The sequence below is a fragment of the Vipera berus genome, assembly GCF_964194415.1.
Source record: "Vipera berus genome assembly, chromosome: 7".
Lineage (NCBI taxonomy): Eukaryota > Metazoa > Chordata > Lepidosauria > Squamata > Viperidae > Vipera > Vipera berus.
Genome location: NC_138209.1, coordinates 35,397,043 through 35,469,131, shown reverse-complemented (window position 1 = coordinate 35,469,131; position 72,089 = coordinate 35,397,043). Strand labels below are relative to the sequence as shown.

Below are 72,089 nucleotides of genomic sequence, written 5' to 3'. Positions count from 1 at the left end.
GGTGCCTTGAAATGTAAAAAACGTTTTCAGGCATAGGGACGTAAGCTGAAGCAGATCTTCGTTGTTAAGTGAATCTTGATGTTGCCCCACTCCCTGCTGTTGCAAGCAGTCCCCAATTACAGCAAGTGCTAAGTTTTGTGGAATTGAGGTGAATAGGGAGGTGACATCATAGGAAATCATGATCTCCCCCTCCTCTATGCTGACGGATCTAATTTTCTCTAAAAATTCACTAGAGGAGTTCACAGTGGTGTCATTGTTCATTACTAGATATCTTAATCTGCCATATAGCCATTTGGCCAGCCCTGAGGTTGGAGTTCCCCTAAAAGACACAATGGGTCTTAGGGGAGCTCCTTCCTTATGGATCTTGGGGAGTCCATAAAATCTGGCAGTGGGCGCATCTTTGGGGCGCATAGTTCTTAAAGCCTCCTCCCCAATTTTCCCTTGCCGTTTTAATCTATCCAGTACCTTGGAAATTTGGTTCTTGAGGGTTGTCATGGGGTCTTTTTTGACAGTCCGGTAAGCACTAGTGTCATTGAGCAGTGTGAGGGCTTTGTGGATGTAGTCAGGTCGGTCCATTACAACAGTTGCTCTGCCTTTGTCAGCTGGGAGGATGACGATGGATGTGTCCTCTTGTAATTGCTTTAGGGCTTCTCTTTCAGTAACTGATAATGTTTGGCAGCGTCTATGAGTCATAAGTAGGCTTGTGATGCGGTGCCTGATAGAGTCCTTGGTCACTTCATTGATGTTCACTTGTTGGATGGCTGATTCAAAGGCTGCCACAAAGTCCACAGGGCGCGCATCCATTAGGTTGTAACCTGCATCACGTTGTAACAGTTCAAGTTGTTTGTAAGAAAGCGTCTTGGATGATAAATTGTGTACCAAATCATTGTTAGAACTAGGTTTGCTTATTGCACGCAGGCGTTGCATTTTGTGATGCAGGGCCTCAGTCCTGAGTTGTTTGATCTTTCTTGTATCTTCACTAATATGGCAAGTGAGAAGCTGGTAATGCTGGCGTGCAAGGATTTGTTGGCAATGTTCCTGGCATTCGTGGGCTGCTATCGTCATAGTGTGGATCTTTCTATGATGGTCATTAATCAATGCACGTATAGTATGGCGTTGGAATCGATGAATGGCAAGTCGGCACTCCATGGAATCCACAAGCGGTTTCTTCCAGAGTGACCTCGGAGGTAGATCGTTACGTAGGCAGTCGTGTAGAAAGGCTAGTTTACGATAAACACAAGTAATCTTTCGTGCGAGTTTCTCCCATCTCCTGGCTGTGAGCAATACAGCTCTCGGGTAGTATTCCTTGATAAGATTAAAAATACGAATCCCAGGCATGTTAAAATTAACAAACAAATGAACACTGGGATAGAATTAAAAACTAAAACAGTTTTTATTGCTGAAAAATCAAGCTTTCGTTGGCCAACTGCCAACGTCATCAGGATGGAGATGCTGGGGTGGGGAGATTCCGTTTATACTGTTGGTGTCTGCACTCTGCTCATGGAGCATGCTCAGATCTGTTTGTTGAGGTCTGCCGTATTTCTTTGAGTTGTCGCGCATCCGTTTTTGGGATGTATTTGTCTCTGGGTATCTGTTGTTAAAAGTGAATTGTTTATAGCTCCATGTGTTGTAGCCATAACCCTGGTCATTGTCCGTGTTCTCATGCCAGGGATCTTAAATGGTTGTTGCTCTTCTTCCTTGTGTTCGACATTGCAGAGTGGTTGTGTGCTGGTGCAACCTTGGATTTGATGCAATGAGATAATTTGTGAATTCTTGCGCTGTTTGTCTTCATGTCGCGCACGTCGTTGCTCTTCCCAATTTTTTAGTGCCTGGTATGCAGGGGGGAGGTCTATATGCCGGTTGATGGAGGAATGGTTTGAAAACCAGGCTTCCTTAAACAGGCGGCCGCCTTTAGTGTTGTCACTGGCAATAGCCTCAGTCCCTGCTAGATTAAAGGCATGGTTGTGTGTAGCCATGTGCGTCCACACCTGTGAACGTTGTTCTTGTCTTCTAATAGCAAGCTTGTGTTCATGCACCCTAGTCCTCAGTCGTTTTGCTGTCTCCCCAATGTAATTGCAATTGCAATTCTGGCATGATATCTTGTATACGACCGAGGCTTTTTCTTCATTGGGGAGTGGATCTTTAGGGCGCATGACGCAAGCTCGTAAGGTCCGATCAGGTCTGTGGGCAACACCGACTTTGTGAGGGGTTAGTATGCGCGCTGTGGCCTCGGATACACCGTGGATATAAGGCAGTGTTATCCGTGATGTTAAGGCGTTGTTACATTCATGGCGGGTAGGTTCACTTGGCCTGCTGTATTGTCTGATGAAGTTAGACGGGTACCCGTTGTTTTTGCAGACACGATAAAGGTGGCGTCTTTCTTCCCTTTTTGCCTTATTCGTGCTGCAATGCGTATCTATACGTCTAAAGAGGGTTCTGATACAGCTGGCCTTATGGGTTGTGGGGTGATTACTTTCGTAATGAAGTATCCTGTCCGTATGGGTGGATTTACGGTAGACCGATGTGTGTAACGAGCCATCAGGTTGACGCCTAACTAACACATCTAAGAAGGGCAAAGCCCCATTGGTCTCTTCTTCTGCGGTGAAGCGGATATCAGGATAGATGGAATTGAGCTTCCTCATCAGCCTGTCCTTGTCCTGCTTTTTGACAATCACAAAGGTGTCATCCACGTATCTCACCCAAAACTTGGGCCGACATGTGGACATCACGCGGGTCTCTAGCTGTTGCAGGACTGCTTCTGCAATGACACCCGAGATGGGGGACCCCATAGGGGTGCCCTTCACCTGTTCATAAATGGTGCCTTGAAATGTAAAAAACGTTTTCAGGCATAGGGACGTAAGCTGAAGCAGATCTTCGTTGTTAAGTGAATCTTGATGTTGCCCCACTCCCTGCTGTTGCAAGCAGTCCCCAATTACAGCAAGTGCTAAGTTTTGTGGAATTGAGGTGAATAGGGAGGTGACATCATAGGAAATCATGATCTCCCCCTCCTCTATGCTGACGGATCTAATTTTCTCTAAAAATTCACTAGAGGAGTTCACAGTGGTGTCATTGTTCATTACTAGATATCTTAATCTGCCATATAGCCATTTGGCCAGCCCTGAGGTTGGAGTTGGGGACTGCTTGCAACAGCAGGGAGTGGGGCAACATCAAGATTCACTTAACAACGAAGATCTGCTTCAGCTTACGTCCCTATGCCTGAAAACGTTTTTTACATTTCAAGGCACCATTTATGAACAGGTGAAGGGCACCCCTATGGGGTCCCCCATCTCGGGTGTCATTGCAGAAGCAGTCCTGCAACAGCTAGAGACCCGCGTGATGTCCACATGTCGGCCCAAGTTTTGGGTGAGATACGTGGATGACACCTTTGTGATTGTCAAAAAGCAGGACAAGGACAGGCTGATGAGGAAGCTCAATTCCATCTATCCTGATATCCGCTTCACCGCAGAAGAAGAGACCAATGGGGCTTTGCCCTTCTTAGATGTGTTAGTTAGGCGTCAACCTGATGGCTCGTTACACACATCGGTCCACCGTAAATCCACCCATACGGACAGGATACTTCATTACGAAAGTAATCACCCCACAACCCATAAGGCCAGCTGTATCAGAACCCTCTTTAGACGTATAGATACGCATTGCAGCACGAATAAGGCAAAAAGGGAAGAAAGACGCCACCTTTATCGTGTCTGCAAAAACAACGGGTACCCGTCTAACTTCATCAGACAATACAGCAGGCCAAGTGAACCTACCCGCCATGAATGTAACAACGCCTTAACATCACGGATAACACTGCCTTATATCCACGGTGTATCCGAGGCCACAGCGCGCATACTAACCCCTCACAAAGTCGGTGTTGCCCACAGACCTGATCGGACCTTACGAGCTTGCGTCATGCGCCCTAAAGATCCACTCCCCAATGAAGAAAAAGCCTCGGTCGTATACAAGATATCATGCCAGAATTGCAATTGCAATTACATTGGGGAGACAGCAAAACGACTGAGGACTAGGGTGCATGAACACAAGCTTGCTATTAGAAGACAAGAACAACGTTCACAGGTGTGGACGCACATGGCTACACACAACCATGCCTTTAATCTAGCAGGGACTGAGGCTATTGCCAGTGACAACACTAAAGGCGGCCGCCTGTTTAAGGAAGCCTGGTTTTCAAACCATTCCTCCATCAACCGGCATATAGACCTCCCCCCTGCATACCAGGCACTAAAAAATTGGGAAGAGCAACGACGTGCGCGACATGAAGACAAACAGCGCAAGAATTCACAAATTATCTCATTGCATCAAATCCAAGGTTGCACCAGCACACAACCACTCTGCAATGTCGAACACAAGGAAGAAGAGCAACAACCATTTAAGATCCCTGGCATGAGAACACGGACAATGACCAGGGTTATGGCTACAACACATGGAGCTATAAACAATTCACTTTTAACAACAGATACCCAGAGACAAATACATCCCAAAAACGGATGCGCGACAACTCAAAGAAATACGGCAGACCTCAACAAACAGATCTGAGCATGCTCCATGAGCAGAGTGCAGACACCAACAGTATAAACGGAATCTCCCCACCCCAGCATCTCCATCCTGATGACGTTGGCAGTTGGCCAACGAAAGCTTGATTTTTCAGCAATAAAAACTGTTTTAGTTTTTAATTCTATCCCAGTGTTCATTTGTTTGTTAATTTTAACATGCCTGGGATTCGTATTTTTAATCTTATCAAGGAATACTACCCGAGAGCTGTATTGCTCACAGCCAGGAGATGGGAGAAACTCGCACGAAAGATTACTTGTGTTTATCGTAAACTAGCCTTTCTACACGACTGCCTACGTAACGATCTACCTCCGAGGTCACTCTGGAAGAAACCGCTTGTGGATTCCATGGAGTGCCGACTTGCCATTCATCGATTCCAACGCCATACTATACGTGCATTGATTAATGACCATCATAGAAAGATCCACACTATGACGATAGCAGCCCACGAATGCCAGGAACATTGCCAACAAATCCTTGCACGCCAGCATTACCAGCTTCTCACTTGCCATATTAGTGAAGATACAAGAAAGATCAAACAACTCAGGACTGAGGCCCTGCATCACAAAATGCAACGCCTGCGTGCAATAAGCAAACCTAGTTCTAACAATGATTTGGTACACAATTTATCATCCAAGACGCTTTCTTACAAACAACTTGAACTGTTACAACGTGATGCAGGTTACAACCTAATGGATGCGCGCCCTGTGGACTTTGTGGCAGCCTTTGAATCAGCCATCCAACAAGTGAACATCAATGAAGTGACCAAGGACTCTATCAGGCACCGCATCACAAGCCTACTTATGACTCATAGACGCTGCCAAACATTATCAGTTACTGAAAGAGAAGCCCTAAAGCAATTACAAGAGGACACATCCATCGTCATCCTCCCAGCTGACAAAGGCAGAGCAACTGTTGTAATGGACCGACCTGACTACATCCACAAAGCCCTCACACTGCTCAATGACACTAGTGCTTACCGGACTGTCAAAAAAGACCCCATGACAACCCTCAAGAACCAAATTTCCAAGGTACTGGATAGATTAAAACGGCAAGGGAAAATTGGGGAGGAGGCTTTAAGAACTATGCGCCCCAAAGATGCGCCCACTGCCAGATTTTATGGACTCCCCAAGATCCATAAGGAAGGAGCTCCCCTAAGACCCATTGTGTCTTTTAGGGGAACTCCAACCTCAGGGCTGGCCAAATGGCTATATGGCAGATTAAGATATCTAGTAATGAACAATGACACCACTGTGAACTCCTCTAGTGAATTTTTAGAGAAAATTAGATCCGTCAGCATAGAGGAGGGGGAGATCATGATTTCCTATGATGTCACCTCCCTATTCACCTCAATTCCACAAAACTTAGCACTTGCTGTAATTGGGGACTGCTTGCAACAGCAGGGAGTGGGGCAACATCAAGATTCACTTAACAACGAAGATCTGCTTCAGCTTACGTCCCTATGCCTGAAAACGTTTTTTACATTTCAAGGCACCATTTATGAACAGGTGAAGGGCACCCCTATGGGGTCCCCCATCTCGGGTGTCATTGCAGAAGCAGTCCTGCAACAGCTAGAGACCCGCGTGATGTCCACATGTCGGCCCAAGTTTTGGGTGAGATACGTGGATGACACCTTTGTGATTGTCAAAAAGCAGGACAAGGACAGGCTGATGAGGAAGCTCAATTCCATCTATCCTGATATCCGCTTCACCGCAGAAGAAGAGACCAATGGGGCTTTGCCCTTCTTAGATGTGTTAGTTAGGCGTCAACCTGATGGCTCGTTACACACATCGGTCTACCGTAAATCCACCCATACGGACAGGATACTTCATTACGAAAGTAATCACCCCACAACCCATAAGGCCAGCTGTATCAGAACCCTCTTTAGACGTATAGATACGCATTGCAGCACGAATAAGGCAAAAAGGGAAGAAAGACGCCACCTTTATCGTGTCTGCAAAAACAACGGGTACCCGTCTAACTTCATCAGACAATACAGCAGGCCAAGTGAACCTACCCGCCATGAATGTAACAACGCCTTAACATCACGGATAACACTGCCTTATATCCACGGTGTATCCGAGGCCACAGCGCGCATACTAACCCCTCACAAAGTCGGTGTTGCCCACAGACCTGATCGGACCTTACGAGCTTGCGTCATGCGCCCTAAAGATCCACTCCCCAATGAAGAAAAAGCCTCGGTCGTATACAAGATATCATGCCAGAATTGCAATTGCAATTACATTGGGGAGACAGCAAAACGACTGAGGACTAGGGTGCATGAACACAAGCTTGCTATTAGAAGACAAGAACAACGTTCACAGGTGTGGACGCACATGGCTACACACAACCATGCCTTTAATCTAGCAGGGACTGAGGCTATTGCCAGTGACAACACTAAAGGCGGCCGCCTGTTTAAGGAAGCCTGGTTTTCAAACCATTCCTCCATCAACCGGCATATAGACCTCCCCCCTGCATACCAGGCACTAAAAAATTGGGAAGAGCAACGACGTGCGCGACATGAAGACAAACAGCGCAAGAATTCACAAATTATCTCATTGCATCAAATCCAAGGTTGCACCAGCACACAACCACTCTGCAATGTCGAACACAAGGAAGAAGAGCAACAACCATTTAAGATCCCTGGCATGAGAACACGGACAATGACCAGGGTTATGGCTACAACACATGGAGCTATAAACAATTCACTTTTAACAACAGATACCCAGAGACAAATACATCCCAAAAACGGATGCGCGACAACTCAAAGAAATACGGCAGACCTCAACAAACAGATCTGAGCATGCTCCATGAGCAGAGTGCAGACACCAACAGTATAAACGGAATCTCCCCACCCCAGCATCTCCATCCTGATGACGTTGGCAGTTGGCCAACGAAAGCTTGATTTTTCAGCAATAAAAACTGTTTTAGTTTTTAATTCTATCCCAGTGTTCATTTGTTTGTTAATTTTAACATGCCTGGGATTCGTATTTTTAATCTTATCAAGGAATATATATATATATATATATATATATATATATATATATATATATATATATATATATATATATATATATATATATATATATATACAGGCAAATAACACAACTCTAATTGAAGATATCATGGATTAAACATGAATCTAAGTGTCTCTTAGGAACACTGATATTGATTAATACTACTCAGTTACTATTCTTAATGGAATTGTCTTAACTCATATTACAATATAGATTATGTAACAGAAATAAGTGTTTCTTATGGATTGGCAATGAAAGTTAATTCAATACAGTTTCATTATTCTGTATTTTTCAGCTAGTTCACATCACCATTTTCTCACTTTGAAGAGGCATGAATTTTGAGAGGCATGTTTTGAATCTATGGGGTTAGTTTTTGGCATTAATGTCCACTAAGATAATTTGGAATGTTTCTGCTATTTGTTTAAGCTGAGTGATAAACACAGTCATAGGAATGGCCACCAAATTATGTGAGGAAAGGTTAAATGCACTGAATATGTTTAAGTCTGTAGGGGGAAAAATCAGTATGAGACATTATAATGCTAAGAAAATCATTTTCAAATATTTTAAAAATTGTGATATACAGTAGATAATAAACCTGAAAATTTGGGGCATGTTCCACAAAGCCCCTTCAAAGTTTGATATTAAATTAAAATTTTGAAAATGACATAAGGGAAAAGAAGAAATTACATGGAAAGCTTTTATAGTAACTAAATTAAAATAACCTAATTTTATTATTATTATTTTTTTACTTTGGCCATGTCATTTAAGGATGAAGTAAATCTTTGTTAAAAGTTGTGTTCTGACTCTAGATTGAATAACCAAGCTATTTCGGTCTGTTTCTAGAGAAAATAATGAAACATGCTTGGTAACCACCTGACAGAAACTCTACCCCTTTTTTATGTATGAAATACCACAAGGAAGGAACAGAGTTGCACTATAACAGCATGTTGCACATTTTGCCACTTTGAAATCATTGTGGCTATGAAGAAATACCAATAATCCAAAGGAGCAACAAAGGTGATTTTTAACTAAAAGTTAAAGGAAGTATTTCATGAAAATAGTTGCTTAAGTGGAATGGTCTTTTAACAGCTTCATATTCAAGAGATAGTTAGGAAATAATAGTAACTTACTAATTCCTCAATCATCTGGAAAGAGGGCAGCCATCTCACCAGAGCGCAACCAAAGCTGAAATCAGAAAAGCTCTCCAACCATCTAGAACCTAGGGTTACTAGGGTTCCAGAGTAAAACTGCTCACTTATGGGAAATGTTTCTAAGTTTACCAATTCCTTTCAATAAATTTGGCTAAAGAAGCTTGTGAGAATCTTGCTATCAACTAAGCCACACACAGAGAGTGGGGGGGGGGAGATTAAATCTCACCTAGCAAGAATACTAAGTTGTACACAACTCAGAGTCTCCTTTGGTGAGATGGGCCGCTATATAAATGAAATAAATACACACATACATTCATGTATACTGTAACAGTAGATTTGTTGTGTTGTAACAATAATAACAACATACAAATAGATCTATCAGGAATTTTCATATATTTTATTTTGCAGAATTTACAGTTGGGACATGAAGGAAATTTCTAGGAAATGTAGTCCCCAATGGACGGAGTTAAATCAGAGGATTTAACTGTAGGATTTAATTGTAGGATAACAATTCGAGCAGCTGAAGAGAAAGGATGGAGAGGGAGCAAAAAGAACAACAAAGCTACGAGGAAGAAGCTGGACTTCTTCAAAAAGAGAGAGATTGCCAACCCAAGAGCAATATCTTGGCCTAGAGACAGCATCCTAGCTGCCACAAGAGGTGGACTCCATAGGTCTCTCCCTGGACTCGCACAGGACATGTTTATGAGCAACAGTTTGGTGAGAGACCATTTGGCCAAAAGGGACAAACTTTGGGATATTTTTAGCTTCAGCAACATTGCTCCCTATAAGATTTAATGTTTTATATTATTATGTTGTTTAATTTTATTTTTATCTTATTATTTTTAATTAAAGCCTGCAATTCCCTCCAAGATATGTTGGTGTGCCTGGGTCAGGTTGGGCTGGTCATCTGGGAAAGGGATAGAAGGGCCCAATTGCCAGCAGCCTTTTGGGGAAAGCGCCACATAACTATCAACTAGGGAAATTAAAAGTATGTAAAAGGCACTCTTCATTTAAACTAAGCCCAAATGCCTGCTGGGAGAATGTAGCTTTGGTATATATATATTTTAAAAATACTTACAAAGTTGGGAATATCCATCCCTTTGGGAAAGAGTTTTGCATAAAATGGGCATTAACAAAAATAGGTATGTCACCTGATCCTCTTGAACCTCACAAAGAAAAGTCATAACAGGCTCTGTCTAAACACCAGAGGAATTGCTTCATTTTCATTACTGATAGAAAACATTGCTTCCAATCAACAACCTTTATTGCTTTAAGAAACAAAAAAGACTTGATGTCGTTTCTTTTAATGTTCTGATCTTCTGATCATTGCCAATAGCCACATTGTTAGGCATGCCAGATCCAAATAAGTGAGAATGGAGAACTACAAGTGGTAGGCCAAGACATGAGAAAAAGCACTAAATTGCAATATAGTACCAGAAGCACAGAAGAAAACAACATACAAACAAAAAAGTTATGTTGAAATGTGTTAATGCTCCTGTGGTAAAAACAAAACCAAATATACTAAGTTGTGTTAACACCAGGCTTGAAAGTCACTTGCTCCTGAATCTAAATTGTTAGATAATCCGATGAAAACATTTTCTATAGGCAAAGTAGACAGATGATGAACAAACCTCAGACATTTCACAGGGGAGAGAGGAATCTGTTGCTCATTTTCCATTTCAACATGAAAGATAGATTTACCAGCCTACAACCATTTATTTGCATTTCTAAATGGCAGCATGAAGGAAAATGTGTTTTTTATAAAAGATTATTCTCATTTGTAGAAGTAATAGCAGCCTAAAATGATGACATATGGAGTAGCAAACAGAAACTGTGGTGCTCAGTTGAATCTTGTCATTTGCTTCCAAAATCAAGAAATACATACATGCATGCATATACACATAAAACATTTTTGTTGGCATTAAAGCAATTAATAAGAGGAGAAAAGGCATGTCTGCTGTAAAACTAGACTTGGACTTCTTATTAATCAATAACTTTTATTGAAGAAAGTCGTGTATGGCATTGCCGGTGCAACAGTATTATTAGAAAATGATATAGTGAGCATTAGGATATATAATTCATATTGCCTTCATTTGCTCAGACTATTGTGAAAATCTATAAATCATTTTCTTGTCCATGTATTACCTAAGTGCAATTTATCATTTTGCATTAGGGGGTTGCTTCAGATCATCACTGCTTTTAATTCACTATTTAGAGTTTAACAAAATGCTGTCCAGCCCTGCCTGACAAGTGAGACCATATGAAAATGGAGTGTCCTTGCCCATAGTTTGGACAAACCTGAGAAGAGATAAAGATGCTGGCAGCAGTTAATAGTATACCGTTAGCCTAATGCTTTGCTTATGCATATTAGATGCGGTCAGTGGAAAGTTGTTTTCCTATACTACACATGGAAATAACAAAAAGTGTACAATAGAATTCTATGTATGCTAAATGGAATTATATAGAGCTTTTTCTGCCTCAACACAGAATCAACACTGATGAGAGCCAGTTTGGTCTAGTGGTTAAGGCACCAGGCTAGACCAAGAGATGGAGAGTTCCAGTCCTGCCTTAGCCATGAAATCCAACTTTGGGACTTTGGATCAGTCATTTTTCTCAGCACATGGCATCAGGCTCAGGTAATAAGCCAATTGGTCAATTTCTGTCACAAACAAGGGATCAACACTCTGTTGATCAAAAAAGAGGAACCTGATCTTGTGGGAAAATGCTAGAAAGAAAAAAAGGTGGGGAGATCAAAATTGATATAGATATGTGTGCACTAAAATGTAAATACTAAAATGCAATAATAGAAAAGGCTACCTTATGTTACACTAGGACATTGTCTCCTCTAGCCCAGCATGTAGAACACTGATTGGCAGCATATCTCCAGTACTTTAGACTGACCTAACAACTCTATAGTTTTTCTACATGGAGAATGTCTTGGACTGATCTTTGCATGGAAAGCATGTGTTCTGCCATTATCACACAACAATTTTCCAAGGCATATTTTTTAAAAAATATTTTAAATGTACTACCTTTTCCTTATGAAAGAGTGTATACAATCATGTTAAGCAGTTAAGCTTTAGCAGTCTCATAGACATCTCCAAGATCAGGACCCTGCTATGAGGGAGATGGGTGGATTGATTTTATAAATAAATATACTATAAAAAGAAGTAACATTCCCCCAAATGTGGGCAAGTACAGAAGCTATTATTACAGGTACTCCTCAGATCACAACCATTTGTTCAGTGACTATTCAAAGTTATGATGGCACTGAATAAATGGTATCTAAAAAGCACCCTTTTCGTTCTAGCTGTGACAGCATCCCGTAATCAGGTGATTTCAATCCAGGTACTTGGCACCCGGTTCACGATTACGTCTCATCAAACTGTGATCATGATTTCTGATTTTCCCTTCTGACTTCCCACAAGTAAAATCAATGTGGAAACTGGGCAGGAAGTTGGAAATTGCAGTCACATCTGGTCCTTGCTTAACAACCTACGTGTTCCTCATTTAATAACCAGGACTGCCTGGACTATTGTCACTAAGAAATGCAGTCATGTAACATCCCACTTGACTATGTCACTTAGCAACAGTAACTGCTAAACGCACTGATTGGAAAGTTTTCAAAGATACCTCTGCAGACTGGATGAACTCACAGATACTGTAACATCATATGTTAGCTTTTGTGAAGACCTATGTGTGCCAATCAGGAACCTGAAAATATATAGTAACAATAAACCTTGGTTCACAGCTAAACTCAAGCAACTATGTCAAGCCAAAGAGGGAGCCTACAGGAAAAAAGATAGAATGCTGTATAATCAGGCCAGAAATGTATTAATAAGGGAGATTAGAGCAGCAAAAAGAAGCTACTCTGAAAAAGCTGAGGAATCAGTTCTCAGCAAATGATCCAGCAAATATGTGGAAAACTGTTAAAAATATTACCGGCTACAGCAAACCTCCTCTCCATGCTGAAGGAAATTGACAACTGGCAGATGACCTGAACGTGTTTTACTGTAGGTGTGAGACCAAACCACTGTCACCTATCTCCACCATCCCCATCTCAGATACACCAACAACGGCCATATCTCCTACAACTGACCCCATTCCCTTGGGCCCTCCACCTCTGGTGATCACAGAAAATGATGTGCAAGGTCTATTTCACAGACAGAAACCTGGAAAAGCACCAGGCCTAGACAATTCCTTCTTGCTTGAAAGCTTGTGCTGAACAATTGGCCCCCATCTTCACCCAGATCTTTAAAAAATCACTTGAGATGAGCTATATTCCTTCTTTCTTCAAATGCTCTACTATCATTCCAGTGCCAAAGAAACCTTCCATCAAAGAACTGAATGACTACAGATGGGTTGCTCTGATATCCGTATTTATGAAAACCTTTGAAAGGTTAGTGCTGGCCCACCTGAAAAACATCACAGATCCGCTGTTAGACCACTTGCAATTTGCCTACCGAGCAAATAGATCAGCAGACGATGCTGATAACATGGCTCTGCACTACATTCTACAACATCTTGAATCTCCAAAGACCTATTCAAGGGTCCTTTTTGTAGATTTCAGTTCGGCATTCAATACCATCATTCCAGACATTCTTCTCACTAAACTAAATCAGCTAGCTGTGTCTGACCACACCTGTAAGTGGATCATAAGCTTTCTAACGGACAGGAAGCTCCAAGTGAAGCTAGGCAAGATCACATCAGATCCCTGTACAATTGGAACACACACACATACACACACAGCAGGGCTGTGTGCTCTCTCCACTTCTCTCTCTATACCAATGACTGCATCTCAAAAGATCCCTCTGTTAAAGTACTGAAGTGTGCAGATGATACAACAGTGATTGGCCTCATTCAAGACAACAACGAATCAGCATACAGATGAGAGGTTGAACAACTAGCCTTGTGGTGTGGCTGGAACAATCTTGAAGTAAACACACTCAAAATTGTAGAAATGACAGTAGACTTTAGGAGAAACCCTATTATTCTACAACCTCTTACAATACTAGACAACACAGTATCAACAGTAGAGACCTTCAAGTTTCTAGATTCTATAATATCTCAAGATTTAAAAAAGGACATGAAACATCAAAAATGTAGTCAAAAAAGCACAACAAAGAATGTTCTTCCTACACCAACTCAGAAAATTCAGACTGCCCAAGGAGCTGCTGATACAGTTCTACAAAGGAATTATTGAGTCTGTCATTTGCACCTCTATAAGTGTGTGGTTTAGAACTGAAACCAAACAAGACAGACATAGACTTCAACAGATAGTTAGAACTGCAGAAAAAACAATTGCTACCAGCCTGCCTTCCATTGAGGGCCTGCATACTGCATGAGCAAGAGAGAGGGCTGTGAAAACATCTACAGACCCCTCACATTCTGGACATAAAGTATTTCAGCTTCTTCCCTCAAGATGATGTTATAGGGCAGACATGTCAAACACAAGGCCCGGGGGCCAGATCCAGCCCGTGAAGTGGTTTCATGCGGCCCGCGAAGCCATCCTGGAAACAGTGAGGGAACGGCCCCCACTCTTTGGCCCTGGCCCAGAGACCCTCCTTCTGCCAGAGACCCTCAGATCTGTCCCACTCCTGTCCAGGCCCCCATAGGCACCCTTGATGTGAACGATGTAGAGCTGGCCATGCCCACCCAGTAGGCCATACGTACTCTAACCACGCCCACCCAGTAGGCCACGCCCACCCAGGCCATACCCACCCGGCCCCCTGAGGGCAACCGCAATGCTGATGCGGCCCTCAATGAAATTGAGTTTGACACCCGTTATAGGGCATTGCACACCAGAACGACTAGACATAAGGAGTTTTTTTCCCCATGCCGTCACTGCTTAACAACTAAGTCCTACAACACTGTGAAAATACTCAGTAAAGCTGCGTTACTATGATACTCATCTTTCCTATTACCTATCCTTATCTTCTTCTGACTTTGCTGCTTGTATCTTACAATTTATATTTTTTGTACGCTAGTATGATTTATGTTGTTTGCTTAGCTAGTACTTTGACTATCGCTAAGTGTTGCATCTTATGATTTATGATGAAGTGTTGTATTTCACGATTTATGATGAATGTATTTTCATGTTGTATACGATCATGACTGTCACTATTACTTGTATGTACATTGAGAGCTTATGCACTGGAAACAAATTCCTTGTATGTCCAACCACATTTGGCCAATAAATTCTATTCTCTATTGTCCTCTAATGATTCTTTTTTCCCCAGGAAATATCTAGGAAAGTGCAATACATGGTCCATCAACGTTGAAAAGATAACTGTTTGTGCAATTCACTATAATGTAGTGCATTAATGTCACACAATCTTTTTATAAGCCAATCTAGATCTTCTTGTATAGTCAAAAGAAACTGGGGAGGATAGACTCATTGCTTCTCTCCCAACTGTTTTTAACAACTGTAAATATGCATTATCAATAGACAGATATGCTATTCTGACTTTCAGATAAAATAATACCGTCAAACCAGGTTTTTTCCCCATTACTGAGTTAAAATGCTAGCCACCGACTCTTAAGTCAGTATGAACATTCCTTTTCTTACTGCATTTCCTATCATGCTTGTATTCTATCTGTTCCACGTTTCTGCCAAATGCTATTCTTCTGACTGGCGGGGTGTGTGTGTGCTCATTATAGACAAGGTGACGGTTTTTGGATTTGCTGCCACCTTGTCCCCATTCAATATATCATTAGCCAATGGGGAAAACTTCCAGAACGCAAGCCACTGCCATGGAAATGGGGAGGACTGACTTTGTGATGGTTGGGATTTTTTTTGGGGGGGGGGGGCTGGCTTGCCTGCACTTCCTCACATTTGTTTACATTTCAAGTGAATATAAAGTTAAACAAATTGTAAGGCAATAGGAAAGAAATATCTCCAGAAGGTATGATGGCACTTTGCCATTATGGATGTAGCTAGTTTAAACATGTAGAGTAAGAAGAGTTGAAACTTAGTTTGGAGAGACACCATTTTTACTTTAGGCAGAAGTGAAAAGTAGAACTTATACTGTTGAATATAAGGGAAATGTCCATAATACCAAAAGTGCAGTTCAACAGATTTCTTTATTGCCTGGACACTACAATGAAACAAAGATGATTTAGTTAAAGCTAAAGATACTTTTCAAAGAACTCTTAAAATGGAAAAGCATAAAAATATTCCCTTTCCCTCCCAACAGAATAGTAGAGCTTGGTCATGTCAGAATGCTGTTATTAATACTGTATAGGGCTCAAAAGACCCTCCTCCTTCCCAAAATAAAATATGGAGTTCTGCTCCCCCTCCAGTGCCTTACTGACATCCTAGAAAGAAGTCAAAATTAGGGAACAGGAAGAAGAGAGGCACGCAGAGTACAGAAGTAAAACAAATGCTCATAAAAAAGGACAACTCTGGAAGTAAAATGACTGCAATGGAAGTTGATTAATAACTAGACTGGGTACCCACTCCTCCTAACAGACCTAAACCACAACTCTGATCATGTCCCCAACAGGTCAGCTGATATTATATATCTTGCAGTTCTGAAAGGATGGTGAAAACTTAAGGATAGGTTTTACCAGTACACAATTACACCTTAAGGCTCTTCAGTCAGGGGCTGGGGATAAACTCCTGAGATCAAGGGGGAAGATTGGTGATGAAGGCATAATAAACTGCAACTAGAGAGACAAACTAACACTACACAATTGAATTTCAATAGCTGATTAACATATACAATAAATCTCTCAGAATGAAACCTATGCGTACTTAATCTCCAGGAAACATAGTATAACTAGACTTGACTAAATATGCCTAGGATTAATGGTGTAGCCAACATAAATGCATACCAGTGTGAACTGAGTTGAACTTCTCTTACCTAGACAATCTCTGATCAAATTCTCCATGCAACAGGGCTGTTATTGAGAATACTGGAAGCTAGTTCTTATATCTGGATAGCAGTGAACTATAAATTGCTTCCAAATCTTTTTTTTTTTTGGTGCATAGACATTCTGGTATTTCTGCTTCAGTACTTAGATATAAATCAGAGATAGATTAAAGAGGAACTTCCTTAAACAGGCTGGGCAGTGCTTGGGAGTCAATCACAAAAACTATCAGAACATGCAAGGATGCAATCATAGCACTGGTCTGCATTTCATTAAAGCAGCTGCATAATATGAAGGTTCACACACCTACGTACATTATTTTTCTTATTTATTTGCCCACTTTAAAAAAAATGCATTCCTCACTTTTTATATTTTATGCATCCATAATGTCAGCATTAATGTCAATGTCATTCTTAGCTATATGTCCTGGCCCATAGGCTCACATAACAAAAGAATAGAGAAAACAGAGACAATATTCAAAAATTAAAAGGAGAGTGTTACTTTGTGTTTCTGTCCTTCATCCAATACTATATTTGGTCACCAGACAACATGTTTTGTGATGTGTTATTCCAGTCGCCCAAACCCATCCCCTCCAAATGTTAGGCTTCAACATTCCCATTATATCCAGCCAGCGTAGCATCTATTTCTATATATCCACAGGCAACAGGTTGTGAGAAGATTGTTGTACTTGATGGGTTTTAAATTTTCTTCACCCACATGAAGAAATATGTTTCTGTTTGCCCCTTGTTCTACATTGTTTATTAGTTAATTATCCTATTTGGACTATCTTTTTTTTCAGAGAATGCATTTTTATTATTCCATCAGGATTTCCTGTTTTTCCTCAATTACTCGGAGAAAAAAAATGCCTCTCACAAAGCTCCAAGCATGGCATAATAATAAGAGGATTTAGAAACAGATTGCTTTCAAGTCATGTTAAATCACCACAAGCAGTCATTTATCCAGATGTTAACAAACTGGCCCACTTTCCTTTTCCCAAAGGAAAATGCCTAACACGGAAAGTCCATTTTCTTCCTGCTCTGTTCCATCTTCTCTATGAAAATTCTTAAAAGGAAAACAAGGATTTTTAAACAAATATATATAAAAAAAGAAGAGGACAAGAGAAAACCTCAAAATATCTAAAAGATGTCAATAATAATATCAATGTTTTACCCTGATTGAAAACTGAAGCAGCTTTTGATCATTTCCACACTAGTGATTTACAGCCGTTTATAACATCACTTAGCCATCAACACGGAGATATAAAGCCTGTCTTCATTACTGATTCTTCTGCACAGCAGTGATTGGAGAACCGGAGAACCCTATAAATCACTAGCAAGGAAAGGGCCTAAATCACCTCAAGGGTGCAATGTAGACTGCCCCGGATTTTGTACACTTCCCCTCCCTCTGTGTATAAACTGGGAAGGTAAATTCTTCATGCAGACACACACCTGGTGGCTTTATGGCTCATCCAGTCAGTTTTCTTAGAAATACCAAAGGAGTTTTCTTCTGGTTTTCTTTGGCCCTGAGTCATTCAGGTGATCATTCACCAAAACACCATCAGCTCTGACTCACAAGCAAAAGTGAGCTAAGTGATGCCACCACTGAACTATGTGATGCCACCACTTGATGCATTAGGAAAGACAGCAAGTGAGTAACGATTCTTTACTTCGCTTCTGTAAATTCTTCCCCCCCCCCCCAAAAAAATGTGGGTTTTTGTCAGGTTGGGAGATGGCAGATAGTGCTGAGTGAGATTAGCGAACGAGGAAGGAATCGGGCTTCCCGGGAGAAATAAAGGAAGGAATTCGCAGAGGAAACAAGAGATACGTGAATTTCACCTGAAATACTATGAGGTCATTTTATGAACCAATATGAAAAACTCGCAGTCTGCCCAGCCACAGGGAAACCGCGGGCATCACGCGCCAGCCATTTCCAAAGCAGGAAAAGCCGGACAGCGAATGAGAGGCTTACACGTGTTTGCGAAGTGGGCCGGTTCTTAGGTTTCCGTTGGAACCAGCAGATCTGCAGCCACTTGTCTTCTTCAGAAGAAGAGCGCGCGCGACGGCGTAGCTGGCTGTCATATGCAGGAGAGCGGGAGCGAGCGAGCGCCGAAAGGGTGGGGAAAGGCCAGAGCCGTGCACGCGCACAGACGCGCGTTCAGCGTCTACTACACACGGCGCCGTGAACGGACATCACCACTCCGGCAGAGACTCACTCTGATCGCTAGGAGGAGCCTGCTGCTTACATTTGCCAAACGAAGATTGTTTCTCCCCATCTTCCGGGCTTGGAGGAAAAGAAAAAAAGAAAAAAACTTGTGCAGTGGATGCCGGAGGTTATTTACTATCCCGACTCTTCCATTTCGTTTTCTCCCTCTCCTATTAAACGTGCAGTATTCGTTTTCAAGGGGCATTTAATTGTGGATAGATGTAGGATTGTTTTTGTTTTCCCACCACCCTATCTCCTCCGAAGGTCAACCTTGTCTGATGTTTTCAACCGTACAACCAGTTCAGCCATCCTGGCGGCGTTTTAGAGCCATAGATTAAAACGGGCGAGCTTTAAAACCGCTGCACACAGCTGTGAACATATCCAGATGTTGGTAATCTTTTTCAGCCTCACAAATGAATCACTGGAAGGAACCTCCAGGGGCAAATAAGGAATATTCATTCATCTAGCGGTTTTCTCTTCACTCTGGGAAAGCCACAGGTCTGGCTGATGCTTTCCCTCGCCTTTCCCTTCCTTTCCACCAGCGTGTGACGCTGCAGCGGCGGCGGGTTTCTGACAGCTTTGCTCTGCCGGCCCGTAAATTTACTGCAGCTAAAAACAAGCCTTCTCACCGTGCTTCCCCTTTTCTTCTCCCTGGCAACTTAGGCTCTCCTCTGCTCAAAGGCAGGACTTATTCACGTGAAAAGAAGCGAAGGCGGAGAGCCGGAGAGCTGCCAGGAGAAAGATGCAAAAGATGTGTGCCTTGCAGCGGTGGGTGAGGGGAAGACGGTAGATAGCTTCTCACAAAGCTAATAATCTTTTTTTTTTACAGCGGTTGGAGAAAACGGACATATGCTATTACATTAAAGGGAGTTGGGTTTTGACGGCTCCGGGGATATCCTTCTAGGCTCTTTAGATCTTGTAATTCCATATTTTTCCCGGAATCTACATGACGCTTAAACAGCGTAAGAGCCAAATGGACCTACCGCTCGATTTATCGGTTAGGTTTAGACCTAAAACATAAAGGGATCGAGATTAAATATGTTCAAAGAAAAATTAAGTTTTCGACCGTTGACGCTAAGCTTCGCTGAAGACATTTACATTCAATTCCTTCTTTTGGAGAAACAGACGAAATATAATACAGGGAATTGAGGGGACGCATGTATACATGTTTAGCGCTTACTAAGAAGAGACACTATCTTAGTCCATTAGATGTGTAAATGTTTGAATGTAACTGAGCACGGCGTCTCCTGTGTCCTCCATATCTGTGCGGAGACCTTGGCAACACAATAAAAATATAATTATAACCACAGACTCCATTTATAAATTTCCTTAAATGCAATCCCGTAATACTTCTGTTTTCAATTCTGTAATTTGGAGTGCTCTTTCAGGCTGCTGTCCTATACACGTGTGAACTGCTTTGGAGTAAACATATATAGGACTCCGGCATAAATAGCCATTTCCAAGAGGATCTACCCGCGATTTGGAAGGCCACACTGTTGACTACTTATGCTACGATCTTCCAACTCTTTTTTTTTTTTCAAATTAATTTGGTGGAAATTGCTTGAACCTTAGCAATTGAAGTCTATGCTTCCCTGCTCAGTAGTAAGCCCTACGGAGTTCTTTCAAGCAAGACGTAAAACGAGGCATTCGATTAATGAGACATCTTCCGCCATTCTTCTCCAATTCACCATTCAGCGATGCTTCAGATCTACTATAGCGATACACTTCGAAGAAGGAGGGGCAAGTAACTCGGCGACGCTCATCCCTTTCCTGCAAACGCTAAGACTCTCCGGCGGGGGCGAATTTAGCCTCGGGGGTTTTGCGGCTGCAGGAAGTTTAAGAAGTCGCGAAGCAGCGTTTCACCAAGAGAGCACTAGGATCCGTTGCTATAGTACAATTCCTCTGCGCCACCATATTAAATCAGGAGAGCCAGGAGCGGTAGTAAACAGTCGATCCGTAGGAGTCTAAGTGTAGGATTAAGTGGTGAACAGGCAGTTATTGATCTTAATTTCTTGCCATCACAATGCACAGACAAGGCTATCATAAAAGCCAAGAACAGTCCTCTTTCTTCCTGCCCCCAGCTCGTAAAGGATACATTGCCTGTCACCACTGCCATTTCAGCCAATATGTTTGTAATTAGGGCCATAAATTCGGCTGCTTCTCCCAACCTTGTGCCCTCCATATGTATTGGATTTCAAAGCCCATAATTTGCCAGCGCTGGCCAGATATTATTTCTGGAGTAGACCATTTTTGGGAAAGATTGTTTAGCGTATGCATACCTGAGGCATAATCTGATGAAGCAAACCCTTGTCCAGGAAAGCCTATTTCAAAACATTTGCTATTGTTTTGCCTCTCTATTCCTGGTAGTTTTTAGTAACATCACGTGACCTGGAAGAGTCTAATTATCTGCCCCTCCTTGTTTAATTTCTTCTGCCAAGCAGCTTGTACAGCCAAATCGATTAAAGCGCAAAAAGGAAGCGCGGCCAAATGTTCCCTATGTGAGCAATACCGCCCTCCCTCCAGAAAGGAGTCAACTTCAGACACTTGCTGGAAAGTCAAATTCTCTAATGTGTGTTACTATACAAAATTAATGAGGCACATACGCATCAGACAAAAGGAAAATCTACCTCAAATGTTCCTTGTTTGTTTTGTTATTTTAAGCCGGGCTTTCCTTTTTTTAAAGCAGAGAGCATGGAAAGAGTCGAAAGACGAAAGGGAAAGTCCACAGCAGGTGGAAATTCCATCTCCAAGGACCAGCTTGTTTATTAGCGTCATGGTATTGCCTGATGACGAGAAGTAATCTCCTTGCTCAGTAACTGCAACAAGGGAATAGTAACTTTCCGAGACAGAGAATCCCCAGTAAGCGCTTCGGGAGTGTCAGGGTTATTCTCTCTGCCACACACCACACGCACACACGCACAGAGAGAGAGCGAGAGAGAGAGCGAGCCAGAGTAAGAGCGACGGGTTCTCCCGTATTGTCTCCTCCCCCTTCTCTGACGGAGGTTACTCGACGTGCGGCTAAACCAATACGCTTTCGTCCTAGGCCTGTAAGTACAAGGCGATTGGTTGGCAGAAGCAGATCGCTGCGCAAAAACAGACAAGCCGAGCGCTCGGAGCTCAGAAACTGCCAGCAGAGATCACAGAAGCTTGAGTTGGGACAGGAGAGAAGGAGAGCCACCGAGTCTGTGAATGAGTCTAGGAAGGCAGAGATAGTAAAAAAAAAAATAGGGTGGAAGAAAGCTGATCCGGACCCTTTTTAAGCGAGGGAAGAAAAAGAAAAAAAAGCGCGCGCAGGGAAAAGGCATCGAAAGGAAGAGATAGCGAGAGAGGTTTAAGAGAATCTCCACTGAGTCTTCGAGAAATTCAGGGATTTAAAGTTTAGGGTCGCCGAACTGGTCTTTGCCTTCCTCCCACCCCGCCACATCTTTTCGATGGCTGCACTATTTTCTGGCTGTTTTTAATTTCATCTGTCTCCCCCTCCCCCTCCCACTCCAGGGAAGAGGGAGGGAGAAAGAGAAGGTTTTCTCTTGTCAAATTTATTTTTCTTCAACCAAAGGGGGCATGTCCATCGGTTCTTCTGGCAGCTTTCCCCCCTCCTGCTCCTACCAGGAAACCAACCTGAGGATAATCTTGAAATATACCCGTTCTCCCGGATTTGCTGCTGCTGTTGCCTCCACCGCCTCTCCTGCTGCTGCGGTGCAGTGCCTGGACACTGGGAATAAATTAACACGGGCTCTTCTGTCTATATAGCCACCTACCTATTGCCTCTGGTTAGCCATTTCTTACGAAGATCTCTGATGTGGTGGGAGCTCTGCCTGGCAGCCTCCCGTGCCTATCTTGCATGATTTCCAAGCCCTCCGTCGTCCCCCTCCCTTCCTTTCCCCCCCAGTTTCGTGTGAAGGGAGGCAATGATGGGGAAGGCGAGAAAATGAAGGGAAAGGAATGAGCATAAATCGTTTTTGAAGCTCGCCTCAGTCTTTTGCTTTTCCTCTCTGGCCCGTTAAACACGGTATTTCTCGAAGGAGGAGAGGGATATTTTTGGAGAAGGAGGAAGTGTTGGCGTCGGGGAGGGGGGAATCTCTTTCCCCCTTTTGGAGATGGTGGTGCTATTCTTCTTTGCCTTAAACTGGATGGTGGAGGGAGCCCTTTCGCAGCTTCACTACACGGTGCAGGAAGAACAGGAACATGGCACTTTCGTGGGAAATATTGCCGAAGATCTGGGCTTGGACATTACAAAACTTTCCGCTCGCCGCTTCCAGACGGTGCCTAATTCGCGAAGCCCTTATCTAGACCTCAATCTGGAAACCGGGGTGCTATATGTGAGCGAAAAGATAGACCGGGAGCAAATCTGCAAGCAAAGTCCGTCCTGCCAGTTGCACCTAGAGGTTTTCTTGGAAAATCCTCTGGAGCTGTTCCGCGTCGAAATCGAAGTGCTGGACATCAACGACAACCCGCCTGCTTTCCCAGAGCCCGACCTGACCGTGGAGATCTCGGAGAGCGCCACGCCGGGCACCCGCTTCCCCTTAGAAAGCGCCTTCGATCCAGACGTGGGGACTAACTCGCTGCGAACCTATGAGATCACCCCCAACAGCTACTTCTCCCTGGACGTCCAGACGCAGCCCGATGGCAATCGCTTCGCCGAACTAGTGCTGTCCAAACCCTTGGACCGAGAGCAGCAGGCGGTGCACCGCTACGTGCTCACGGCCGTGGATGGTGGGCAGCCCCAGCAGCGGACCGGCACGGCCCTGCTCACTATTCGGGTCCTGGATTCCAACGACAACGTGCCCGCCTTTGAACAGCCCGTCTATACTGTCTCCCTGCCGGAAAATTCGCCTCCCGGCACCCTGGTGCTACAGCTTAATGCCAGCGACCCGGACGAAGGCCAGAATGGCGAGATCATCTACTCGTTCAGCAGTCACATCTCTGCCCGGGCTCGGGAGCTCTTCGGCATCTCCCCACGGACCGGCCGGTTGGAAGTCAACGGCGAATTGGACTACGAGGAGAGTAGCGTGTACCAAGTGTACGTCCAAGCCAAGGATCTGGGGCCCAACGCCGTGCCCGCTCACTGTAAGGTGCTGGTGCGGGTGCTGGACGCCAACGATAACGCTCCAGAGATCAGTTTCTCCACCGTCAAAGAAGCGGTGAGTGAGGCGGCGGCTCCAGGCACAGTAGTGGCTCTCTTCAGCGTCTCGGATCGAGACTCCGAGGAGAACGGGCAAGTGCAGTGCGAGCTGCTGCAAGGCGACGCGCCTTTCCGCCTGAAAAGCTCCTTCAAGAACTACTACACCATCGTCACCGAAGGGCCCCTAGACCGAGAGCAGCCCGGCGGCGACGCCTACACTTTAACCGTGGTGGCGCGGGACATGGGCGAACCGCCGCTGACCACCAGTAAGTCCATCCAGGTGCGAGTCAGCGATGTGAACGACAACGCGCCGCGCTTCTCGCAACCCGTTTACCAGGTGTACGTGAGCGAAAACAACGTGCCCGGAGCCTACATTTATGCCGTCAGCGCCGCCGACCGGGACCAGGGCGCCAACGCGCAGCTAGCCTACTCCATCTTGGAGAGCCAGATCCAGGGCATGTCGGTGTTCACCTACGTCTCCATCAACTCCGAGAACGGGTTCCTCTACGCGCTGCGCTCTTTCGACTACGAGCAGCTCAAGGAGTTCAGCTTCCAAGTAGAAGCCCGCGACGCGGCCGGAGGGGGCGAGGAACCCAACGGCGAGGAAGCGCTGGCCGGCAACGCCACCGTCAACATTGTGGTGGTGGACCAGAACGACAACGCGCCGGCCATCGTCAGCCCGTTGCCCGGCCGCAACGGGACGCCGGCGCGAGAGGTGCTGCCCCGAGGCGCCGAACCGGGCTACTTGGTGTCCCGCGTGGCGGCGGTGGATGCGGACGACGGCGAAAACGCGCGTCTCACCTACAGCATCGCCCGGGGCAACGAGGCTAGCCTCTTCCGCATGGACTGGCGCACCGGCGAGTTGCGCACGGCGCGCAAAGTGCCCGCCAAGCGAGACCCGCAGCGGCCCTACGAGCTGGTCATCGAGGTCCGCGACCACGGGCAGCCCCCGCTTTCTTCCACCGCCGCCCTCCACGTGGTCTTGGTGGACAGCGCAGTGGAGCGCCAGGGGGCGGGGGCGGGCGGGGGCGGCGGAAGCCCTGGGGGGCTAGTCCCTGGGGGCGCAGGAGGCCCGGGCGGGGAGCATCGGCCCAGCCGCTCGGGCGGAGCCAGCAGCGCCGACACCTCGCTGGACCTGACTCTGATCCTCATCATCGCCTTGGGGTCCGTCTCTTTCATCTTTCTGCTGGCTATGATAGTGCTGGCCGTCCGCTGCCAGAAGGAGAAGAAGCTCAACATCTACACGTGTTTGGCCAGCGACTGCTGCCTGAGCTGTTGTTGCTGCTGTTCTTGCTGTAGCCGCCAGGCGCGAGCCCGTAAGAAGAAGCTCAGCAAATCGGATATCATGCTGGTCCAGAGCTCTAATGTACCCAGCAACCCAGTTCAAGTGCCCGTGGAGGAGTCTGCAAGCTTTAGTTCCCACCACCACAACCAGAACTATTGCTATCAGGTTTGCCTCACACCCGAGTCGGCCAAGACCGACCTGATGTTCCTCAAGCCTTGCAGCCCTTCCCGCAGCACAGAGGCGGAGCACAACCCTTGCGGGGCCATCGTCACGGGATACACCGACCAGCAGCCCGACCTCATCTCGAATGGCAGCATATTGTCCAGTGAGGTAAGACCCAGCCTCTCCCCGTCTTAGGAGCGTCCACTGGCTGCCAGTGGTTTTGTGTTCTCCTGAATTTCCCTCTAAATGTCACCGCTTACCGTTAATTAAGATCCTAACGTAACCTCAGTTTATTGAGAAGGAACACGTACAAGGTCCACATCATTGCATCCTAACTGGACTAGTCTACACCTTTTGACTTGGGCTGCCTGTTGCATTGGGGGAAACTTCCTCTCATGCAACTTATGTGATTGATCACTAATATTGCAATGTTACAATTATTATTGTAATATTACAATAAAAATTGTGATATTACATTCCAATAGTAATTGTAATATTGCGGCGTTAGTAAACATTGTAATATTATTACAGTTGATAAATATCCCTACATTTTTATTATTGATAACAGAAACTTGCACAACCAGTAAAGGGCAACAAAGAGATACAGGGAAGGAAAACAAAAACTTTTTGTAACCACTTTATAGTTGTCCAATTTTTCCCCAGTCAAAATACGGTAACCTGAAGTAGTAGTGTTACTACTAAAGTATTGTGTCAATTATAATAATAAACCTTTATTGTCAAAGTACAACATGTGTACATTGAGATTAGCTCAGCCTTCCCCCCCCTGCTCTCTCCCCCCAACACACAGTGACAACAAATTCTAGTTAACATAAATTAATTACATTTTTCCCATGGTTTTCTTTTCACAAATGTTTACAATTCTATACTTTGACATTTCTCACTACTAATTGTTACTATGAGCTTATTGTTCAAACTTCTTTAATAGATTTTCCACTATGGTTACAATTATAACAAGTAGTTGCAGGTGAATATGTAACTGATTTATGTCAACTCACCAACAACACAAACTCTTGTCTGGAAAACATTGTCATACCTAAATCAGTTTGCAGTGCAGTGCAGCTTTCTTCTGCACCACCTTTGTCACTTTTCAGCCACTTTCTTTTCAGATGCAGAAGTATCAAGGAACAACTTAAATATTATTACAGTTCAATAAAGGCCACATACTGTGAGCATTTTACTTTGCTTGTTTTATTTTCAGAATCAAACAAGCATAGCCTGAGCAGTATTTACTATTATTTCGTGTAGAATGATTACTTCTCTGGTTATTTTCATTGTTTTTTTTCCAGGAACAGATACCAAGACTGAAGATAATTCCTACAGGGAAATCAACAAACAAACCCTTTAGAAAGTCCTCTGTTTGTGATGGAGGATATGCAGGCATTTGCTTGTGAAATATGAACATCTAACTAGCAAGCAGAGAATTAAAATAATTTCATAGTTAAAGATCCACTAATTATCACTACATTAAGATGATTATTCTATATATTCCCCTCCCAAAAGAGGCATCTTGAAAAGTGCAACTGAAAGCATCTGTTACACTTATGAAACTTTTGTATTAAGCTAGTGTGTAAATAATATTTGTCTATCCTATAATCTGGGTTTAGCCTTTTATCCTGTGATGTGATACAAAATAACTACGCTGTATTTTCTCTGTACATATTGCTGGGGAAACTTAAAACCTATTTCCAGTGCAATATTAAATATACTTACTTATAAGTAAAGCCTAGCTTTATCAGGAATTAATCTCAGGTAAATGACCACAGGATTGCAACTAGAAGAGAATTTTTAATTATTATTTTTTTAAAATACAGAGCTTTAATTCTCCCCCCTTGTCATAATGGGATATATCCATTTGGTGGCTATACATTATTTTTTAAACATGTCATTTTTTTCTATCATAGTTTTCCTTGAATTACACAGTGGTGTTCAATTGTCATTTGATTTTTTTTCCTCCATCCACAGTACATGTTTTTGGCTAGATTGAGTAACAGTTGTGGATTTTATATTGGATAACTAGTTAATTGTATTCAGAGATAAATGTGTAATCCTTTCTTATGCAAGTTAAGAGAATGGCAAAAAGCAGATGAGATATATCAGAAGTATTGGTTATTTAATTAATTAAAAGCAACTATATACATATATGTGCATATTTGTGTACTATGTATATATGTATGCTAGTATCACTGAAGATGCACAGGTTCCCTTGGAAAATTCATCATTTTATTTATTTGTTTATTTATTTATTTATTTATTTATTTGTTATTTTTTAGGCAAAACATCAACGTACAGAGCTCAGTTATCTAGTTGACAGACCTCGGCGTGTAAACAGGTAGGATCTCCACATTTCTCATTTCCTAAATTAAGGTCACAGTTATGCACAACCTGACATTTATTTCTCAAGGTGAAGGAAGATATGTACATACAGAAGGTATTAAATAATATCTGAAGAATATAAAATAAATGTATTCAGGTGGCATCATATATGTGCAATGAATGAACATCTCTGAATTATGGCATTTGGTGAATCTCAGTGAAATTTCTTGGGGGGAAAAAGATGCTGGTTTATGCTGGTTTAAAATTATTTTTCAAAAACTTGACAGTATTATAGGACACAATCTGTCCAAATTAGATCCTTGACTATTTAGCAAAATTGTTTGGCATAATTACACTGAATACACATGGTGGTAATAACAAGCACTGTTGGTTACTGTCCCTGAAAATATAGGTATTACTTTTGATGGAGAGTGCTGCTTAGTTGAAACAGTGTAGCCAAGACCATCTATCTGAGTGCAGCACCACAAGTCGCCATATGATGGCAGAAGAATGTTTTATGAATTTCCCTTTTCTTGGTGATTCAAACATTAAGTTTCCCATTTTTATATATATTTTTAGTTCTGCATTCCAGGAAGCAGACATAGTAAGCTCTAAGGACAGTGGTCATGGAGACAGTGAACAAGGAGACAGCGATCATGACGCCACTAATCGCGGTCAATCTACTGGTAAGTTTGATGGGGGGGACTCTAAATATTCGATCTTTTAATAGGACCATCAGGAGCAATTATAAGTAGGTAAATTAATAATGGGGCATAATTATAATAATGGGGCAATTTGATGCAGAGTGTTTATAATTTTGTGCTAATGTACATCTGACTGGATGGAACAAATAGATTTTTCAGTTGTAATACACTTATAGGAAGGTGATTTATTTTTAATGCTGGCTGACTTTTGCAAGATAGAAAATTTTGAAACGTGTGCTTTGCATATTAAGATACAAAAATGCTGATACATTTTGGTGGGATTCTTAAATCCTGAAAAGCTATTGGGATATTTTCAAACTGTTTTTCGGTAGCAATTCTCACATCAGTTCAGAATTGAGTATGTTAAGAGTTATGCCCAAGTGAGGGCTCTACAGGGAATTGAACAAGGGAGAATTTCAAGTGTATGACAGGGAGAATGTAATATATCCACAGTGAGCAGTAGTTTATCTTCAGTTGGAAACTCAAAATATCTTGGAAATGTGGTATTTTTCAAGTAGTAAGTATTGTAATATTTAGTTTGAAGAGAATTTGACTCTCATTCCCTTGATAAATCTGACAGTATTCTCACTTTGCATCTGTATACTTAAGAGGAAATGCCGATTGTTTTAGCATTTGCTTCACTGCACAGCATCCCTGCAGTTTAGCAGGTGTTAGAGGCACTTGTCACTAGATTGTAATCAACAGAGTTCCTGGAATCTAGACTTAGTAGTAATAAATCTGTGCCTTTTCTAGTTTGGTAAGTACTCCAGAGAGTTGCTGCTACAAAAATGCCTTCCAGGTTGATGCTTGCTTGTACACCCTTCCTTCCTTCCTTCCTTCCTTCCTTCCTTCCTTCCTTCCTTCCTTCCTTCCTTCCTTCCTTCCTTCCTTCCTTCCTTCCTTCCTTCCTGTCTGTCTCTTCCCTAAAACATCTCCTAAGGCACTGGACTGAGCAAACCCCAACTGCCCAGAAACATAGCGACATTGACACTTGTGTATATGGGGGAGGAGGGAATTGCAGCCTTTTTAAAAAGTGCTATGCTGTCCCTTTGGCTATGAGAAGTTTAGGCACCTGGGGGAGGGGGAGTCTGGAATTCCATTCAAGGACTGCTTTATATAGCTGCAGGTCATTAATATGCAGACCTAATGAGACTTGAGAAAAGCCAAGAGCCTCTAAGCTCACTGCGCCTTGCAGGGCTTCATTCTTAGTGAACACAGCATCTATTTTGTGTCTGGGAACTTCATAGCAAATGAACACTTGCCAAAAGTGTACATTGGAACATAATTTATTTATTTTTTTGCAAATTATTCTTTTCCAAATGTTTGTTTTTTCCCAATCTGTTCCCAGTTTTTTGGCATCATCTCCAAGGTAACAAGTAGTATTTGAAGATTTTTTTTAAAAAAAGCTTTAGTTATTCTACCCCAATTGTTCTCTTATTGTCTTTTAAAAGAAAGAAACAAATTGAAGTTGGGCAGCCAATAAATTCAAATAAATAACTACACTTTATTGCAGCACTCATGTTCATGAATATTTCATCTTGAGCCAGTTTATCCATCAACATAATGAATGATGGTAACAAAGTATGAGAGAAGAGAATAAACATCTTTGCAAGGACCTAGAATGGGAAAGCAGAATGTGTAGATGCAATCATTTGGGATGCACATCAAACAAATGGCATTTTTTAAAAATTCCACTAATGTTGCTATACATAACTTTCCTCTTGTTCTTAATTTAGATGATTTATCTGGAATCAGATTGTATGAAAGGTTGCCTTGAAACTAAACTCTTTCTATAATCTAGCTATAATATACTTTAAGTGAAGTGTTTTCACTTAATTTTAATTGATGACTACAGAGTCATGACTTTCTGCATACTTGGTTTCTAGTTTGATCTGTGAACTTTAGATTCAAGTTTCTGCAAATATAAGAGAGGAATAAATTGCATGCAGCAATTGTTCTTGAATCAGAATTGATAGTTTGATATGATTTTTTACTTTAAATTAATAATTCTAGTATGTAGCTTGCCAAGTTACTATAGGCAATCATTTTGCCTTTATTTTTTTTGTATTGCATAAATAAGTATTGATGCTATGCCTATGGAGTTAGAGTATCTGATAAATGTACAATTCTTTTTCTTACATAGTTTAGAGATATTAAGGAACATTGCATTTAGACTTTATTTATTAACACATATAATATGAATAGTAATTAAAAAAAATGCTTGGTTCAGGCAGGGTATGGAAGCAGAAAGTAATAAGCAAATAATCTAATTTAGTTAAACATTTTAGTTGCCAACTTCATCAATAGTCTAATTATATGGGAGATAAAGTCACCAAATACACTAAATGATTTTAAACTTACTTCTATTTTGTCAATCAAAATTAGTTTTCTTCACTAGTATCAGATAAATATGCTGATTACTAAAGACAAGTTTTCAAAATGTTTATATCTTGTTTGATTTAACTATTGGAAAGCCCCAAAACATGCCAAGATTTTTCTATGTACTTATTTGGACCTTACAACTTCTTTTGGTCCACTGTTTCTCTTTAATTTCTTTTTATGATTTGAGTTTATGTCTTCCATTTGATTCTCATTCTTATTACTCTATAACAGCATTACACTTATATTCCTTTGTAAATTGTTTTCCTAAAAAAAAGCAAAAGCAAATTCCACAACTAATTATTTAGCATGTATTCAAAAGCCAATATTTTCTGAAGAGATTGTGATTACCCATGAGATATCATGCCATACTGTAATAAAACTTGAATAGATTTTACTCTGGTGTTCTTCCTTTTTTAAAGGGAAAAAAAAGCTTCAGACTCTTCTTTCCTTCCTATCTGGTCATGCAAGGCCAAATTGCCTATAGTTGATTCATGTGGCATGGCTTTGACTCTATATTAAGGATAAAAGGTACAGATGGCTCTCTTGAAATACTTCTCCTAACTAGTCATATATTATATTTCTATATCACTTCACAGTGAGATATTCTGTATGGTGGAAATAAAGCTAAAAAGCTAAAATTAATAAATGCATAAAAATAATGTTAACTAGCATTTATTTATCTATGTATTTAAAAGATTTACAAAGCCACCCTCTCACAATCTGTGATTCTTTGTGGTGTCAAAAGACAAAAATGCTGAAAAATAAGTACAGTGCAAAACCAAAATAACCTAATAAAAATAAAACAAAAAGCATAATGCATAATTAACACATAACAGAGGCTTGCAATAAAAAAAAGTGTACACATCACAGGGTGGCCTCGTTTACCATCCCAGTCCGATGCACAAAAAAGAGGTTAAATCAGGTTAAAACAGCCATTGAGTGTGCTTATTATTAGCTTTATGTCCCACCATTTATTTTGTACAATCCAAGCCAGTATACATCATGCTCTGGCCTCCTATTTTCCCACAGCAACCCCCTGACTCGGGCTGTGAGAGAGTGACTGGCCAATAGCAATAAAATAAGCCAGTAGAAGTGGAGTGTTGTGAAAAGAGCTAAATGTGGTTTTAAAATTGCCATCCCAGTCCGATGCACAAAAAAGAGGTTAAATCAGGTTAAAACAGCCATTGAGTGTGCTTATTATTAGCTTTATGTCCCACCATTTATTTTGTACAATCCAAGCCAGTATACATCATGCTCTGGCCTCCTATTTTCCCACAGCAACCCCCTGACTCGGGCTGTGAGAGAGTGACTGGCCAATAGCAATAAAATAAGCCAGTAGAAGTGGAGTGTTGTGAAAAGAGCTAAATGTGGTTTTAAAATTGCAACTAAAAAGCCTGGAACAATTAAACATTTTCAGCGGGAATGAAAAAGATCACAGTGGAAATATCAACACAAGCATGTCTGAGAAGTGCATTCCATAATCAGCGTGTCCCCATTGAAAAGCTTCTTTCTCTAGTAGCCAGGCAACTACCTGTATCACTTTATTTTAAATCCAGTACATTTAGAAAGGCACATTGAAGATAAACTGACTCTGTTGTAGGTGTTTATAAATGAGCTCAAAAATGGACTAGTACTTGTACTTCTAACAATATTATTGAATAATATATTATATTTTTAAAAATAAACATTGTCTATAACAAAATGATGCAAACAACATTTGACAGGTGAGAAAAGGGATTATCTAGACTATATCAAAGCAAAGCCTTGTAAAAAAAAAGACCATGATTTCACAGTAAAAATGAATTTAAAATTGAAGAAGAACAGTAGATGATAAATGATGATAGTAAGCCATCTGTATTTCTTTAACAGTTTGGTTTCTGAAGGTGAAGTACAGTACTGGAGATAAATTATCTAAATTTATTTGTGTATGTTATCCATGGGCAATACTGTATGTTACCTTGTGTTATACCTTGCATTATTGAGAATCGGTTTTGTCTGGCAAGAAAGTGGAAAATTGTGAGTTCTAGTCTTGCCCAACACATGAAAGCTAGTTGGCTGACCTTTGGCCAGTCACTCTCTGTGAACCCAACTTGTCGCTGTGGGGAAAATAGGAGGAGGAATGTGTATTGTGTATGTTCTTATTATAAAAATAATAAAGGCAGAATAAAAAAGAAATAATATTCTGACAGTTTTAACATAGGTTCTAAGTATCTGTTCCTGTGGGATTTTTTTTAATGTTATATAGTATAAATACCCATTTCTTTTGTGATCTAGATTTGAAGCAAAGATACCGTTTCATTTTTTCATGTGTTTATACTAAAACATAATGCTGATTTGAGATATGATTTCTAATAGAGTATGGAAAAAGAGGCTGTATCTTTTTAGTCTTCACATAGTATAAAAATCAAAGATTTACAGGGTTAGATTGTAGATAGTACTAATGACTTGCTTATTCCATTGAACACCACTGAAAAATGTAACATTGTCTGGCATATAACAGAGTACTTTGTTTGGACTTTTTTTTGTTTTTGGTGCTTATCAAAGAAACTCCCACTAAATAGGTTGAATATATACAATTTTAGAGGATAGATTTTGTTAAAAGGGTTGAGAAAGATTTCTTGCCAACTGCAAAATGAATCAGAGGTTTTTAGTTATAGAATCTTGAAGAAATACTTTGCAAATTCTGGATGGAAAAAAAAAGAATGTAAGACAAAGGTGACAGAAATTGCTATTTTCCCTATCCAATACATGCCGACTTTTATTTCAGTTCCTATTTAAAGATGTTTCTGATGTTTCAGTTGCTTTGTACAAAATTATATAGGGATATGCTAAAATGGCTTTTGGCATTTCTTTGACAGTGAGCATATTTGAAATATTTCCAATTTTTGGTTGTTAAACCAAAATGGTCTGGATTCTGCTCTGAGATTAATGTCTTGAAATTGCATGGTCAGACAAGGGAGAATAGAAGATTCACAGATGTAGATTGTTCAAAGGAAGGTTTAGGTGACCAGCCTTCAAATTAAAGAAATGGAAAGCACCATTGCTATTGAAAAATGTAACATCAGGTAGAAAGTAGATGTAACCTTGCAGACCAATTACTTATAGTTAGAACACTAGTGCATATAATATATTGGAGATTTTAATATGTCTGAAGGGTTGTTTTTTTGTGTATCACTTCTGTCATCTTCCCCCTTCTTAATTTAGTTGAAAAGAAACAAATTGTGAAATCAGCTTTTCAGAACAAAATAAGCAAATTAAATTATTATTTTGTGTAATATTTTGTGGTTGCCATGGTCTTGTGCTTGGTTAGGCCAATCTCTATGAACTAAGCAGGAACTCTGCACCCATGTTCCATGTGGTTTTACCAATTCCCATGTTTGCCTTTTGGAGAAAGGTATAGTTTGCAAGTTATTGGAATTGCTTGACTCAAGAAGAGTAATGAACATAAAGCATACACCGTGTTACTAGAATTCTTTTGATATAAGTGTTGAAAATCTATAACTCACATGTACTTATAAAATGCTAATTAAAAAAGAAACATTTATACTGTTCAGATTTTATTTGTATACTCCACTCCTTTTCTGTAGATTGGGTGAAATAACAATTGTTTTCATTGAGAGACTATTTGAGTGTTGAAATGACTATGTGAGAGAATGGAAATGTTTGAATGGACTGAACCTTTCTTTTAAATATAACATTGGGATTTGGGGTTTATGAAAGACTATTGAATGAATACTTGTTGCCACATTTCTTGATGCCAGGAATCTGTTTTAACCAGGAGGTTTGTCAAATAGTGAAAAGCTCTGATTTTGTTGGTAGTCAGTGGTACAAATGTTATTGAACATCAGTTAATGAGTATTTGTTTGTCTCTATAAAATATTTAACAATATTTTACCATCTGTAACAAATAGCTTAGCTAGATGGATATATATTTTATTGTTATTTAAGTTCATTTTTAATCTTTGGGAAGAAACAGACCATAAATTTAAAGAAATAGTATTTGAAATCAAGCCTAACACACCAATGGTGTCCCATCCCCCCCAAAACAACATGTTTCTTACACATCAAACCATATGTACATCTTTGTGTGCTATTATACAAACTTAAATAAATACATTTTCTGCTTAGTGATTAGAAACACTTCTTTGTTTTTATATACAGAATTTAGATCAACCCTTTACTCTAGGCATAGAGTGTGTAGAATTGTACTCTAAATCTAGTTTTTATGATGGCCAGGTTTGAAAAAAAAGAACCAAATAAATCATCAGGCAGTAAGCCACTGATATTTTCAGTTTACTGAGTCTGCACCTGTGCTTCTGATAACACAGTGTCTTTAGAATTTTAGAATATCTTGACACTCTGAAGAACCACCTGCTAGAAACCCTATAACAGGCTTCTAATTTCTATATTGAGATTTCCTAACTAGTATAGGTGTCTGTGTGCTTACTTACAAACGTGTATCTGTTTACATATATAAATATATCTTCAAACCAGAGTTTTGGCTTACATTTTTTGGACTATAAAGGAAAATGGTCTGATAGTTTCAGCCTACAAGACTGGACAGGAGTTTTTTTTGTTAAATATTGTTAAATGATTATTCAAAATGTATGTTTTTAACATGTACTTGGTGCAGTGATAAGTTTGTGAATATTTGTGAGTCACCTGGCCTTATTAGTAAGGCATTTCTTTAGATAGTTTATCCTTCTCAAGCCAAATAGCTTCTAGATGTTTTGGTATTTTCTAACAAATAGCTATGTTGACTAGAAATTGTGGGAGTGCCTCATAATTGCTAATCTGAGGACGTTGGTTGTAGAAATTAATATATTTCATCATATACTTAAATACATAATTTACTAAATTCAAATCACATTTTGATTTTCATCTGATTTTATTATGATCACATCTCTTAGAAAATTAAGCAATACAGCCTTGATCTGTCCTCCAAAAGAATTAGAATTGGGGTCCCATCACATCTGGAGGGCAGAAGGTAGAACAAAGCTGGATTAATGAACACTATTCAATATAAATAGGCATTTTCTTAAAAAAAACCCTTCATTTTTTTGTTAATATTTATTTCTACTGTTTTACCAGCAGTAAGTAAACTAGCCATTTATTTCACAAGTATTTAAATCACATTATAATATATAGGTAGTCCTCAATTTAGAACTAATATTTTAACAATTTTACAAAATTATGATAGTCTTGGGAAAAATTATGTGCTCAAAATTATGACTATTACAACACCCTGCGGTCATGTGATCACAATACTGTTGCTTGCATTTCTGACCATTGCAGTGTCTTATTGTCATGTGATCATGATTTATGACCTTCCCAAATGGCTTCTGAGAAATACAGTCAATTTGGAAAACTATTTTTTCTTAATAACCATGTTAACTATGTGATTTGCTTAATGATTGCATTAAGCATTAAAATTGTAAAATCAGGCCTAGTCACATGATGACTCACACTGAATTATGACAGAAATTTCAGTCCCAATTGTGGTCATAAATTGAGGACTACCTGTATGTGTGTTTGTATGCATGTACATGTACATGTTTATGTATATAATGTTTTGTATTGTGTGTGTGTATGTATATAGCTTATATTGCATTGCATCTCTGAAATTTTATTTCCAGCTGATGTTTACATGTACATTCCTCAACAGTTCACTCATTGTTTATTTCAAGACTTTTGTGATTGCAATTATCTGTAGAAGATTTCAGACAAAGCCATTTTTTTCTGAATTTAAAATAAAATTTCCATTATAAAGTATTAATTAAGGCAAATACTCTCTGTCTGTCTTCCTTCCTTCCTTCCTTCCTTCCTTCCTTCCTTCCTTCCTTCCTTCCTTCCTTCCTTCCTTCCTTCCTTCCTTCCTTCCTTCCTTCCTTCCTTCTTAAAAAAATTACTGGTAACTGTGGGATTTCTTTTAAAAAAATATACTAAGATCTTTACCAATATCAGTCCAATTAAACTGCAAATTAGTAGAAGAGAATACTAGCCTATCTTTAGGGGGTTAGATACTTTTTATCATATGGTTTATCTATTCATGTAGATGTATTATCTAATAGCAGGTATTCCTAATTTTGAAAATATAATCTTTAGGTTCCATATGTCATTCTTGGGGACTGACACAGAAGAGGTACATGTTTTATAGCAAATAATTCCTACTTTGTATGTTCTACAGTTTAGCAGCTGATTCTGAATTCTGCCAGTGAATCCAATAATTCTGAAAATTGGTTATTTATCATTTACTTGATGATGCTCTGACCAAATAATGTTTAACATTCACATTATTATGTTAATGGCTTATAATGTGTAGGGGATGGGTGACATGTATGTATATGAAAATGATTGTAATATGATCATTGCTGAACCATATCAGCAAGAGAAAATATCCTTGTTTGTTGGACAGGCATAGATAGCTTTTCTCTTCTTTTCTGAGCAACACTGTAAAAATTAACTTTTTACTTTAATCTTTATTACATACACATTAATATTATCACAATTTATATTGTCGCATTGGCTATTCCATTTAAGTACATTGCTATTTTTTTTAAAGAAATGTGATTCAGCTTAATATGAAAAAACCCTGTTGAAATACCATCATAAGACACATAGTGAAAAGTTTCTTATCGTTTGAGAAATGAATACATTTAAAAGGATTTATAAGCATACTGTTTTCTCTTGGCAGGGATTCATATTGTTATAGACTACTAGAGTAAGCATTCCCACATCTGCCATACAAGCTGGATCTATGTCACATTAGACTTACCATGAATTTTAGCAGTTTCTTTTTACAGGCTTTAATGTGAATTTGGACTCTAGTGGGATTAAATGGAAGAAAGTCTGAAGAGCACATTCTTTTTTTAAAAAAAACAAAACAAAACAGAGGGGCCTAATTTGTTGAAATTTTCAGGAACGTTCTCAGCATTTTTCTCCCTACCATCGGTATTTTTCAATGTTACACCTTTGCATATACATTAAGTCTATTTAGTCTATTGATGGCCTTTACACTGACACCTTCATGTTCAGAAAGTGGGACTTCTCCGTAGATGGTTTGACAAAGCAGGTGACAAGACTTTTTTTTTTAATAACAGTGATCCCAGTTGTCATCTTACGATTATTTGGCCAGTTGTGGAACATTCTTGCACTTCTTATCTTTTTTCTTTTTTGAACAATAAAGCTTCTTTGAAGATTTAATAACCAAATTCTTTAGTGGTAAAATGATAATAGAACAGAAGGTATCTTTTTTTATCACCATGCTTTCAGCAGGTGATGACTCTAAAGGTTATATCTGCAGTTTTTCTCTCTCCTGCTTATAGGCATGGATCTCTTCTCTAATTGCACAGAGGAATGTAAAGCATTGGGTCACTCAGATCGATGTTGGATGCCCTCTTTTGTCCCTTCTGATGGACGGCAGGCTGCGGATTACCGCAGCAATCTTCATGTACCTGGAATGGACTCTGTTCCAGACACCGAAGTGTTTGAAGCACCAGAAGCCCAGCCAGGGGCAGAGAGATCTTTCTCCACCTTTGGCAAAGAGAAGGCCCTTCACAGCACCCTGGAGAGGAAGGAACTGGATGGACTGCTGTCTAATACACGAGCGCCTTACAAACCACCATATTTGAGTAAGTACTGTTCAAAAAGGATGCTAGAAAGTGTTCCTTTTGTAGGAGTAAAACATCATTTCCAATATGCTTGCTAGGAATAGATAAAGACCCCAGGAGGAAGAAAAACATTCCTCTGAATGTGTTCACTCTCTTCAATTACTCTCCATATAGCATTGATTTTTTTAAAAAAACAAAAAAACATTTGTGACATTTAAGCTTTCCACTTCTAGGACACTGTTGAAGAAGGATTTTTTAAATAAATAAAAAAACCTCTAGCTTATTTTTTAGAAGTTTTGCCCTACTATACAGGGTCTTAAGTAAGCAATTAGCAACATCATAGTTTCTGCATATTATCTAGCAGTTTGTGGTGCCTCTTCACTGAAATTTGTTCAACATCATACTGTTTGTACCATGGAGCAATGTTTAGAGGACATTTTATAGGGAATCATACTATATTTTTTGTTCCCTTGATCATACTTCAATGAATTTGAATTTTCTATTTTGATGTTTTCCGAATTTTTATGTCCTTCATCCATATGGCAATGTTTATCGAGGCAACACAGAAGATGCTGTGTAGCTTGCAAAAGTTATTTCTTTATATGCTTTGCATTATGAGCTAAGTAAAATATGTTGAATGAAGATGATACATTTCTATGCTTATCAAACCCATTTTTACATTGCAAGACTGGAATTTTTCCTTTCATTAGAAATGTATTCAGTGATTATTAAAATATATGTCATTGGAACAGAAGAAGGCACCGTTCATCAGCAAAACATTGATTTAATAGCACAACTACTACTATTATTTCAGGAAGATTTTTGAAGGAAATTAAAGTCTGAAAGACAGCAGAGGTGATATCAGCAATTTCAAACAATACATTTACTACTGGAGTACTTTTTATCTCTTTTAGTCATCCTTATTTCTGTCTTGAAATTAGCCCATTGTAAAATAAGGATTCAATCTTGAAATATAGTTTTTCTTTTAGATTGAATACTTTGGGAGAATGGACAATTTTTACATTCCTGTTCAGATTTAGATACTAAGTTACTGGATCTTCATATTAAAAAAAACATACATTCCCTTGAACAACTATCTGGTGTATATTTGAAATTTTGTGTATAGATGAAGTTGACAGCTTGTTGCTCACATCAAGATCCATCCCAAGCATATTTCATTCAACAGCTACTATTTTAGAAGCAGGATGCTAATATTCACAACCTAAACTCAGATCTATCGTATCTTCTTCCTTTGTTTTTATTCTGTTTACAAAGTGCTTCAAAAATGACAAGCTAGAATCTGAATTTGCAAAACCTTTATTTTCATTAGAATTTGGCATTTAGTTTCCTAATTGAAATGAACCCTTTGTTACAAGTTAATGGCAACCCACATATATTTGTGGGGTGGAAGATGGTTTTGATTCTTGCACTCAGTACTAAACCTACAAATTACATAGCTGATATTTTTATAGAATGTATATTTTAAGAGATGAAATCAATGCCTTAGTAATACACTGTGGAGAAAGGGTTGAAAACAGATAGGCAGGCAGGTAGACAGATGACAGACAGATAAATAAAGAAACTATTTTTATTTTGCCTAAGGATAACAGCAAAATTTTATAAAAGTGGTAACTAGCAGAACGTCTAATAATGTCTATAGCATAATCATTTAGCATTCTCCTGGGTCAGATTATACAAAAAAGGATTAAGTAAACATTAAAATTTACATTTTGAATTAAATAAAAAGGCTAAATAAGAAAAGTCTCAAAAGGTAGAATCCGCTGGGTAGGCAGCACATTAGCCATACTATTGAACTGATAAAACTGAAGAAGATCGGTCACTTAATGTGTTATTTCTTTCTTTAAGAAAAAGGAGGGAATGGAAGTAATAAATATATTTAATTTGACTTAATAAACATTTAATTGTCCAAAAGGTTTGGAATTACTGAATTTATTTCTTTAAAATGGTGATGTTGGTAATAATAATGATAATTGTTTGGTTTACATGATCTGTATAAGTTAGAGGCTTGGATATGATTAGGAAATCTTTTCTGTGCTTCACTAAGAAGTCAATCTCAGAATTTCCAGTTAACAATACAGAGAGCTCTCTAAATGTTTATATCAATAGTTTTAAAAGTGATTTCTTTTTTTCTGGCGTCAGTGATGGAATCAAATACAAATACCTTTCTTTGTCCTCTTCTCAATGCCTACTATGGAAAGTACTTGGCTTTGGTTTTAATGTTAAATGGAAAATATTTAGAAAACTACAGATTATAGGCAGAATATATTTTAGTATTGCAATATTAACTTTGTAACATACTGTAAATGGAGAAAATAAAATGGACTCAAAATTATGTTTAGGTGAAAAATGTATAGCTATTTATTATCAAAAAATGAATGTTTACAACTAGTTTTTAGGAGTATTTAAAGAATTGAAGAAATAAATAAAAGGTATTTGGATTAGCACTGAGATATACATTGAACGTTTGCCTTGGAATTATTTTTTTTAATGCTGAAAAAGGTGAGTTAAGAAATTTATAATTAAATTAAATTCCAAAGTAACTAATATGACAGAATAATGCATTTTGTAAGTTTATAAGTTTGTGACAGGTTAAAAGATGTATCTGAGAAGTCAAGTGACAAAATTTTGGAATAGATTGATGCAGTAAATAAAAACAAATTGCTTACACCAAATGGTATTCATCCAACAGTTATAAATTAAAATCAACTCAGAAAATACTGCAGCTCAAAATACTTTAAAATCGTCAGCATATATAATCTATTTATTTATTTATTTATTTATTTATTTATTTATTTATCTATTTATTTATTTATTGGACTTGATTTCTATAGTTGCCCATCTCAATAAGTGTCCCTTAGAGCATTAGAAAAATTACAAATGATGTGAGTTTTCAAATTGAGTAAAAACAGAATAGATTTTTTGTGTATCTGGGTATGTTAAAACAAATACACATGGAGGCATATTGCAGTATCAAAACAGAACTTCTATGTCATGATTTTGGAGTTCTATCAGATGTTATCACTTTGCCGATAGATTAGTACCTTCAAAGCAACAGATTTCTCCCCCTTTTTTTCATACAACCTGCTCCTTTTTTGAGAGAGATGGTTAATCCTGGAGGAAGTGAAGAGAGACAATGGATTTGTTGTAAAGTTACTTTTTTGTAACTGTAAATAGTTGCTGTCTGAGCAAGTTAGAACAGTTAATCAGTGGAACAACCTCCCTCCAGAAGTGGTGAATGCTCCAACACTGGAAGTTTTTTAAAAAGAGACTGGACAGCCATTTTTCTGAAATGGTATAGGGTTTCTTGCCTGAGCAGGGGGTTGGACTAGATGACCTCCAAGGTCCCTTCCAACTTGATGATGATGATGATATTAAACAAGGGTTATCTATATACTAAAATTGTGAGATGAGTCACATTAGCAGGTGATCTGTATATAAATTTGATGACTTGGTGCCTGTCTAAAGAGCTGATTTCAGATTTGCCCACACTAAATAGACTTGCATATTTTTACAAATAAGGCAGCAAGCATGTTATTAAGATCATATTCAAAAAAGGAGCCCTTTTTAGTCAAATGAAGTAACAGATGTAGTACAAGGATGTCATATGTTTCATATAATTTTAATGGAAAGTAATGTGATCTTGCAGAAGTGACATCATTCGTTTCATATTTACCCTATATTTACTTCTTACTGGTGCTCTTACTGATCTATGGCACTAATTTACCCACAATAAAATTTTGTTTTTAGAATGAATTTACTGAATCTAAAGTGCAAGACTATCATTATTTCCAAAATAAATTTCTTCTTAACTATTGGAAAAAAACCAAAATTATATATAATAAAATTCTGAAACATACTTCTTAATTACAATCAATCATACGTAACCTGACAAAATTCAAAAGTCTTCCTAATTAATAAATAATCAAGAAAAAGCATTTTTTAAAAATTACCCATGGTATTTATAAAATGATAATTGCATACTGTAATTGTAATGCTTTGTTTTGCGAAGTCATTGAAAAAAAAATAGCAGAATGTTTCAGTAATAAATATATATATATATATCTTTTAGTTAAAATCGCAATAAAACCTGACAAAAAAAGTAACATTAACTCATCTACCAGAGGCAGTCAGAGAGACCTTGTACAGACATACAAATAGCTTAGGGCAATGTTTGGGTTGTACAGGGAACTGAAAATGAACAGTGCTTATTTCCAGATAGGTTTACAAGGATTATTTTAATGGATGAGGGAATTTTCTGTCTCAGATTTATGTTTATGCTATTGAACTGTATTATTTCATTTTTTACCAATTAAGAATATTATTGGAATATTATCAGAAGTATAAGCCTCCACATAAATCTCCACTTCCAGTGACTACAATGACACATCCATATAGATTTCTTCACCAAATGGACTTGGACTGCCATTTTCTTTCATTGGGATTTTTTTTTTATCTTCCAGTTTAGATTAAAATTCTGATTATTGGTGGTCTTCCAAGTACTGAACAGAACTACTTAGATTTTCCAATATTAATCAAGTTAGCTAGGTTCTACCATTCCTATTGTCATAAGAATGTCATCTCCTAAGCTCTAAAGTAGCAGAAACTTTAAATAAATAATATATATATATATATGATTATTTGTACATTTGTGAGTCATTTAATAACTTTCATAAATACTACATTTAATTGTTAGCACTATTGATTGATTCCTCTGAACATTGTTAGCATTATTGATTGATTCCTCTGAACATCAACTTCTTTGACCTTTCAACTTTGTGAAGAATGGAAGATATAGAAACACTTTCTATTGTCCTTTTACTTTTAGTCCCTTATCAGTCTGTTGCATAACAATATCTATATTTCAGTCTGTTTACATTTTTACTTCAATTTTGACACTCCTATCCCAAGGTCCATGGAGCCAAAACAACTTTTTTGAATTAAGAAGACTTTGTTTCAAGTACTTTCACTCTTCAGTAGAAGGAGCTGTATGAAGAGTAGAAAATTTCACTAGACTTCTAAGAAGCTCACTTCTTCCTATCAACCACTGGATATGAATAAAAATACAATATTAATTTGAAAGGGCAATGAATAAATACATTTATGATATATAATTCAAAATGTGCTTTGAAAACAAAGAATAATCTTTTTTTTTCATTTTTTTAAAAATAAATCATATATAATTATACAAAAAATCTGACAACTATACTACATAGTATAATTATAGAGTGATTTAATTCTGGCTGGAGGGCAAACTTTAAATCAGAAAGGCCATATCCAATTCATTTTCTTTTTTAATGTTCAAATAATAGAAAATGGGAAATGCTTGAAGAGTTTGTCCAATAAGAACAGGCAATGCTAAATTAGTAATATGATTCATCTAATTCTGTGTAATGACCAAACTCAAATCCTTGATAATTCATGCTATTATCATTTAGGAAATTAGAAGCAGTCAATGTGGACTTCACAAGCATATTGAAACAGAAAAAAATATGAAAGAGATTGCCGTAGAAGATACTAAAACAAATGAAAAAAGTATTAAAGTAAAAATTTAAAAAGCATGAAAAAAGTAAACGTGTATATGTATACACACAAAGGTAAAAGGCCTTTCAGATCTCACTCAGCTTCTGATAAATCTCATCCATGTGATCTTCTTGGTAACAGTGTAAAAGTGATTTGCTAAACATCCCAGAATATGTTATTTGTTGCTTCCTAGTTTAGCCATGGACTTCTTGATGATTTCCCATCCAAGCAGTCACTCTGATTAGCTTTTTAATTGGTTATGGTTGGCAAGTGCTGCCACCTATTGTAGACATAAATATACATACAAGTAAGCAAAATGAGCTGTGTCAAAGTAGAAAGGAGAAAATAATTAGCAACCAAAGAATTTTTAATGAAAATTAAAGTAGCATTATGTAATAAACATGAATAGATATCATATTTAGCATTATTTATCATTTTTAATGTTTTAATTTTTTTGATATACAAGGAGGAATTTACAAATATCCCTTCCTCCTATACAGGTAGTCCTTGACCTGCAACCATTCGTTTAGTGATTGTTCAAAGTTATAACCGGAACTGGAAAAAAAGATTTTATTTTTATTAATTTTTTTTTAATTTTAATTCCATTTATATCCCGCCCTTCTCCGAAGACTCAGGGCGGCTTACAAGCTTAGCAGTAGCCTTCATTCTATGTATATGCCTGCTTATTAGAGCTTTCACACACACACCCAAGCGGCATTATTACAAAGTCAGCATAATTGCCCCCAACAATCTGGGTCCTCATTTTACCTACCTCGGAAGGATGGAAGGCTGAGTCAACCTTGAGCCTGAGTCAACCTTGACTATTTTACACATTTATGACCATTGCAGCAATATCGTGGTGATGTGATCAAAATCCAGATGTATTTATGATGGTTGCAGTGGCCTGGGTCATGTAGTCATCTTTTGTGACCTTCTGACAAGCAGAGTGAATGGGGAAGCCAGATTCACTTAACAATTGTGTTATTAACTTAACTACAGTAATTCACTTAACAGCTGTGACTAGAAAGGTTGTAGATGTGGCAAAACAACTGTCATGCTTAACAATGGAAATTTTAGACTCAATTGTGATTGTAAATCAAGGACTATCTGTATACCTCACAACAACTCTGTGAGGTGATTTGGGCTGAAAGTGCTCCAAAGTCATCCAGTCAATTTATTTTCATGCCTAAGGTGAGACTAGAACTCAGTCTTCTGGTTTCTAGATAAGCACCTTAAAAGATTCTCACACGGTTACCATATTTCCATCTGTCTAACAAATAATGTAAGGATTGAACATGATATGTTCCAGATCTTTCTGCTGTGTCCAAAAAACTTATAAAAATTGAAAAGCAATTTTCCCAGTCCAAATATATTGTTTTCAGTGGCATGTTCCTTAGGTAAATAAAAGTCCTTCCTGTGACTTGTAATAAAATGAAGCACATCTTTCCTCCACCACTGTTATCGATCCACCTATTGACATATCCTTTCAATATTTATATGTTTCTTTGGGGACTGAAGGTTTATTTATTTATTATTTATTTTCCTGAATTTATTTAGACAGGAAAAGAAAGTAATAAAATGGAGAGGTAAAATGAACATTATAGCATTTTTCAGCTATCTGGAGTTTTGTACAGAGGGCAAAAATATTTTGTTCTGAACTGTGCATATTTAGATTAATGCATATTTTCATTTCCGAAACCACTTAGTTCACTACTCACAGGAAGGTTGATTGTAAGGCAGTTCTTCAGATTCAAATGGAAAAACATACTTCAAAGCATGTGTATGAATACAAACAACACCTGGTGGCAAACAAACTATTGTAAATAACAATACAGTTTCCTGCATACACACTACAGCTGTGAGGGCAGTCACAGATCTTGGAGAAAGAGGCAAGATATGACCTAAACTTTGTGAGCATCCCTGCATTGTATGGTGTACTGCTAGAACCTGAAGCACTACACAGTCCTAGTAAATTATGTTGCGTCTTTGCAGAACTTTCTGCACAGTTAAGAACAGCCTGGCAATGGAATCAAATAGTCATAGGATAAGATGATCTGTTCCTTATTGTTAAGGATAAAACGAAGGTGGATATTGGAATAGATAATTTTAATTCCTTTTCCAACTTCATAATTTGCCAGTAATATTCTTATGTACACGTACTCACGTATGGAGAGAGAGAGAGAGAGAGAGAGAGAGAGAGAGAGAGAGAGAGAGAGAGAGAGAGAGAGAGAGAGAACAAACATTCATGTAAAATATAACAGTTAAATTAGGGAGTTCTAGAGCCTAGAAAATTGCTAAGAATGTGCAGTGTTCCAGGTCCCTGCAATTTACTCTCCACTAAACCCAGCATACAGAGAAGAACTTCTCCAATAGATTTATATGGCAAATTAAGGCACTCTTGTTTTTATCGTTTTTAGAACTTTAAATGCAATACTCATCTTCCCAAATTGTGACCAGAAACAGTCTATGCACTAATTCAATAATTTCTGCAGGCCCCTTTTGCATGGTTTTCAACATATACCACACCCTAGACCAATTGACACTTCCAATTATTTTTCAATGACACAGAAGACAATGATAAAAAGGGACAACTGTACATATTACATGCTAACTTTTTCTATCTTAATTTCAGTTTGACCTGTATCCATCTCTGTTTCCAGTAGGTGTACTATAAGTGTACTATACTTTTTCTATTTATTTCTCTCAATATGCATTTTCTATAATCTGTCATTAACAGTTTCTGTGTATCTAAAACTTGTGGCTTGCATTGCAAAGTCTACCAAATAGAATAGTACATTTACCACTTTTGTTGTTGTTAGCTGCGAAGTCGTGTCCGACCCATCGCGACCCTATGGACAACATTCCTCCAGGCCTTCCTGTCCTCTACCATCTTCTGGAGTCCATTTAAGCTCACGCCTACTGCTTCAGTGACTCCATCCAGCCACCTCATTCTCTGTCGTCCCCTTCTTCTATTGCCCTCGATCTTTCCCAGCATTAGGCTCTTCTCCAGTGAGTCCTTCCTTCTCATTAGGTGGCCAAAGTACTTGAGTTTTAGCTTCAGGATCTGGCCTTCTAAAGAGCAGTCAGGATTGATCTCCTCTAGGACTGACCGGTTTGATCGCCTTGCGGTCCAAGGGACTCGCAGGAGTCTTCTCCAGCACCACAGTTCAAAGGCCTCAATTCTTTGGCGCTCAGCCTTTCTTATGGTCCAACTTTCACTGCCATACGTTGCAACTGGGAAGACCATAGCCTTGACTATACGCACTTTTGTTGACAGGGTGATGTCTCTGCTTTTTAGTGTGCTGTCTAGATTTGCCATGGCTTTCCTCCCCAGGAGCAAGCGTCTTTTAATTTCTTGGCTACAGTCCCCATCTGCAGTGATCTTGGAGCCCAGGAAAATAAAATCTGTCACTACCTCCATTTCTTCCCCATCTATTTGCCAGGAATTGAGAGGGCCAGATGCCATGATCTTGGCGGACTCCTTTCCCAATTTTGAACCAATCAGTGGTTCCGTGTCCAGTTCTCACTGTTGCTTCTTGACCCGCATATAGGTTTCTCAAGAGACAAATAAGATGGTCTGGTACTCCCATCTCTTTAAGAACTTGCCACAGTTTGTTATGATCCACACAATCAAAGGCTTTAGCATAGTCAATGAAGCAGAAGTAGATGTTTTTCTGGAACTCCCTAGCTTTCTCCATGATCCAGCGTATGTTGGCAATTTGATCTCTAGTTCCTCTGCCTCTTCGAAATCCTGCCTGCACTTCTGGTAGTTCTCGATCCACATACTGCTGAAGTCTAGCTTGTAGGATTTTAAGCATGACTTTACTAGCATGAGAAATGAGTGCAATGGTGCGATAGTTTGAACATTCTTTGGCACTGCCTTTCTTTGGAATTGGAATGTAAACTGATCTTTTCCAATCCTGTGGCCATTGTTGAGTTTTCCAAATTTGCTGGCAAATTGAGTGTAGCACTTTTACTGCATTGTCTTTTAAGATTTTGAATAGCTCAGCTGGAATACTGTCACTTCCACTAGCTTTGTTGTTGCTCAGCTTTTCTAAGGCCCACTTCACTTCACATTCTAGGATGTCTGGCTCGAGGTCAGTGACCACCTCATTGTGATTATCAGGGACGTTAAGCTCATTCTTGTATAGTTCTTCTGTGTAATTTTGCCACCTCTTCTTAATCTCTTCTGCCTCTGTTAGGTCCCTGCCATTTTGGTCCTTTATCATGCCCATTTTTGCATTAAACGTTCCCTTCATTTCTCCAATTTTCTTGAAAAGATCTCTGGTCCTCCCTATTCTATTATTTTCTTCTATTTCTTTGCACTGTTCATTTAAGAAGGCATTCTTATCTCTTCTAGCTATTCTCTGGAATTCTGCATTCAATTGGGTGTATCTTTCTTTTTCTCCCTTGCCTTTCGCTTCCCTCCTTTCCTCAGCTATTTGCAAAGCTTCCTCAGACAGCCATTTTGCTTTCTTGCATTTCTTTTTCTTTGGGATGGTTTTGGTTGCTACCTGTTGTACAATGTCGCGAACCTCTGTCCATAGTTCTTCAGGCACTCTGTCTATCAGATCTAATTCCTTAAATCTATTTGTCACCTCTACTGTATATTCAACAGGGATATGATTTAATTCATACCTGAGTGGCCTAGTGCTTTTCCCTACTTTCTTCAGTTTAAGCCTAAACTTTGCAAGGAGAAGCTCATGGTCTGAGCCACAGTCAGCTCCTGGTCTTGTTTTTACTGACTGTATAGAGCTTTTCCATCTTTGGCTGCAGAGCATATAGTCAATCTGATTTCTGTGTTGACCATCTGGTGATGTCCATGTGTAGAGCCGTCTCTTGGGTTGTTGGAAAAGAGTGTTTGCTATGACCATCGTATTCTCTTGACAGAATTCTATCAGCCTGTGCCCTGCTTCATTTTGCACTCCAAGGCCAAACTTGCCTGTTATTCCAGTTATCTTTTGGCTTCCTACTTTAGCATTCCAATCCCCCATGATGATAAGAACATCATTTTTTGGTGTTAGTTCTATAAGGTGCTGTAGTGCTTCATAGAACTGGTCAATTTCATCCTCTTCAGCACTGGTGGTTGGGGCATAGACCTGGACTACTGTGATATTGAATGGTTTGCCTTGGATTCGAACTGAGATCATTCTGTCATTTTTCGGATTGTATCCCAGTATTGCTTTTCCTACTCTTTTATTGACTATGAAGGCTACTCCATTTCTTCTGAAGGATTCTTGCCCACAGTAGTATACCTGATGGTCATCTGAATTAAATTCACCCATTCCTGTCCATTTTAGTTCGCTGATACCTAAGATGTCAATGTTCAGTCTTGTCATCTCTTGTTTGACCACGTCCAGTTTTCCTTGATTCATGGATCTTACATTCCAGGTTCCTATGGAGAAAAAATCTTTACAGCATCGGACTTTCCTTTCACCACCAGACACATCCACAGCTGAGCGTCCTTTCGGCTTTGGCCCAGTCGCTTCATTCTTTCTGGCGCTACTAGTACTAGCCCTCTGCTCTTCCCCAGTAGCATATTGGACACCTTCCGACCTGAGGGGCTCATCTTCCAGCGTCATATCATTTTGCCTTTTGGTACTGTCCATAGGGTTTTCATGGCAAAGATACTGGAGTGGTTTGCCATTTCCTTCTCCAGTGGATCACGTTTTGTCAGAACTCTCTGCTATGACCTGTCCGTCTTGGGTGGCCCTGCACGGCATAGCTCATAGCTTCATTGAATTACGCAAGCCCCTTCGCCACGACAAGGCAGTAATCCATGAAGGGGATTTACCACTTTAAATGTACAATAATCAGCATACATGCAATGTTGAATCTGTTTATCAAATTAATCCATTTGCTTGCCTACTTTTATACCTAAAGATATTTATATCATAAACAATTTACTTGAAATTGTGTAATTATCATTTTACAGGCAAATATAACACAACTTTGTAGGAAATAAAACATAATTTTATTTTTAAAATTACATTAAATATAACAGAAACCAAATTTCAGTAAAATGTTAACTCAATAGCAGCAAAAACAACAACATAATTCCAATAAAACTCTTCTTAAGGTATTATTAAATAACTTTTTTTTAAAAAAAATCTGCACTTGGTACAGAAATGTATGACATTTGTTAATCTAAGTAGGTACTTAGATTTTCATGTTTAAGAGTGTATATGGATAAAGTCTACATTTAACTATGTAATACATTTTGTAGCTAGTTGGGAGGGAACACCTTTTGCAAGAGCATTTTTTTTAAAGTGTGTGGCATAAAATAGCCTGGGAAGTCTTCAATGCTTTTTATTTCAAAGTAGTTCTGGCAGCCAAAGATTGCTAGTTCATTTTGTTCACATATGTGTGATATCCACAGTACACCACTGGGGATGAACTAGCTTTGTACCAGCTGGCTACCAGAATATGAGGGATGTTGAGTCATCCGGATTTTTTTGTGCCAACTTCACCTTGCATCTGGGCAAGTCTGGCACCAGCTCCCGCTTTCACACGGAATGCTGCTAGGTTTTTCCCACTGGTGTGATACCTATTTATCTACTTCTATTTTTACATGCTTTCCAGGAGCAATTTAATTTTTTTTTATATTAGGTTTATTAAAAACCTCTCTGTACTAAGAAGGGCATGTTACTGTATTATATTCCAATAAATTATATAGCCATGAATCTATATATCTTCACAAAAAAATAAGAAAAAAACATAAAGGAAGAGAATACAAAACTTTTAAATACGTTCTTTTAGCCTAGCAAGTTTTTTAAGTGAAGAAGTGTTTATTTGGGTTATTCCTTGTTTTTAAGCTAAGGACACATTTTCTACAATTCTGCAGTCGAGAAACATCAAGTGTCTCCAATTCACAATGAAAGCTATTGTGTTAGTCTCTTTTTATAAAGAAATATAACAAAAGCCAAAATGAAACATTATGATAACAAGGCAAGTTAATTGTTATTGAGACCCTAGTGTCTGAGATGAAAAAGATAACAAGTGGCCTATTTATTATATAACATGACTCAATGGTGACTTAGACATTGCTGTGAAGAATATGCTAATCATGTAGTTAAACAATACAGGCTTGGAAAGGATTGCAGATCTTTATGCCAAATGCAATTAAGTACTCTATAATCTTAATAAATTGGAAGGATGGGCTGAAATGTGATAAGATAGCACTTCAAATCAAGACATAATTGCTTTGCTCTTGAATGCTAAATAAAAGACTAAAGCAAGTAAATATGGGATATTGTAGACAATGAGGATGAATAAACTTCATTAAAAAAGCGTAGTATCTAATAATTTCTTCTACAATAAATGACAGCAAAATGGACTAGAAACCTCAATTAAAAATATAGTGGTTAGAATGCAGTTTTTTCTTTCATTTTGTATGTTCATATCTTGAAACAAACATGAATTGTTTACATTAAATGAAGCTTGCATCTGTAGCATTTTAGAAATGCAGTAGAGTATTGCATATTTTAAAAAGGGAAAAAAGAATCCTCTTTACAATATGTAGGAAACTAGATGTTCCTCCCTTAAGGTACTAGATTTTAATAAGCAAGAATAGTTATAATTGTGCTGAATCAGAAAAACCTTCCGTTATTTACATTTCTAAGTATTGCTGCTCTACAGTTGTAATCAGGTTGTCCTAAAATGTAGATCTGACATTTCTAAAAAAAGCCTGATTCACAATAATGTTAAAATACTTGATAATTAAAAAACTGTATTCAATTATATAAAGCTGTGGAATATACCATCAATACCTTGGAATTACTTGTCTACTGATCTTGAGTATTATTATTTTTTTATTGAAAAGTTTTACAAAATTTTAATAATAAAACCCCCCTCCCCATCAACCCTCCCCCCTTTCCTTCCCCCCCCCCGGACTTCCCAAAGCAGAATACAGGGTATTACATATAGCAATCATATGCAAACATATGCTAAATATCTATTACAATGTTAACAAACATTCCACCCTTTAACTCCCCTATAACAAAACTAAAGTAATTATAATAACACTTCTATAATTGTTAAGAATTATTCATATGCTATTTGAAACTTTTTAGTCCCATATTTGTTCTGAATATAATCAATCCATCTTTTCCATTCCAAAATATATTTTTCTTGTGACTGTTCTTTCAAATATGCTGAAACTTTTGCCATTTCAGCTACGTCCATTACTTTAAGTATCCATTGTTCTATTGTAGGTAAATCTTCTTTCTTCCAATGTTGCGCCACCAACAGTCTGGCTGCCATTATTAAGTGTAACATTAATTTAGTTTCTATAACAGTACAATCCAAAATAATCCCCAATAAGAATAGCTGCGGAGTAAATCTTATTTTTTTCTTTAAAACTTTCTGAAAAATCCACCATATTTTTATCCAAATGGCTTTAACATTTTTACATGTCCACCATATATGATAATAAGTTGCCTCTTCACTACCACATCTCCAACTCTTAGGTGGTTGATTTGGATACATACATGCTAACTTTTTAGGATCTAAATACTATCTATAAAACATCTTGTAAAAATTCTCTGTTAGGTTTTGTGCTTGTGTAAATTTTACATTTCTAACCCAAATTTTTTCCCAAGTATCCATCATTATGGGCTCTTGAATATTCTGAGCCCATTTTATCATACAATCTTTAACTAACTCCAATTCTGAATCAATCTCTATAAGAGCATTATATAACCTTTTTATATGCGATTGACTTTGATCTCTAATTTGCTTTATCAAATTTTCATCAACTTTTATTATACCAATTTTCTGTTCTTCTATCCATCTAGCTTGTAATTGTATAAACTGAAACCAAGTCTGTACTATCTTTTCTTCCTTTAAAACATTTAAAGGTTTCAGTTTCAAAATATTCCCTTCCATCCTAAGAAGTTCTTTATAAGTAATCACATCTTGTTTTTGCTCCACATTTATATTTCCTATTGCATGTCTAGGTATTGCCCATATAGGTATTTTATTATTTAATATATATTGGTACTTTTTCCACCTTTTTGTCATAAAATAAATACGCATGCCATCCATACAATAAATCATACCCCTCAATATTCAATATTCTTTCATCCATTAAATTGAACCAATCACTAATTGTTGATAACACAACTGCATCATAATATAATCTCAAATTGGGCATCTTCAAACCCCCTCTCTCATGTGCATCTTGCATTATTTTAAGCTTTACTCTCGATCTTTTCCCTGCCCAGATAAATTTATTAATACCTTTTTGCCACTCATTTAATTTTGCATCTTTCTTAAGTATTGGTATCATTTGGAACAAAAATAAAAATGTTGGTAAGACATTCATCTTCACGGCTGCTATTCTCACCAACCAAGACAATTGTAATTTTTTCCATCAATCTCCTTTTGTACTTTTTGCCATAACAATTCATAATTGTTTTTATATAATTTCACATTCGATGCTGTGATATATACCCCCAGGTATTTAACCTTTTTTACTATTTCAAATCCTGTTGATTTTTCTAATGCTTCTCTTTGTTTTATAGTCATATTTTTTTGTTAATATTTTAGTTTTTTGCTTATTAACTTTAAATCCAGAAACTTGTCCATATTGTATTATCACATCCAATAATTCTAAAACCGATTGAGTAGGTTGAGTTAAAGGAACAACCAAGTCATCTGCAAACGCTCTCAATCTATAATCTTGATGCCTAATTTTAATTCCCTTTATCTTATTTGATTCACGTATTTTAATCAATAATATTTCCAGTGTTAGAACAAACAACAATGGTGATAAAGGGCATCCTTGCCTTGTTCCTTTTTCAATTTTACAAATTTCTGTTAAATTACCGTTAACAATTATTTGTGCCATTTACTTTTGATATATTACTTTAATAGCCTGTAAAAAATAATCCCCAAATTCCATCTTTTCTATTACTTTCAATAAAAATTGCCAAATCAATTGATCAAAAGCCTTCACTGCATCTAAAAATATCAATGCAGCAGAGACTTGGTTGTTTCTTTCCAAATATTCCAATAAATTAACAATTTATCTTACATTGTACTTCATTTGTCTACCAGTTATAAACCCTGACTGATCATTATGTATCACTTGTTGCATTATATTCATTATTCTATTTGCCAATACTTTAGCAAATATCTTATAATCAGTGTTTAAAAGAGATATTGGTCTATAATTCTTTGGTTGACTAAGATCTTGATCCTCCTTTGGAATCAATGTTATGAAAGCTGTTCTCCATGATGGGGGTACTACTCTCCCAAGTTGAATTGTTCTAAATAAGTCCTTCAAAGGCTCCACCATTTCTGACTGCAAATTTTTATAATAACTAGCTGTCAATCCATCTGTCCCTGGTGATTTACCCAATTTCAACTGTTTAATTGCTAAAACAATCTCTTCAGAAGTTATTAACTGATTCGTTCCATCCCACTGCTCTTGAGTAACCTTAGGAATATTCACCTCTTGTAAATGTTTATCTATATCTATACTTTGAATTGTATCACTTGCATATAATTTAGAATAAAATTCTGAAAATACCTTTCTGATAATATCTTGTTGACAAACCTTTTTACCTTTATATTCTATTTTTTCTATCGTCCGAGACTTTTCTTTTTTCCTTAACAAGTAAGCTAACCATCTACCTGGCTTATTAGCGTTATAAAAAGTATTATGTTTAGTGTATCGTATGTTGGTTGCCACCTGGTCTGCTATCAACATATTAAACTGATAGGATCAAGCTTGAAGGTTATCGGAGGACCCTTGTACTGACCCAGGCTAGTATCAAATGTCTGCGAACTCCTCGCATACTGACGCCAAGTTCGCCAAGTGTCTGGTTGATCCCTGTAACTTGGATTTCCAGGGCATCAAACCAATCAAAGCCTATGAGACTTGTTCTCTGGCCTTCCACCACAACCAGGTCCAGGGCCCCGGAAAACCCCTTGAACTTGACAGGCAATGTGGCCTCACCCATGATAGTGACTGGGGAATTCTGGAAATCAGTAAGGAGTATGTCATATGGCCTGAACTTGGGCCATCACTTGCTGCAACTGCAGACTTGTCTGAAGGTATTCAGAGAAATAATTGACACTGCTGACCCGGTATCCAGCTCCATCCTGCAAGGAATGCCTTGCAGTTCGATCTGAAGTCAAAATTTAGGTTTGAGGGGCCTACGATCTCCTGTGTAGTAGACATTTCTGCGACTGGAGCAGAACCCCACTCTGAATTGTCCCGGGGCCCCAGTACCTTGGACCGTCATGCTGCTTGTGGTCCTATTGGCGACCCCAGCAGATGGATGCAATGTGGCCTGTCTTCCCACAGGCCTGACACGTGGCCGATCGGAATTTATTGTCCACTCGCTGATGGCGGCCTCTGCAGTCCGGGCACCGAAAAAGAACTGCCTTCTCAAGAGTGCTCGTGTCCTTGTTGTGGTGCTTCTGGACCTTGTCGACTTCTTGGTTGAAGTCATCTTCTTCCTGCAGTTTGGCATCCTCGTGGTGGACTGCTTCCTCATGCATTGTGCTTTTGGCAGGCTGCATGGCCTTAACAGCACCACCTGCAGCTTCATCCACCATGACTTCTTTGAGAGCTTCTTGGAGTGAGAGAGTTTCTTTGGCAAAGAGTTTCTGTTGCAACTCTCTGCTCTGAATGCCACAAATGAGCCTGTCCTGAAGCCTCTCCTCTAGGTCCGAAAACTGGCACAGTCACGAAGCTTGTCTCAACGCCACGATGAATTTGGTGGCTGTTTCACCCAGTTGCTGGACACGCTGTTCGAATTCGTGTCACCATGCTATCACTGATAGCTTTGGTTGGAAGTGTTCACCGAGCCTTTTCTTCAAGTCCATGAATGCTACGGACTCTATCTGGGCCGGCACGACGAGATTCTCTGCAATATCAAAGGTGGCTGGGCCACAGATGCAAAGGAGGGTTGCGGCCATAAGGCCATCTTCGGAAACCTGATTTGCTCTCAAGGAATTCTCGACCTGTGCGATGTATGACGACCATCTCTCTGGGTGAGTGATGTCAAACTCTTCTAGTTTTCCGACCTTGGCCATTTCTGAAGGTCTTCATGACAAGAGAGTCATTTCTTCTGTCCTGCTTCCTGGTTGGCCCTGGAGCTGGTCCACAGGGCCACGTGGTTGCTAGCATGGGGACTAGCCGACCGGAGGGTGGGGAACCGTGTTCCCAGCCTGGCACATAGCTGGCCTCACCCTAGTGCCTCATTGCACCTTCATCGCCAGTGTTATGTATTGTGTTGGTTTGAAGCACGAGGTGAGACGAGCAGGTGAAAACAGGAACATGCTTTTTTGAGCTGCTGGAACAGAAGAGAGCTGCGCATGCATCCACACTGCTATTTATCAGGATGGCCACTAGGGTGGCAGCCAATAGGTTTAAAGTACTACAGTTCCCGCATAAATCAGCCAATGGCTGAGCAGGAGACTCTAAGTCTGGCTAAAACCCCAAAGCTGTTACACAGGCAACTGTTAGCAGCAATCACAACAAGTGAACTTTGCACACAAGAAAAACCCCAATACATTACAGGCAGCATCTTGGAATCAAAGGCTTAAATTGGTTCTCTCCCTATGAGCTTGAAATCTTGACTTCATAATATTCTTAAATAATATATTCTATGTGGAACATGGGACCCCTACAATATCCTAATTTATTTTTTATTCATTAAATTTATACACCACCCATCTTACTCTGAAAAATTTCCTTGCAGCAGCATCCGCTGCTCATAATGAAAATTGAGACCATCAACTTGAACACTCTAATTTCATTTTGCTACAGTACTTATAAACAGTGATGGGTATGGTAATTAACAAGGCATTAGATATTTCAGAGTGGTCTGATACAGACAACTTTAAGCAAGCTAAGTGTGTGTGGGCATTGTGTTACTTAATGTAAGTTAGGTTACTCTTTTAGACAGCCTTCTTACAAATGAATATGTATTGTTATGGAGTTACAGTTCTATTTTTAAAAGGTCAGTTCCTGAAGTTGGGGGTGGGAAGGCTAAGAAATGGCTTAGTGCTTTGAAAGAAAAAAAAAAGTAGCTTCTCATCATCTTCTTCTTCTTCTTCTAATAAGCAGTTGAGACTGTTCATATTGAATATATCTTAAATTTCCTGTCTCTAAAGTTCAAGTTAATTGTCAATTGTAGTTCCACTGGGGTCAGTTCTTTGCCAGTAAACATTTTAATGAACTGATAAGGGAAAGTGACAATCAATTCACAACCTAGAATGTATGATATTAATCAATAACCTTTGCTAACACATATAATCAATAAGATAGTTTTGCAGAAGTACTCTCATAGGAAAAAGTAACAAATAGCTAGCTAAGCAGAAGAGTGACCCCAAACTATTCAAGGCCAGAAGCCTAGCTTTCTTTGAGTAACTTCTAGATGTACTTTAGGACAAGGCATGCAGTGGGAAATGAAACCACAGGCTTGCAAGTATTGGTAAAATATTACGAGAGCATATAGAAAATAAAAACTGCTTATGTGATAGTTGTGTTATGAAAATGTGATTCATCTATGGACGTGAATATGAATATCTATTTTTGTAAATGTTAGTTTTAGCCATGTAAGGAAAAGGGGGAAAAACACATGTAAGGAAAAAGGGGAACAACTTGATGGTATTCAAGTTTGTGGGTTTTGTAGTTTGCGATTATAAAAGGTTTTGCTGGAAACAAAGATGTTACACAGGATTTAAGGGAAACCACCCCATGTCCTTCTTTTGCATAGAATAAAGTTGTGTGACAAATTGCCACCTTGGTGTGTTCAATTGGGCTTTAGCACCCCAGGCAAGGGGTGGGAGAACAGAAGGACTTGAATAAACAGCTGAGGAGATCCTCATTAAGTTCATGGATACTAAAAAAAGAATTTGACACCCAGAAGATAAAATAAAAATTCAAAATGATGTTGAAAGAGTACAGATAAATCAGTAGAGCTAGATTACTCATTAAGGTGATGATTGCTTCAGTTTCAAATACAAAATAATAGTTTGAAGCAAGTACATATGACTTTTTACATAGTATCTTTCTGAAAATTTCTAAAGCAATTTTATCTTTTAAGGATTGTGTAAATAGTTCAACAGTGAGATGGACAGCATATAAATTTAATACAATTTAAAAATAAACTTATTTAAAAAGTTGCAGACTGGTGCTATGTTTGCCGCCCTATGCAGTCCAAACACTTTTTTTGTTTTGAATCCAACATACTTCATATTCCTGTCATTCATTTAAGAGAATAAAAAAAGATAAAAGAAATACATCTTTAACAAACGTACATGTGAAAAGGGTCTTGAAACTTTAGATGTTCACCAACTGAATATTAGCCAGCAGCATTTATAAGGCTGTTAAAAAGAGAAAGGTAGTTTTATATTTCAGCATAGAAGTACAGTTCTTAGGTCTACCATGATGTGTTGACACATTGAATAGTTCCTGGCACTATTCTTTAAGGAAGATTCAGAGAATATGGACGGGTACAAATAAGGGTGGCAAGCATGAACAAGAGATAGAAAAATAACTGTTTGGAGGACAGACTGAGGAAATAAATATTTTTAGCCATGAAAAAAATATGGTTGTGGAAGGACTGTGACAGTTATTTCCAGATATTTATTATTATTATTATTATTAATTCCATTTATATCCCGCCCTTCTCTGAAGACTCAGGGCGGCTTACAAGCTTAGCAGTAGCCTTCATTCTATGTATATGCCTGCTTATTAGGGCTTTCACACACACCCCCAAGCGGCATTATTACAAAGTCAGCTTATTGCCCCCAACAATCTGGGTCCTCATTTTACCTACCTCGGAAGGATGGAAGGCTGAGTCAACCTTGAGCCTGGTGGGACTCGAACCTGCACTAATTGCAGGCAGCTGGTGTTCACTTAAGGAGGCATTAGCCCACTGCTCCACCAAGGCTTTGAAGAGATATTGCAGAAGAATAGCAAGATCTTAGTGAGAGTGCCAGGATATGGGCAGCAACATCTACATTATCTCATTGCTCCCATCAACGTGTCAAAAGCAGTGATGTGATAAGTTCTGTCCCTTTTGCTATAAGTTGTCTCTTTTGAACATGTGTGCAATGTTTTGACTAACACAGGAAAGTTGCTTTCATCAGTCTAATACTGTCCCTGCCTCCATTATATGGAACAATGATAATAAATGACAAGAAGGAATATTTGGAAATGTCGTATATTTGAACTGTTGGCTTTTTAATGTAGCAAGTAAAAACAGCAAAACATTGGAAACAATTACCAAGGCAGATGATGAGCTCCATTTTGTTAGATACATTTAAGGAATGGTAGGCCTGGTGTCAAAGAACTTTTAATTTTAATTTGGATTCATGCGTTCAGTAGTCAGTTGACTCAGCTCTTTCCAATCACTGGCTTTTGATTATGTAATATAATATCAAATAAGTCCATTTTGTTTTTTCTCAGTGCTAAATACACGTAAGATTTTCTTGCTCTTGGAATATGAAGAGCCTAATATTCAAAAATTAAATTTAGTTTAGAATATGTCTATGGAGATTCTCAGTCATCCAGGTCATGGTTAACGCAAAGGTGCTTTTTCAAAAGGCACCTGGACTTTATTTTTTCTTTAAGACGTTCACTTCTCATCCAATAAACTTCAGTTCAGTTAGTTTACAATAGCCAAAGCAGTTGTATCTTACGTGTTAAACACACGGGGACATTTCAGCTCTATGCAAGTTTGCAGATTTGCTGTTCTCACTGTGTGTCTTTAGATGTACTCTTAATCAAGAACACATATGATTGCAGCTCAAGAATTTAAATATTTTAGCATGAAGAAAACCATTGCCTATGTATCTTATACTGATCTTTTGAAAATAAAAAAGTTAGAGTTGCTTGGCACATAATTCCTCTTTGGTGCTAAAACTAATAAAGCAGCATATATATGTATGTGTATGATATTTGGCTCATAAACCTTTGAAGGACATTTTCTTGATTGTTAGTCCAGTATCCTAAATATGCTTTTGTAGAGAATGTGCATTTAGATGAGCCATCTATTCCCTTTTAATGATAATGGTGACAGTTTCAGTGTCAGAGTCATTATGAATAGGTAGAAAACAGAGAATAGTTATTGCTGCATCCATCAGTGCTTTTCTGCCTTGGAGTCAGTATCACAAATAATATTTGAATTTATTTAAGTAGTTATATAATCACATGCACTTAAATACAACTCCATGAAAGGTTGCTTGTGTGTCACCGGTTGTATATTTTATACCTTAGGTATGTTCATTTTTCATGCAGCCTCAAAATAAGAATAAAATCATCAATAGGGTAAAAGAAGATTTAATTATTTTGTTTGTCAGAAAAGATAAAAACAGAGCAATTATTATAGTCTTTATTTTATTTACTGCCTAGATATATGATTTCACATCCCTCTTTAATTTTGCAAACTTTTAAATAAATCTACATGCTTGGGTAAACATTGTCTTTTTTATTTAGAGGTGTGAATTTAATGTATTGTAAAATCTAGAATGAGCGAGCATCGCCCCCTTTGTATTCAGAAACTAGATCAAATTTAGACTTGTCTTGTAGGAGGAAGCCTTCTGCTCCTCCATATTTGGAAGCTGGTTTCACATAATTTAATAGATGCCTTATTCTTAACCATATTGGAAGTTATGCTGTCACAATGGTGGATAACAAAGGTTGTGGTTTTTTTATTCACTGTTCCAATGTGATACTAGGCAATAATGGGATTCATATACTGGTGTCATGCAGTCACAGCATCAGCCTTTGTGTCATTTGAAACTGGCTTGCTACAAGCAGTTCAAATAGAGAAGGCAGAAATAAAATCATAACTTTTGCTTACTCAGGGCTTCACTTAATGACCAAATGGGAAGTGAGGAAAATGATTTTCTGCTTAATGACTGCAAAGCCTAGCAATGGAATTCCCAGTCCCAATTGTGGATGCTAAGTGAGGACCACCTGCACTCCCACCTTTCTTGTTGGTTTATTACATCTACGTCCCACTGCAATCAACTTTTGGCAGTTAATGTAATATAGGGGGAAAAAGTTTGAAACATCCCTAATAGGAACAAAATTAGCATCGCATCACACCAAAATGATAAGAATAAAACAGCTAATAAAATTAAAAGAGAGACATACTAGTGTAACTAGGTTGCCCTCCAGAAAGAAAAGTTCTGTTTTCAGCAGATTTCAGAATGCAATTTGATTTCTGCCTCAGTTGCTTCAGCCAGAGTTGGTCTAATATTCCAAGGTGCCCAGTGCTAAGCCATTAATTATCAGTAAAAACCAACACTTTTAAATTTTACCTGGAAGCTAACTGGTAGCCAATGCAGAATGCTAGCAAAGAATAATATGTGTCTAATGGTGTGTGTCAATTAGTCCATGGACTATTGCATTCTGGAATAACTGTAGCTTACAAATAGTCTTTAAAGTTAACTCTGCATACAGCAAGTGCAGGCGTCTGAATGGTTATAAGGTTGTGAGTTACCATGGTGAGATATTCTTATGCCAGATGAGCCTCAGTGGGTGCAGAAACTAAAGGAAAGGCCCTTCTAATGATAGATTTCACCTGTTGCACTATTCTAGAGCTATATATTAAAAAGGCTGCCAAAATCACAAACCTGCTGTTTAAGAATAGTGCCTGCCCATCCAAATATAACATTAATATTGATGAAAAACTTCAATGAACAAACTGTTTCTGTCTTGCAAGATGGAATCTGGGTCGGTCCACCAGGACCAAAGGTTTATTTCTGTCTTGTTTAGGTTAAATCTCAGCTATTTTTTCTCATCCAGAGGCCATCTAAACTCCAAGAAGGAACATCAACTGCTTTTCCTCTACAGGTCAGGATAGTGATACAAAGTTGAGTATCATCTGCATATTGATGGTACTATACCCCAAATTATAGGGACGCGGTGGCTCAGTGGGTTAGGACACTGAGCTTGTCGACCAGAAGGTCGGCAGTTTGGCGGGTCGAATCCCGAGTGCCGCATAACAGAGTGAGCGCCTGTTACTCGTCCCAGCTTCTGCCAACCTAGCAGTTCAAAAGCACGTAAAAATGCAAGTAGAAAAATAGGGACCACTACGGTGGGAAGGTAACAGCATTCCATGCGCCTTTGGTGTCTAGTCATGCTGGCCACATGACCACAGAGACGTCCTCGGACAATGCGCTGGCTCTTTGGCTTTGAAACAGAGATGAGCACCGGCCCCTAGAGTTGGAAATGACTAGCACGCATGTGCGGGGGAACCTTTACCTTTACCTTTATACCCCAAATTGTCACATGATCTTGTCCAACAGCTTTGTATAGATATTAAAAATGAATAGAGAGAGAATTGATCCCTGTGAAACTGCAAAGGAGGGGCCACTGAGCTAACCACTCCTCATTCCAGTGGAATAAGCCTTTTCAATGAGGAAGAAGCAGAACTACAAGGAAGTTCTCATTGTTAAACTGTGTAAGGTAATGGAATAAACTACCATGGTCATTGATATCAAAAGCAATGAGAGATATAAAAAGACCCTTTATCCAGGACCGAATCTAGATCTTCAATGAAAACAACTGACGCTGGGCCTAAAAAGGACCCAGATAAGCCATGCCATTTAAGGTGATCCACGGTTGATTCATCACCATCATGTTAACAACCTTCCTAAAAAAAGAAAATTTGGAAAATGAGCAATAGTTACAGTATTTAAAAATTTTGGGTTTTAATATAGTGGTACCGTGGTTCTCGACTGCTTTGAAACTCATTGAATTTGGTACTCAATACATTTTCATGTGAAAATTTTGTCCCAGTACTTATTGTTTGTTTGGTACTCAACACATAAGTTAGAACCTGTTGGTGTTGGCTGCCTTGTGACTCACTATATTATTTCTTATCGGAAAAAAGTGTTTGGTACTCATCATTTTTGGAACTCATAGTGCCTCATGGAACCAATTAATGATGAGTACCAAGTTACCACTTTATTTGGAACATAGCACATTATGAAGTGGTACATGATGTCAGTGTTGTCCTGTAAAGGATGTAGGAGGTTTCAACAAGGACTATTTCCTGGCTGTACATTAGAAGTGCACAATTTTAAGCTTGATGGCTGTATGTACTATATGTACTTAAGTGCCTCTTCCAGATATTTACCAAAGTCATTGTCAAACTGTATGTTATCCTAAGAGTACATGTTTTACTGATTTTATTACATTTTAATAAAATTAATGGAAGTTTGTTTTTTAAAAAAATTCTATGAAGTACATTTCCTAGCATGCCACTCCAAGACCAGTTATGATCCATAGACACGGGAGTGGAGGTTGTGGGGTAGGGACTGCATTGTTTAGTATTCCACAGATTAAATTTGAGACATTTTACTAGGAAACCCATATTTTCACTACCAAATCATTATGGGTGGTGTGAATGTGTATAAATAAATGAGCTATAGGAAGTGGAAACAATGTATTTTCTTTACATAAACAAAAGTAAATGATTTGATTCAAAGCAGCTTTATGGGAATGCATTTAGATATAATGGGCCTAACCTAATGCTAGGCATAATATTACTGACAGTTATTAACATGACATTAGTGATTACAAATAATAAAGAAATGCTGTGTATGGTAATTAAGAAAAGCATTTGATTGTTTCTGTACTCCAAGCTGAAGTCAACTGCGATATTTCAATGCTTCTTGGATGTGAGCACATATGAAATTCTAGGTTTTTTGGGGGGGTATATATAATCATGATTGTAAATACCAGGATCAAAAGAGTTTCAGAAATGTCAGATGGAAAGAGGGCAATGATCGTGTTAGCATCATGTTTCTTTTACATATGGCATTATGTGAACATTTCAAATGTTTTTCAGCAACTCTAAATAATTGAACAAATATTGTTTGTTTGGGGGTGATATGCTGGGGTTAAGGTGTTGCAGACAAAATTTGGAAGAGAAAGTAATACGTTTAATACCTTTACCTTTCAGAATATATGAGATTAATCAAGCATGTAAATGAGTAAAAGTTAGATAACAAATTAAAACTGATAAAGCATATATGAAATATGCATATAAAGGCATTTTATATTCATATTTATATTCAGTTACCTTTATTGCATATTATTTCTTTGATTTCCCCCATCTTTAGATTTCAAATGCCCTCAAACACTAAGAATGTAATTCACAATAAAAACCCATATCTATAAGAACAAAAAATGATAGCCTGTTTAAGGGAAAAAATGATTAAAATCAAGGTTAATATTCAGAAAAACAGTTTGCAAATATTTTTAATTAAAATTATGGAGTATGTTTTAAAATGTGAGCTATCAAGAGTATATGATTCCCTTCAAATGCATAAGTAAAAATATCATAACAGTGAACAAAATTAAATATGTAATAGTTGCATTTTTGATGCGGGGTTTTTCCTCAGAATTAAAACTGCCAGTTTGAATATCATGATGTTCATTTTGTAATGCTATTAAACCTGTGAAGCAATACAGAAATGATTTTTTTTTAAAAAAAATCACAGATCATTGCCTTGCACAAAACCAGTCAAATAATTTCTTACATATATATAAAAATCATACTTTGTGCTATTCCCAATTTTCATTTCTTAAATTCAGACTTAGGAACTCACTTTCTGTTTTCTTAGAACTGAAGAATCTAAAAAGTTGTTTCGTACTTCCTGGTTCATTCCACATGGTTTGTCTACAGTGACTGGCAGTGGTTGTCCAATATATCAGGCAATATTGTTTCCCAGCTCTATTTAAAAATGGGAATCTGAGATCTTCCATACAAAATACATGTGCTTGATTACTAGGCTATTGCTTTTCTTCCAAGTAGTGAATTATTTATACAGGCTTATATCGATCTTATAGTGATTGAAAGATAAATATATTCTCCTTTCTTGTATAGAAATGTATAGAGCCATGAAGTATCATGTTACTATTATAGTATCAGATAAAGGCATTGATGTTTTTATGCACCTTAAAACTTCAGTCTGAATCATTCCACCAAACCATTTTTCTTCTTTTCTTCTTTTCTATCCTAAAATGTCATTAGAAATGTTCTTGGGTTCTTTCCATTTCAACCCATTACAAAATAATTTACCTGTTGAATATTTTTTTTCTGCTGCAGTATCTGTTTTATGGATTTAAAAGTAGAACAGTATATTGTGGAGGGCACAAATGATCTATAATAGCAAAAATGCTGTGGCAGATGCTGAGGTATTTGTTATATCTTTGGTGATTTTTTGAGACATGTAGCCCAATATGGAAGAGGAGGATGTTTTTGCTGGGAGAAAAACATGAAATAGTTCAGAAATGTTACTACTAACCCAGATATTGTGTTCAGTTATTAATTTTACTGCACAGACAATGTGTATTTACAGTAAGTAAGATGAAAAGTGGCTGGTGACAAAAACATAGAGCTAAAAGTACAGGTTTTTTGTTTTTGTTTTAAAACACCTAAGACATAGCGAGCTATACAAACACTTAAAGCAATAGAATGTGGGTACATATTAGCTCTGCCCAATACATTCTTTCTATACTGCTTGTATAGTGAATCAGTTTCTGAAGAGGGAGCTTTCTATACTTTAGAAGCACTCTGCAGAGTGGAGGGCATAGACTTAATCTTCACAAGAGCCTCTAAAAAGGCGGTTAGGTTATATCAAACTGTTGCTCCAAGGTCACCTAGTGCATATCTGAATTTGAAATTCTCAGCCCTAATATGGTATTCTAATTACTATGTAGATTTGATGACTAATGCATGCATGAGGCAAATCTATGAAATTAAGGTTCTTCCCTGGTTTCTACATTATTCAATTTCTGCTGTTTTTAAAAATGTGCCAAATCTTTCAGCCAAAATTTTTCTTTTCTTTTCTTTTAAAGGGACAACTTTATATATTTAAAAAGAGTGGAATGGAAAATATCATTTATAAAGTGATGGAAAAAAAATGGGTACATTCTTAAGTGTTGGAATAAGCTGGAAATATACCTTAGCTTGGCAAATTGCAGACATCTTGTTTTCCTTTTTTTTTTTCTTTTTCCTTCTTGAAATAATGCTGTGGAAATAATGCTTGTTATGTTGCAAACTGTGAAGAAATATGCCACTCTTCTAAGGCAACATTGTTATACAATCTTAGGTAAGATTCAATACTCATCCCTTTAAAAAAGAATTCTCCCACCTTATTCATCTCTTGAGAAGTATTTTACTTAGTTCTGCATGCAACCTACAGTATTTGTTCTCAAACACAAAAGTGCCATGAAAGAAGGGGTGCAATTTTAATTCACACACAATAATTTGGAGAGGATGTTTATGAAGAGAGAAAGCAAGAGTGAGTGAGAGAGAGCTATTCAAGCTGCTGTATACCACACCAAAGAAATAATCTGCCGTGTATATGTGTGTGTGTATGTGTGTGTATACATACACACACATATACATACACACAAATATACATATATACATACATACATATAGATATAGATATAGATGATATAGATATACTGTAGATATAGATATAGATACCTTTACCTTTACCTTTTTATAGATATAGATATAGATATAAACCTTGCAGCCAGTCTGTGCATAGAAATGTGCTGTTCCATATAAGAGCAGATTCTTGAACTTTGCAGTTTTGATCTCATATGGATCTTACACATATTACCTTTGTGAGAAGAATCCAGAGAAAGAAATATTTTAGGGGGATATTAAAAAGGCAGAATATATTTCCCCAAAGGAATAATGGAGAAGATTTTTAAAAAGGCAGAAACTTCTCCCTCCCCTCAGCCAGAAACTCAGCAGAAACCAGGTCTTTAGAAATGCAGATGTGATAATACTTTCAGAAAGGTTGGAGCCAGAAAGCTAGAAGCTGATGAGATTAGAAAGACAAAGACCCCTAAAATCTACATACCTACCATCAGAATACCAAAAGGACACACTGAACCTCAGGTCAAAGTTCATGCTACAGGAACAGGAAACAACTACAAAAGCCCAAGAAGGTATAAAAACCCACCACTCCCAGCATCATGTGTTCAGCTGGTCCAGAGCCTCATGTCTTGTGGTTCTGCTCTTCAATAAACTACAACCTTCTTTCTAAAGCAGTCTCTATTTTGTTTATTCCTGGCTTGGACTGGACCCTGATGAAAACTTTTCTTTCAATACCTTTTTTGGTCATGGTATGCCTTACAGCTAAAATTTAAATCTTTCTTTCCTTTGTCACTTTGTAAGATATACAGGATTATCTTTCTTAGTCTCCCAAGATGTTGGAGTTAGTTGCTTTGAAAACCCACTTAGGCTTTTTCCCCGCCTCACCCATCCCAGAAAAGAACACAAAGAAACTATAATGGACACAGCAATTATCACATCAGGTAAAGAACAGTATTACATTTTTACTTGGAAGGAAATTTAACAGTTTCATCTTAGTAACATATATACAGTATGAATAATCGTATTTGTTTAGTTAACTCTCCCTCTTATTTTTCTTCTTTAAGAAAGGTTTCACTGGGAAAGCCAATTAATGAACCACAGAACAGCAGTAATATTTACTAATCTGAAAACATCTCTCAAGATAGGCAGTAATCTCTTGCTAGGAGTTAAGACAAGCATTTTAATGTTGAAGGAGAGCAGCAGTTTGTAACTTTGATTTTGGACTAAGTTGTCTTGAGGAACAGTCAGTAGGACATGGATTTACAGAAATAAAATTTTTAATTTGATCTAGCCCTAGGGTAGATATTTGTTGAACTGAGGTTTTCAAAAAATTATTTTTAAGCATGGACTGAAGATATAGTTCTACTTTTCATGCAAAGCCACTTTTCATATAACTCAAAGCTAGACTTAAATATTAAGTACTAATGGGTGATGGCATAGAATTGTTTCCATTATTTCTTGGTTTTGTTTGGATTTTCATCTAGGTTGGTGGTGATAAAAGTGTGTTTTTTAAAAAAAAATTCTAGGCCTTACACTACAGATTTTTTGTAACATTTTCTTGCATCAAAATAATAGGATGCCATGCTAGTTGTTCTGCTTTGTCTAAGTGGTGTAATAACAAAAATGTTGCCCAATATGGAAAAGGAGAATGTTTTTTTGCTGGGACAGAAACATGCAAGTTTAGATCTGGTCTAAACTTATGCAGCCAGGTTTATTTTTCCTTCTAAAGAAATCAGCTCATCCCATTAATTTTCCCTTCATATTCTTCAGATTGATAAAACTTCCATCCTCAGCACATAGTTGTAATGTCAGCTGAAAGGTAGTACAAATCTTATGGCATTTGACTCTGAAGTTTCCTGCTATTGATTTCAAAACTGCCGTGCTTTCCTTTCAGATAAACAGTGTCAAGAACCATAGATTTTGATGCTGATTATTTGACTGTAAACAAATATAAAAGCTACCTTTTTTCTTTATACACATTTAGCATTTTTTAAAAAAATATTTAATGTGTTCATAAATCACTTTAATTCAAAATGTAGTATTTAACAATAGAATGACATAATATAGTGGAGTACTATAACCATGATATAGTACCAGTAGCAATGTTTGGCTCAAATTTAACTTTGGCTATTTAATCTTGAGAGACTTTCTGGAAGGGAAAAAAAACAGTCCTCAAGTAGCTCTCTAAGGGCTAGGAGAATAGGTTCATTCATCGCTTGGAGTAGGAGATAAACCATTCCAAAGGAGAACACTGGAAATGTTTTTATCCATGAGAATTTACATGAGATAAATACCTCCAACAAGGTATTAAAGTATTAACTTTATAGGTAATATCAGCATCTTGAACTGAGCTCATATACAAAGAATAACCAGTGATGCTCCATAGCAGGGATATTATATTATAGTATAACAGTAAGTACATGTGGCCACATTTTGTATCATCTGAAGTTTTTTGTTGGACTTCAAGGTAAGCCCCATATACAGCACATTGTGGTCATCCATAGATAAGGTAATAAGATCATGAATAGCTGTTATCAGCAAATCCTCTTCTAGGAAAGGTGACAGTTTTCATACAACTTTCCTGGCCAAGATCTCCAGCAGCAGCTGCCAGCTCAGAGATTCATATTCTGAGCTATGAGTTCAGGGACCCATACTTCCCTACTTTGAAAGTGCACTTTCAAATAAAGCAGATCCCCATTAGAAGCCAAACTTGGTATCATGCCAGAATCAGCATTTCGAATGGGCTGTGAAAATAAATCTTGAGAAACATGAGAAAAACCCAAAGCCAGCCAATGACCAAGAAATAGAATTCTGGCCATTGTAATTTATCATATGTAATTGTTATCACCGGGATACTGCTATCTCAACCCATACTGATGGATGGCCTTTTCCTACTTTTTTGTGTAAGTATTAAATGTGACAGAAAATAAAGAAGTCCTGGGGCTCTTCATATTGAAGTGCCTGCTGGCTCAGAATCTCCATTCCCAACCAATATGTGGACCCACTCATTCAGGGAGTGGAACTACAATAAAACATGTTCCAAGATAGGCAGATAATATTGAAGATATTAATAAAGGTCTCTAAGAGGTCTAAGCAGTATAAGAGTGACTTATTTTACTCAAACTCATCAGTAAGAATAACTGATGCAGTCTCTGCTCTCTGTCTCACTCTGAATCCTGGCTACTACAGTTCCAGATAATCTATTTCTTCTGAAAATGCTTGTAATGGCCACACCATCACTTCTTCAACATGCTTCTCAGCTGTACCGAAATTTGCAAAACAGTTATCAGTGATAAGCTGACCATACAGTATAAACCTATTGATAAAGTAAAGCTGTTTTTTTTTGTCATGGATGTATTTTCTACGTATGTAAATGTTTGGCTCATTTGCCCCCTGGAACAATGGACTATGAAATAAGCATGTTGAAGTTCTGAACATGGCTCATTGTCTTGGCTTTCAACTGACAGGAAGGCAGAATTCTATTATTCAGATGTGATTGGGGACTTTGGGGTAATGCACAGCAGGATTTCTTTGTCATAATCAACATGTGAGAGAAGGAAAGGAGACATAATGAGGACTGTATTGCTAGAAAATTAGTCCACTTGCTCTTGGTTTCATGTTGATGAGCACCCAAACACAGCAAATATATTTAATAAACACATTCTTAATGAAAATAAAGGTTTTATTGTATATTGCACCATATATCATCATTCAAATTAAATTTGCATTTATATATATATATATATATATATATATATATATATATATATATATATATATATATATATATATATATATATATATATATATAAACTATCTTGAATAGAATTTTTAGACAGATTAGTGTAGAATTTATTATGTCATTGAAATTGCCTCTGCTAACTTTCAAAAAAAAGTTTTTGTTTTTAAGCCTATATTTTGTGGATTTTTTGCTTTCTGTGTTGTTTTTCTTATTGCTAAATATTATTACCAAATCATATATACATGATGTATAAATATGTCATTTTTATTTAACTTTTCTAATTATAACTTTCAAACTAAGCCATCAGCTCAGAGATGAACATAAATCTATTATTTTCCATTCATTTTCATAATGCAGAGATTATAAAGCTCTTTGTAAGAGACAACTTGAGATCTTAGAATTCTTGGTTCTTCTATTTAATTCTTATACTGATCATAATGCTTTCCACCTCTCTAGGCCTTGCCATTTGTGGATCACAAAGTGGATTATAACAGAATAGTGATTAAAGAACTGCAGATCCTCTGTGAGATAGGTAAGCATTATTATTCTCCTTTTACAGATGGGGGAATCAGGGACAGAGAGGTGTGAGGTGCAATCCTATATATTCCTGCCAGAAGTGAGCCCCATTGAGTTCAATGGGATTTGCTCCCAAGTGAGTATAGGATTGCGGTTTTAGATTTTTATGTTATTTTATTTCCTTTTTCCTTTCCCTCCTTGCAAAAGGCAAAACCAGACATAGCTCAGATATGTTCATATTCTCTCCTTTAACGACAGAACAATTCTTCTTTCCATATAACCTCTCTGACTGTATTTCCCCAACTGTAAAGCAAGGATAATAATACAGGTTGAGACAAATTTTCTACATCGGCACATTTTAGTGCTTGCAAAAAAGTACAAGATTAATTATGCTCCCACTATAGAGGCCAATCATATTCTTTTAGAAGTTTGGAGTACAGGAAAAGATTCTTTCATTTGATATCAAATAAATTAAATGAGTTTCAGAGAATCAGCTTTTGAAAAAACATTATAGAAATACTCAGAAAGAAATTCACGTAGTCCTTGACGTAAGTCCACAATTGAGCCCAAATTTTCTGTTGCTAAGCAAGACAGTTGTTAAGTGACAGTTGTTAAGTGAATCTGGTTTCCCCATTGACTTTGCTTGTCGGAAGATCACAAAAGATGATCATATGACCAGGTCACAGCAACCATCATAAATATGAGTCAGTTGCCAAGAATCTGAATTTTGACCACATGACCATAGGGATGCTGCAACAGTAATAAGTGTGAAAAACAATCCTGTCACTTTTTTCAGTGCCGTTATAATTTCAATTGGTCACTACATGAACTGTTGTAGGTCGAGGATTGCTTGTATCCTAGCAGTATTTAAATACAGCTTTTACATATATCTGCAGTAATCATTCGAGGGAATCTTGTTAATGGCCAAGCAAATTAAATACTATTTAGGTAAAGATACAGATAACATGCGTATGTACATACTGTTTAATTAGGATTCAGAAGAATATTTTCCACATACAAATCCACAGATGGATCATGACACATTTGTGCCTGAAGCTGGTAATCAAAAAACTAAATGCTTAAATCTATAATTCACTTCTCCAGCATCCCCAAGAACTGCAGAGGTATTGGTTCTTGTTAATGATGCTTGTCTGATGAGAGATATTTTTATTTAGATAAATAAGGTAAATTAGATCTAGTTAAAACCAAGTCCTTAAATTTAATTGAATTTCTTCCTATTAAGTTGACTTAAGTCTAGCCAATTTGGCTCATATAGAAAGAAACTGGTAAATATTTTATATGTCATAATTTTGAATAGGATTCTATTTCTTTTTCAGATTGTGGAAGCAGTTTCACTATTCAGTTTTTATACTACAGTCCACATAAAGCACCAAATGAATAAAAAAACAGCCATATTTACTAACAAAAGTAATAAATTATAAGATAATTTAACATTAACAATAGTTATTTCAGATTTCATGTTTATTTCAGTTTTAAGAAA

At 38.1% G+C, this 72,089-nt stretch overlaps 1 protein-coding gene across 2 annotated transcripts; it reads left to right on the top strand.

Annotated features, from left to right (window-relative positions):
* Positions 1-22,905: 22,905 nt before the first annotated feature.
* Positions 22,906-70,563, top strand: PCDH10 (protocadherin 10; the record flags this gene model as incomplete). Of its 2 annotated transcripts, XM_081333235.1 has the most annotated exons (5): positions 22,906-25,545; positions 27,669-27,727; positions 28,291-28,397; positions 38,123-38,428; positions 70,529-70,563. In XM_081333235.1, 5 exons carry the CDS (start codon positions 22,906-22,908, stop codon positions 70,561-70,563), a joined length of 3,147 nt encoding a protein of 1,048 aa, XP_081189361.1. The 2 variants fall into 2 exon arrangements, with proteins under 2 accessions (XP_081189361.1, XP_081189360.1); XM_081333234.1 differs by lacking the exon at positions 70,529-70,563 and having other exon boundaries at positions 38,123-38,505.
* Positions 70,564-72,089: the final 1,526 nt, after the last annotated feature.